The following is a 72,089-nucleotide window of genomic DNA, read 5'->3' as shown; positions in this document are numbered from 1 at the left end:
ATCAATTGCAAATTTCAGTTACAAATTCACAAGTGATAGACCAAGGCCCCGTCTTACAAAGAGTTACGATTGATTCAACCAGTATCAGGTATATGGAAATCCATCAGTGTCATAATTTTTCTTTAGGAAATTTACTCATTGTCCTATGAAAACATAAAGAAGCATACCGAATTGTCAAGAAAACAGTGAATGTATGAATATACATAATTTCCAGAAAATATTTTAAACAAACATGTAATTTTACACGTTGATGTTGCTGGCTTTCCATAGTTGTGATTGCTAGGATCATGCCTAGGATCAATCGGAACTCTTTGTAAGACGGAGCCCAAGTCTAACACAAGCAATTCAATTTATACTTGTTGATGCAAGATGCACACCTGGGGAGCGTTTCATCAACATTTTTGTCCGACAAGTTGTCAGATCTGACATCTTTCCCTGACTCTGATTGGCTGTGAGGCACTGTTACTATGGTAACTGTCGGATAAAATGGGACTTGTCGGATAAAACCTCTGACAAGTCCTTTAATGAAACGCTCCCCAGGGGTCCGTTGCAGAAAGAGTTGCAATCATCGCAACTCTAAAAATCATGCGCAACTTGATTTTCAACCAATCAACAGCGCGCATTTGGAACTTACGATTGACTTTTTGACTTGCGTTTAAACGCAACTCTTTCTGCAACGGGCCCCACTAGTGATAAATCTATTGCAAATTTGCAATCAATGAAGACTTGTGATTGAATTTCTCAACTAATATTGACTTGCAATCGTTTGCAAGTTCCTTGCAACTCCCTATTAGATTGATTTAATCATTATAGTAAGTTCGCCCCTACAATGTGATTCGGAATTAGGACCTATTAAAAATGTGATTCCTTTATCATGATTCAAATTCGTCTCTTGTATTTTTCGTTGTTATTTTATCAAGTGCATACCTTAATATCATTGAATGAAATTTTGTTGATTCATTGCTTGGTTGACTGAAAAGATGGTTGGTGAATTCTGTTTGCACACGAAGGTTGATTGCATGGTAGATTAATTGGCTGATTTAAATTGTTCGTCAGTTGTTTAGTTTGTTGGATGAATGGTTTGTTGGTTGCTAGTTGTTTCGTTTGGTGGCCGGGGGGCAGTCAAATATATTGCTGTACACATGCGTGACCAAAAAACATATTTAAAGGGGTGTTTTTTCAGTTTTAGAAGCGGGCCACGTGTAAACTCGTTAAAGGGGAAGTTTACCCTGAAGAAGACTTTGTTGTAAAAATAGTAGAAAAAATAGTAAAAAATATTGGTAAAGGTTTGAGGAAAATCCGTTAAAGAGTAAGAAAGTTATCAGAGTTCAAAGTTTTGGATTTGTGACGTCATAAACGAGCAGCTGCCCCATGTGTTATGTAATATAAAACGCATGAATTTCAAATTTCATGTGGTTGCTGATGACTTGATTTTGTTTTCTATTCATGATCAGGTGTGAAATGATTTTTCAATTGATATACAAAAGGTACAGTAAAAATCATTTTCAATTTTCTTAGAAAATGACATTTCATTGATTTTTTACCATTCGCTATGTAGGAATGCTGCTCGGATATGACGTCACAAATCAAATAATTGAAATTCTAATAAGTTTTCAATTATTTGATGAATTTTTCTAAAACTTTCGGCAATATTTTTCATTATTTTTTCTGCTATTTTTACAATAAACTTTTTGTCAGGGTGAACTTCCCTTTAAGGGTATCAAAAACACTGATCTTAAAAAAAAAGAGGTGGTTGTGATAGAGTGGTCAATCGCTGGGTCAAACGTACTTAGGGTATGTTTTTTTTCAAAGCTTTTATTTTTAAGAATATCCAAACTTAATAATAATAACAATAATAGGCATTTATATAGCTCCATCTATCTAGAAATATTCTATTCAGAGGCACGTTGTTATTATTATTACACCGGCTTTAGATCAAGCTGCCTTTCAGCGCTCATGCATTCAAGGAATTAATCCTGCCGGGTACCCATTCACCTCACCTGGGTCGAGTGCAGCACAATGTGGATAAATTTCTTGCTGAAGGAAATTACGCCATGGCTGGGATTTGAACCCACGAACCTCTGTTTCAAAGTCAGAAGACTTATCCACTAGGCCACAACGCTCCACAAACTTGTTTAGGGTATGTTTTAATTTCCCCCAAGCTTTTTCCCTCGGGTCATATTCTGGCGACAACTTGTCTTTGGGCTAAAAATGTGTAAAAAAAGCCCATGAAAAACTTTTCAGGTGGTATTTTTGCACACAGAGAAAACTCGTTTAGGGGGGTGTTTGGAAATAGTTTGGTCACGTATGTGTACAGCAATACATTTGACTGCCCCCTACACCTATACTACACCTGGATGGAGAGTGGCAAATGTAGATAAATGTCTTGCCAAAGGACGTGAGGGCCGAGGTAGGATTTGAACCTGGACCTTGTGATTTAAAGTCCGGAGACTGAGAGAGCCACAACACCAATGCCCCCCCCCCTTTCCATTGTGGAGCCGCCCAGGCTAAATTAATGAAAAACAACAGTTCATTCATTACTACAATATGCTATTTATTTTGTTTGTATATATATCATCTTCCATTAAACACTAACATAAACTTTTATTTACATTTAATGCCACTAAATACAATACACTATATAATAAATTACAACTACAAATATACCCTCTAGTTTGATAATGATAACGATATGAGATGTAAAAATGAAATCAATTATACATTCAAAATAGTAGGCTTTCAGCTTCAGGATTGTTCTCCTTATCATTTTCTAATTTGCAAAATTAAAAATTGATCCAGAATCAGTCCATCTAACTATATATGGTGTTAAACCGCTAATAATAATAATAGGCATTGATATAGCACCATCTATCTAGAAATATTCTATTCTGAGGCGCGTTGTTATTATTATTATTACCCCGGCTTTCGCTCGAGCTGCCTCTCAGCGCTCATGCATTCAAGGAATTAATCCTGCCGGGTACCCATTCACCTCACCTGGGTCAAGTGCAGCACAAAGTGGATAAATTTCTTGCTGAAGGAAATTACGCCATGGCTGGGATTCGAACCCACGACCTTCTGTTTCAAAGTCAGAAGATTTACCCACTGGGCCGCAACGCTCCACATAACCCGATTTCCATTCAAAATAATAATTATTACTTCTAAGATGCAAGGAGAGATGTTAGGGTCGGCATTAGGTTTCAGGTTCAGAATCATGCGATTAGAATTTAAAGCTTGGGTTTAAGTTTGGCTTAATGTGTCCATTTTGCAGTAGTAAATGTCATGAAACCATTAGACCAGAGTCCCATAACACAAAGGTTAGCGATTAATCGCTAATTTCAAAAGACAATTCTGATTGGTTCATAGTCAGTCTATCGAGCAAAATGCGCATGCAACAATGATCTTCATTGGTCATTTCATTTAGCGATTAATCGCTAACCTTTGTGTTATGGCGCCCAGGTGGATATCAGACAAAAGTGTGAATAGCCTAATTGGAAATCAGAAAAAACGTATCTGGGCTACATGGCGATAAGACCAAATGATTAGTACATGAACTAGTTGTAAACAAACTAGGATAGGAACAAATGGAAAGTAAACAAAGTGGTGATTAACAATGTTGACTTTATTAATGCCCCTCAATTTGACCATGATAATCTTGTGAATTTTCTCATTTGTGCTTTTAAAACATGGTTAAGAATGTGCCCTGCTACAGGAGTACAGCCTTGCCCTATAAACATTCAAATTCAAGGCCAGTAAGATTGACAATACAGGTAACTTGCATCTCTTTGCACCACATAAATCTATTTGGAATAAAGTAATACAGGCATCAGAATTTAATGAGAGTGGATTGTTATTTGCTGATTCCAGACTTTGTGAAGTGCATTGGAAATACATGTAATAGAGACTTCTTTGGGGGAGAGCAAACTTGATGTACAAGCATGATATTCTTTGACTAAGTCTGATCAACCTCAGGCAACTATCAGACAGAAAGTGACATTATCCAGGATGCTATATAAGCACTTGCCCGATTGCCCGGGGCAAGTAATAGCTAGAGTCGGGTGAGTGTTTTGAAGTAAAGACCAAAACTACTTGCCTGAATTGAGCAAGCAAAATTCTTACAGAAGAATGACCAATATCAGGGTCAATATGATATGATATTGACCCTAATGTTGGTCATGGAAGGCAAGATAAAATCACTTTGGAAAAAGAAATGCATTAGCAAGGTAGATCAGTTCAGAGAGAAAATATAGAAAATAATTTATAAAACTCCAAAACTTTCTTTTGTAGAGGTAAAACTTTTTATTTTCCAAGGATTTTTTGGGGGCAAGTAAAATTGATTTCTGGGCAAGTATATTCCAACTATTTAATAATTTTACTTTGCCTGACCAAGCAAGTGCTTCTAAAAATTTATGCAGCATCCTGGATTATCACCTTTTAATTTCATATTTATTATTGTTAATTCCGTATTTATGCGTGAAAATAAAATTTAAAAAATTTATTGTTCGAAATAGACATGAAATGAAATACTCCGAAAATTTGCTTTGCCCAGTTGATCGTGGAACCGTCAGCCACTGTGCAGCTGACCCCTATATCTATGATATATTTTTTTCTCTGTTCAAATGAAAGATATTAATAATCTCATACATATTTAGCCCTCAACCTATCCTAATGAGTACAATCCAAAAACCAAAACTTGAAAAAATAAAAAAACACTAACCCAGGTTTCCACATATTTGCTTCTCCCCATTTGACATATTAAAGCAAATGCACTGAGTTTCCATAGTATGTTAACAGTTTAAGCACCAGAAAATTGTAATAAGTTAACTAGGAGCCCATATAGTTTGTTACAAAAGGACACTTACTGTAATATACATGTAGATGTACATGTATATGTAATAAGAGTTGTACATGTGTCCATGCATTTCTTCTACTTTGAGCTTCGACTGGTTCAAGGTTGAGCGTCTAATCATCACATAGCTTCGATTGAGATGGCTTTCCTTTGCTGTTTCATGAAGCGAATGACCCGCAAGACAAATCCAAATTGCATGCTTTGTTCCGTGCTGGAAAATGAAAATCAGTGTCACAATAATTATCAGTACACTCTACATTAACAATGCTGTAAACGGAAATTATTATAATGACTTATTTCTCTCTCTCTCTTTTTTGACATGAGTTGAAATGCATACATGTATTAAGGATATGTCTCCCTTGTGACAAAACATATTACAGCAATGATTATCTTACACATTAAATCAGTAGACAATGCAATTTTTTTTTACTTTTAGAGGACAAAATTTGCATAAATATACATGTAATTTCACAGGATAAGACAAAAGAATAAGTCAGGATGTGCCATCATCAGCTTGCTCAATGAATATTCATGAAGACATGCATTGAACTGTTTCACTGAAATAATGCATAACTTTTAAATGTCATACTGGTAACTATATTATTCCTTGTCTGATTTTGATGATATTTTCAGTGTTCTGTTTATCTGATTTTACTTTATCCCTATTTAGCCTGCAGTACCTCTTTAAATCCAATATAACCCCTTTAACCCTTTGAACCCGATAGGCCGGTATAGCAGTAAACGCACAAATACCGATCGGCCTGAAGCCATGTGACTTAAAAAACATGGGTTCTAAGTGTCAGGTGATCTTTTTAAAATGATGTACTCTTTCTAGTACCTGTAGGGATATTTAGTTGATAATTTCAGTCAAGATTGGTATTGATTTCAGAAATTTTTTTTGCAAAAAATATGACCAAAACTATGCCACTCTACAGCGGTGGCTTATGTGGCATGTGTGGTATTACACGGTATGCGCGGCAAGGCACGTGCTGACTATGGGGAAGCTATTGATAAATGTGACTTAAGTCAAAACAGCGATTCTGAGACCAAAACAGTCACTAAAGTTGATATTTCTATCTGTAGACTAGGTCTATGAGAAGCTAAACAACTTCAGTCGGCCTGGTCCAGGTAATAGCCGTTGGGCCTGAATCATGGGAGTTTGTGAATGTGATTGATACGTGCAAATAATTCAGGGTATGGGTCACCGTCGCCCCTAATAATTTAGGGTTCAAAGGGTTAAAGCTCCTAACTGGTATACTCACCATCAAAGTATGTTGTATCTGTTTCATCATCAGGGGCAGGTACAAAAGGAGGCTCCAGCTCTCTTACATGATCCCAATCAAGCTCATTCAGAAACTCATGCTGCTTTACATCTGATGAAACAAACATCATTCAATAGCATAAATTATTGACTGGAATTGCATGAGATATCAACCCATATTGCCCAAACTTAACAAATATTGTTGTCACACACAGCTTGGGCAATATTTGCTCCACCTCTCTTACAACATCACAATGAAACTCATTCACAAACTCATGCAGCTTTGTATCTCATGAAATAAACATCATTAAATAGCATAAATTATTGACTGGCATTTCATTAGATATCAACCTATATTGCTCAATCTTAATCCAATATTTTCCATGCCAACACCTTGGGTAATATTTGCTCCAGCTCTCTTAGATGATCACAATCAAACTCATTCACAAACTCATGCAGCTTCACATCTGATGAAACAAACATCATTCGATAGCAAAAATTATTGACTGGAATTGCATGAGATATCAACCCATATTGCCCAAACTTAACAAATATTGTTGTCACACACAGCTTGGGCAATATTTGCTCCACCTCTCTTACAACATCACAATGAAACTCATTCACAAACTCATGCAGCTTTGTATCTGATGAAATAAACATCATTAAATATTGACTGGCATTTCATTAGATATCCACCTATATTGCTCAATCTTAATCCAATATTGTCCATGCCAACACCTTGGGTAATATTTGCCCCAGCTCTCTTACATGATCACAATCATTACACAATCATAGAACAAGGTGGGTCGCAAAACTTTTGACCCCTAGATGACCTTTGACCCCACATGTGCCCAATGATCATACATACCAAGTTTGAACATAATTGATTCAGAAATAATGAAGTGAGAGCAACTTGAACAAACACTTTTTTATTTCTTTAACAGACTAACAGGAAAAGTGATCCCTAAGTCTCTGCCAAACTTTGTTCAGGCAAGAAAAAAAAGGGTTAAAGTTAGGATAAGGTCAGGATTATTATTAGGGTTAAAGAGAAATGCTAGTAGTTGCAGTAAACACTGATTTCATGAGAAAGTCTGTAAAACTAGGCTTAATTGTCAGTATATCATCGAGGATCTAGATCTGGTACAGTTACATAAACTGGACTTTGTGAAATCTTGAAATCTATGCTGAAAAATATTCACACTGAAGATCATCAACACAGATAAGCGTAAAGTGGGACAGTGAATTATAAATTATTACTCCCGATGCTTGACCCGAATCCTGTGCTTATTTGCTAATTTCTCAGCAATTACACAATTTCTTCCAGAATCCTTTGGCACATTTTTTATTCATACAAACAGACACTTTGGTGGTCATTTCATTGGATTCTGTACGAACTCATTTTGATATCGTTACAACAACTGGCATTTACCATTAAGTTATGGTTTGAAATTAGGGCTTATCTTTGGCTTAGTGCTCAAAACTTTCCATCAGGTAAATGTAGGCACAACAAATATCATGAAAGTCACATCACAACTTCTCTTCATACCTATAGCTGTTGGTCTCTGTTCTGGTGACAATGTAAGAAGCTTCTCAATAAGATCCTGAGCTATAACTGATATAGCTTCATCTCCTTCGGGCCAGGAAAGTTCTATATTCAAAGTAATAAAAACATTCATATTTACACACAAAAAAATTATGATTATGAAGAAAAAAAATATTTTTGAGTACTATTAATGATAAAAATAATGTCTTACTTCCCAATGGATGCTAATTCAGGCACTATAACAGTTTGAAATTGCTTTAAATCATCTTAAAATAATAATAATAATATGAACATTTGTAATGCGCCGGTATCCATCATAAAAAGATGCTCATGGCGCAATAAAGAAAAGAAAAAAAGAAAAGGAAAAAGAAAAAAAGAAAGGAAGGAAGAAAGAAAAACCTACTAAAAAGAGGGGTAGAAAAACAATTACCTAAAAGCTTGCGTGAATAACCAGGTTATAAGAGAGCTTTTGAAAGTGGTGAGACAAGAAATATTGCGGATTTCTATTGGCAGTTTATTCCATAGGAAAGGCCCAGCATGTTGAAATGATCGATCCCCCCATGAATTATGAGATTGTGGTACAGCGAGTAAGAATGAACTAGAAGACCTAAGGTTGCGAGAGGGATTGTATGGAGTAATCAAGGAAGAGTTGTATTGAGGTGCAGTTCTGTGAATGGAATGGAAAACAAGTAGGAGGATTTTGAATTTAATGCGCTGTACAACAGGTAACCAGTGAAGAGATTTGAGAATGGGGGTTATGTGGTTCCTCTTGGGGGACATGGTGACGATACGGGCAGCATTATGTTGGAGTTTCCTAAGGCGATCTAATTGAGATTGTGAAACATTATATACTAAAGCGTTGCAAAAATCAAGACGGGATGTAATAAGTGCATGTATAATTTTCTCTGTACTAGACTTAGTAAAATGTGTTATTTCAAACCTGTGCCACCCATGTCTGTATTAAGAAAACATGCTTATCATCCTAGTTTTGTTCTAGATTTAAATCAAGACAGATCCTGAAAATAGAAAGCATAGATGCCGTATTCACCACAAGTGAATACAGAAAGTAAGATTGTAACAAATGATCAGGGCACGATTAAAAATTCAAAAGCGCAAGGCCATTTCTCAATCGGATATTTAACCCTTACCTAACTGGGGGGATGGTCAATTTGAATCCCCCCTTCAACAAACTTCATCACTACGCAAAAAAGCAGAATTAAGCACAAATTTGATACGCTCATTTGCATAATTACTTCATAAAGAATATAAAAAAATCTCTCTTTTTTTTTTTAACTAGTTACTATAGAGTCTTGTAGTTTAGATCTGACTCTACGTATGTGCAAATTTTCACGGCGATCGCACGATAAGTGGCCGAGATCTGAAGGAGGGTGAAATCAACCACCCCTCATATCCTAGTCTGAAATAGCCTAGTTTAGTTACGGTTAAAGAAAAGGGAAGGCGGTGCTCACTGTAGTGGCATACAAGGTCATTAAAAAAACCTTAAAGGCATCTAAAATGTACTTTTCAATGGGACACATGAACTAGATTACCACAGGGCACTGAGGCCACAAGAAAAAGGGCACTTAATTTGGCCTTCAGTCTACAAATATTTGGAAGGACATCAAGGCCATTATGAAGGCATTGAAGGCCTAGGCCTCGGTTAAAGCAAAGCAATGAATGAATATGAACATACTTACCTCGACTTAGTATGTTTTGGAAGACAAGGTCCGGTGAGTTGTCACAGAATGGGGGGATGCCAATCAAGAACTCATAGAGACAAACACCAAGCGCCCACCAGTCCACACCAACACCTAGAACATAATAGAATAAACAATTGTTTGAAATGTGACTTATTATCATCACCATCATCATCATCATTCTCATCTTCATCACCATCATTATCATCATCAAAATCATGATCATCATCAATCATTACCATTATCATCATCATCATCATCATCATCATCACCACCACCATCATCATCACCATCATTATCATCATCATCATCATCAAAATCATGATCATCATAGTCATCACTATCATCATCAACATCATCACTCTCATCACCATCTTCATCATCATTAAAGTCATGATCATCATCATCATTATTATCACCATCATCTTCATCATCATCAGCACTGGAGGTACTGTAATCACCATGTGGTTGTTGCAAGAGCAGCTCCGGGGCCAAGTAATCCGGCGTACCCAGGATCCTCTCTTCCTGCGGCTGTCCACTCGCAGCCTGGAGAGGGCGCCGTCTGCAACTCTTCGGCGACCGGAGAGGGGTGGGTCCAGGGGTTATGAGGTCACCTCGACCTGAAAGTAAAAGAAAGCGATGTGGTAAAGCCAAGAGTTAGTAAAATGGATGAATAATGAAAGGTGAAATAAAATGTCATGTGGAAGAGAGCAGTCAGTTGGCAAGCCCCTGTGTTAATGAGCAAATGAGCCAGATTTATCCAAGTCCTCTCGTGGCTAAATTCATGTCCCTGCAAAATCTTGTGAATTGTGAGACTTTCTCAAAGAATTTAACCATATTCTCCTTGAGTAATATTGATTATTTTTGTACCATGGGAAAGAGTAAATGTTACTGTTTGATATTGGTCATTTCTTTTGAATAAAATATTTTGATAAATAAGTGACTTATTAACCTGAAAAGATGCATCAAACAGAATTTTCTTCCTCTGTTTTCACTTGCAAATTGTGCAACATTTTGTGGTTTAGGCGCAAACATTATTTATATCGTCAGAAAGCTCAAACTCTATACTTTCTTACAATGTCACTCTTGATATGTGGCATATTTTAGATGGGTCAGCAGCCAGCTTTTTCCATTAAGATGCAAGACGAGATTTCTGAAATTTCTGAGTAACATAAAATCCAGAGTTCTGATTGAATAATGTTTTCAAAGCAACAGGCGCGGGTAATTTGAAGAGATTACCACATGGTGTGACCTTGCAGAGCTCAGTGTGGGGAACATTGGAATTTGCGTGGGGGTGCGGTCTCCTTGACCAATCGGAGTGCAGTATTCTTGTTTTTGAGCTGATAGATGTATTTGACCTCTGAAAAGCTGGCTGCTGACCCATCTAAAATACATCTTCTTATAAAAATTATATATTATAGCTTAAATCTTCAGCTTTATCATGATCTAAATATCATTTTGTGCTCAAACAAAAATTAAGTGTGAAAACAACAACTTTTGTTGCATGAAAAAAATTATATTGTTTCATGTTTTAGATCAAAAGTTTTCCCTGTATTACAACATCCTTTTAAAATCCAAACACATGACCTGAAAGAATGATTCTTCTTCTTTACAATGATACCAAAAACATGAAATTGGGTCAATATTTAGAGCAGCAATGACCGAATAAAAAGAGGTGTTTTGGTTCGCACCAAGCACAATGCAAAAACCCTCTAGTCATGAGTAGATAAAGAAGCTTTTATATTTTTTCAGGGCTTGCCGAATGACTGAGAGAGAGGGGGGGGGGGATGGGGGAATATATCCCCAATATTTCAAGTGGGGGGGATAGCCTGTATTATCATCCCCCCAATAATTTAGGGTAGAAAAATTATAATGAAATTAAAAGATTGATCATGATGATTATAGTGATGATTATAGTATGCCATCAATCAGTTTGTTTCCCTCGCTTGTTATTAAACAAAAACATTCTTTTCCAGGACTTATAAACAGATGGGTGGAGGTTCAAGATGAAAAAGAATGAAATGTTTATGTATATATTTTGGGGGGATAGCCTGTATTATCATCCCCCAATAATTCAGGGTAGAAAAATTATGATGATGATGAAAAAATGAAAAGTTTGATCATGATGATTATAGTGATGATTATTATTATGCCATCAATCAGTTTGTTTCCCTAGCAATTTGTGTATATTGTTATTAAACAAAAACATTCTTCTCCAGGACTTATAAACAGATGGGTGGAGGTTCAAGATGAAAAAGAATGAATGTTTATGTATATGATATTTTTTGGGGATAGCCTGTATTATCATCCCCCAATAATTCAGGGTAGAAAAATAATAATGATGATGATGAAAAATGAAAAGTTTGATCATGATGATTATAGTATGCCATCAATCAGTTTGTTTCCCTCGCAATTTGCGTATAAAATAAAAACATTCTTTTCCAGGACTTTTAAACAGATGGGTGGAGGTTCAAGATGAAAAAGAATGAAATGTTTATGCATATGATATTTTTTGAACACATGACATGAGAGGACCCCAATGAAAAACAACTTTTGTTGTTCCATCTCACCAGTGGTGAATAAATTAATTTTAATGAATCAATTAATTCAAAAGGATGGAAAAATAAACAGGAGTAAAAGTGTGGCAAGATAAACAGGGAAACCCCCATGGGCGTAAATCCCAGGGGTAGATCTTGAAAAAGTACAAATAACTTTAATCAGATTTTGCCCTCCCCACATCCAAGTGCATGTTTGTCCCATTTAATCTACAACCCTTTTGAATATATCTTCATTTTTGTTATGTAAAGTAAGTAAATCGCCAGGCATTGCTGTCATAAAAAGTTATTGTAACCAAATTCCAATGCGCGAAATTAACAAGCTACCAAGAATTTCTCTTTGCGCATATCTGACAAAATGCGCTGAGCAAATTATCCTGAGTATATCGCGGACATATCTGAGGCTAAAAATGGATGCAAAGCACAAAGTATTCCAAAATAACAAACTTCTTTCAAGCAACCCCAAGCAAGAAAGCAGAAAAAGTAATGAGAAAGGAATCTGAAAGTCCGCTGCAAGAAAAAGAAACAGCTAGTATAAGTGAATTAGAATCGGCATCACCTAGCACCACAGTGGAAAGGAAAGGTGAAGAAATCTTCCATGATGATGAACCAAATCACCCTCAAGATTGTTCGATCATTCACCCAAAAGAGACAAAATCACAAAAGATATACTTTCAGAAGAAGTGGTTGACCAGATATCCATGGCTCCATTACCAACCGGAGATCCAAGGAGTGACTTGTTTCGAGTGCAAGCGGGCTGAAGCTATGGGAATCTCGACATTATCAAAGAAACGAGATCCAGCCCTCATTTCTGATGGATTCAACAATTGGAAAAAGGCTACTGAACGTTTCGATGGGCACCAGATGTCAGAAACCCACAGGTTTTCGGTGGCTCAGCTTAAGGCCCAGAAAAAACCATCAATTGACAGTCAACTCAACAAGCAGATCAAAGAGCAGCAGGATACTGCTCACCACTCTCTTGTCAGATTATTTTCTTCAATGAGGTATCTTCTGCGACGAGGAATGCCCTTTAGACGGAGGAATGCCGATGAAGGCAATCTGGAGCAACTGATGATGATCCTCAGTTAAACTCATACTTGAAACACACAACGAAATTTACGTCTCCAACATCCCAGGAAGAGATCATTCAAATCATTGCACACAAAGTAGGCCGAGAAGTTGTTAAGAACATTAGCTGATATTACACACTGATGGTTCAAGAAAATGTTGGAGAAATATCATAACATGACAGTTGAGTTTTGATTGTTTTTATGTTTGTTTTTGTTTCATGCACTTATAAAGCATTTAAAACATGTTAAATTCCAGGGTTAAAATCGTCTGAGGAATGGTGGTAAGCCCAATGGCACACGAGAAGCCACACAGCTTGTAATTTGTGCTAGTCTTAATTTGTCCGAACCTGCATATCATCATGCATTAAGAAGAAAAATGATATTGCCAGTCGGGTTAGATTTAAGAGAGAAGTTGTATACATCATGCTCAATAAACAGATCACTTTATACATGGTCCAGACAATTTTTGTCATTTTTTTTCATATGAGTTTAGAATAGGCTTACTTGTAACACATATTGAATTTTCAAAAAAATTATATAGTAGTACAGTAGTACAGTACACTGCAGCAATGAAGGAATTTCCAAGAACACCATACATATTAACCACTCCCAAATGTCCTAACTTGTGATTTTAGTGGGGGTAATGTTGAAAGATCCCCATCCACAAGAACATTTGTGTCAATCATCCCCCAACCAATTATACCGATCGACACCCATGCAAAACGGCTTTATATTAATGTACTTTTCTGATAGCCTACATTAGTACGCAAATAATCACTGTTGGTGAAGGTGATGGGCAAACTATCAATTTACGAGGCAAGCTGGATGTAGCTATCTTTCCAAAGAAAAGCAGAGGAAAGATAGCAAGTACATCCAGCTTGCCGAGAAAGTGATAGTTTGCCTCGTTACCTGATATCAAGAGGTGATTATTTGCTTTATATTCAGCATTGAGAACCACTATATAAATGAAGAAACCAATATCAATACGTCTCTGTATGAATTTTTTTTTTATCAAGGTTTCCTTTGAAAACAAATATCCATTGAGACGATCATGCTTGATTTAATGCTAGCCCTAATGTAAACTGTGCGAAAGCATCCGAGATCATGCTCCAACAAGATTGTGATCTCACAAAGGAACTTTATCATCATAACGAAACAATCGAGGGGCAATGCACTTTTTTGCACGTACGTACACTGCACACGCACATCTAGATCTTACGCGATCGTCACTGGAAGTGATGAAGAATGATAGACCAAAGAAAAATTGAATGGCCAAATTTGCCTGTACTTACATGTAGATTATGCTATCTAAGTTTATGTTTATATTTATTTCTGGTTGTGAATTTCGGAGAATAAATACATACACAAAAACGCAAGTTTATTTATATTTTGCTGTATATGTTTTGATTTCCGTATGCTTTTTTATTGTGAATTTCAGAGGATAATTATGTACAAAAACAAGAGGTACAATTAAATGTCTGATAACAAGTATCTCTTTATTAGGCAAAGAAATATTATTTGGTATTTGGGGATACTTTTCACAACCTTCTGCATAAATCTCCTACACTGGATAAGCTTTGACATTGCAGTAAATGGGTATTTTTCAGAGCTCTTTTTTATTTTTCAGGGCTCTTTTGATCATATCGGGGGGGGGGGGGGAATGGCCCCAAGCCCCTTCACCCTTGGGGCGGTATTCTGAAAACGTTCTAATCACATATGTTCATATCTCCATCACAATCTCAAACATGTATTCTGAAAACGTTCTTATCTTTGCTGTCTTTACAACTTATGCCAAGAGTGTAAATTTATATTTTGAGCATATACATGTAATACCAGCGCACGCTTGAAAGATAAGAACATAATATGCACGTGGTATTCCGATATTCTGATGTAGAGTTGTACTACGAGTGCTGATTTTCTAGTTCAAATTTAAACTAGAAAATCAGCGCTTGTAGTGCAGTCACTATACAAGCACTGTAAGTGCTAAATTAGCACTTCATATTTTACAGTGTACAGAGATAAGACCGCGTCAAGATTTTCAGAAAACCGATTTGCAATGATTTTAGCGTCTTCCTATCTCCATGAGATAACACAAAAGATAGAACGTTTTCAGAATACCCCCCTACTCTTACCACCCCCCTTGTCTCTTACCTGGTGTCTTGTAGCGTATTCTAGCAGGTGTGACGTAGGCTAGTTTTCCTGGGGTCCGGAATGCTATTCGTAGAGGGGTGTGACTCGTTCCCTGGGGGCCAGGGGTTGAGGCATTCCTCTACAAGATTTGGGAAAAAATAGAATGTAAAAAATGACAGGGTAGGTAACAATAGGCCAACATAAAGAGGAGGGGGGTGTATTTTCACCTTTGTATTGAAATTGAAATTGAAATTGAAATGGTTTATTCAGAAAACTTCATCGCAGCCAAAGGCTGAATTGCGAAATTCTGTACAAGGTAAAATACAAAATATATACAATAACAATTGCTATAACAAAATGACATATAAAAGTAATGAAATAAATAAATGTTATATGTTGTAATTTAAGAAAGGAGAAGATTAGAATAATTTTATACATGGGATAACAGTAATATTGGATAGTTGTAACCACAATATGATTCTGTGGGGATAAAGTCAGTAATTCATAAGCTTGCATGAATAAAATAAGAAACAAATTATAAACAAATGATATTTCTTTAAAGAATTGAATATGAAATGTAACTGAGCCGGAATAAGGGGGAAAATGAAAAAAAAGATGAGGTTGGTAAAACTGATTAAAGGACTTCTGTCAATGAGTTAAGTAGTATTCACCTGACTTACATGGAAATAAGAGATATCATAAATCTAATGATTGATTAAATGCTGAATTTGGGGGCTATTTTTTGCATGATCTTCAATCAAACAGTATTAATGCAAATACCATGATCTGGTGAGAAAGTTGTAAATTGTAATATTAGTTTTGATACATTTTGTTGTGCAAATTATTTCTATTTCCTTTATACTTCATTTACCTCTCTCTCAACCGCTTAGAGGCAATTTTGCGATATATAAAAACTGTTTATGATCATTATTACGCTGTGTACAGGAAATTGAATTTCTATATACTTCAATGTTGCTGTGGCAGGCATAGAGGTGACTCTATTAAAGACAGTCACTTTGTAGCATTCTATTTGTTTTTTTTGGGGGGTGTGATGAGGGCAAAATCGCTTGTTGCACTCATTAATTTCCAATGCGGGGAGGGGGAAATTCTTAGGGTTGACCCGAGTTGGATTAGGTTGATTGAAGTAATATCTACTTTTCCAAACCTCATCCGAGAGATAATAAAATAGAATTACGAGGCAGATTTCTTGTCAAATAACGCATTAAAACTCTCATTTTCAACACTACAATGAGAAGTGATATACAATGTAAAGTGCTCACAGGATCGTCTACTTTGACGAACAAAATTCCTCAATCTTATCATCTCTCTGATATTTCAGTGCTTCGCTGATATAGAGGGATGTTCGAGATTTGATTTCATAGCCAATAAAACACATGAAATATTAAGGGAACAACTCATTCTAATGAAGCATTAGGCCTGATTCGTGATAACATTAATGGAATCTAACTCACTGGTTTCATGCTCAGCCTGGCAGGTTCATCCGGTGAAAAGTTTGTAAGGTCAGAGAAAGCACTCCTCTCCTGCTGATCACATGACTTCACACTGCAATTTGATTGGTGGGACAACATACTGTGACTCCTCCCATCCTCCGTCGGACTTGACATCACCTGTCCCTTCGGGTGTTGTCCATTATCATGGCCAGACGGCGACAAGCCAACTGGTATTTTCAAATCCGCTGCTTCGGACGCGTGATCTACACTGACCTCCAGGTCAAAGCTGACGTTCTTCTTTCCAGATGACCTCCGAACTTTGACACCTTCTTTCTCTGCATGGCCAGTAGTCGATGACCTTGATGCATCCAGATCAAGTCCCGAGAGACTGCTGTCACTGTTTTCTGGACCAAATGAGGAACTGAGTCTTGATCTATCATGACCAACGGGATCTTCTCCTGCACTGACATTGTCATGTCCAGGAATGCCTCCTACTTCTTTGTGACTGGACTGTCCCCGATCAAGCAATGCATGTTCTGAGTCAAAGCCATCCGTTGTCCAATCTGAAGTGATAGATTCGATACTCTTGTCACCAACTAGACCAAATTCATTAGAGCCACGTCTACCATGTTGAACTGTACTTCTCATTGAGGCGTCATTGTTGCTGATAATATCCTCTAGGTCTTGGCCAGTGGACGTTCTTGATGCACTTCCGTAGCAACTGTCCCTGTTGATATCTCCTTGCAAGTCTATGTTGCCAACCATCTCTGAACCTGCTGGGGCTACTTCTTCCATGCTTTTGTCTCGTCTTGACTCCACGTCCTGAAGACTCAGGCTACTGTCGAGGCTTCCTGTATCACTGAGACTGCTCCCATGGCCATCTGTGTTTGACTCATCATCTCCATCTGCCACAAACAGTTTGAGACTCAGCCCCCGGATCTCTGACGTCAAACCACTGTGAGAGCCAGATCTCAACATCCTGAGGCAGCCTTTGGGTGGCTGTAACACTGGGCTCATCTCAACCTCGGAGAGATGTCTCTTCTTGCCCCGAGTACTGCTTCCTGATCCCATCACTGCAAGATCTTCAGTTGGTGAGGATGCCGTGGAGTACCCCTTCTGCAATGGTTGTTGATCAGCCTCAGTACCTGACCGTCTCCGTTCATCGCTGAAGCTTAAATGAATTGAGGGGCGACTTACGGGTGCTCGCCCTAATGGAGTCTCAAACACGACGTCTCTCGCTCGTCCATGCTGTCTTGCAGCCATACTCCCAACTCGACCTGACCTCTGACCTTCAGATCCTAGAACTTCCTGGAGATATCCTGAACCCTGAGACCTTTCATTTGTAGATCTTATCCTCTCTGAGAGACATACACTTACACCTTCGGTTCCACGATGCGAATCATTATCGTGGGAGGTTTGGTGAGGATGTTTCTCCTGGGTTACCTCAGAGAGCCGCTCACCATAACTATTAGGGCGAGGCAGGCCTTGTCTGCTGACAGCTGTAAGGAGAGGTGAGGACAATGGAGTGTGTCTTAGATGACGGAACTTCTCCTCAAGCGCTGCTCCTGGAGTGTCCTGCAATGAACAAGGACGGTATTAAAAGTTGATCTTACACACTTGAACATGGCGATTGAAATACACTTGTGTATTTGCTATTCATGATTTACATCCACTATCACGACGAAAATTGGCACGCGTGTTACCCATAGCATAGTCTACAAAACTATAAGATCAAATTCTGCGAAAAATCTCACTGCTAATTAATTATGCTAATTTAGGCATAAAATCAAAAGTTTGCTCTAATTAACTAAATAATACTCCTAAAATGCTAATTTTTGGTTCAGACTCATTATAGGAATCTGATCAAATGTACTTTATTTTCCTATGTATTTTATTGTTTTCTAAATTTCTTATGTATTTTGTTTTTGTTTGTTTTTGAGCAATTTTGGTGGGATTCAGACCTAAAACCCTCTGATTACTAGACGAGACTCAGATCCGCTCCACCATGACGCTTCCACATAATACATTTAAAATTCAACCAAGCTCAGGTTGGTCAAATACACTGATTTCTTGCATTTCTCATTTTCTCAACAATCTATTTGTACCATCATGTGGGACTAAAGAAGTGTTGACTTACGAATGTTAGGTTGGTCGTTAGAGAGAGAACTTGTCCTGGTGTCCGATAGAAGGAATCTGTTCTCTGAGGCTTGACCACTGAGGGTGTACCGAGGATATCCGTTATGTTGATTTCTGAGAAATACAATATATTGTTTTCAGTCAAGCAAAAGAAAAAAAAGAGAGTGATTGCATTCATGAATATTGAAAGAAATACTTTAATAAATGAATAACAAAATAAAACAAACATACACATCAAGGTAATAGAAAGTAGTACTGTTGCGTTCTGAATCTGGGGTAATAATAAGTAAAATTCAAGTGATCTTTACATTGAAGCAGTGAAAGACAACTCACTCCCAATTCAAACCACTACTCAGATACATGTACATATATTGGTACCTCAACGGATCCTCTGCTTTTATACATGTAGATCCCATCCTTCAAAACAAATGTAATGCTAGGTGATCGAGCATTTGCTTGTGCAGCCCCTAAGCCCTGGAATAGCTTACGCCTGGTAGTTAGGGAAGCATCATCAGTAAACAACTTTAAATCAAAGCTCAAAACACATCTATTTAATTTGTTTAACAAATTTTCGGCATTACTCCTATTTGTTTAAGATCAGTATGCTCGATCTGTAATGAAAATCATAAGATCAGTATGCTCGATCTGTATGAAAATCATAAATTATAAGTCAGAAAAAATTGGAACCAGTGGGATTCGAACCTGCCATCTACTGCTTTCCGGGCAGCGACTCAACCACCAGGCTATTCTGGTTCACGGTTAAGCCACGATGAACTGGAATCCAAAATACCCTCGATCCTCTTCTTTCTGACTCATTACTATTCAAATGCCGTCCGCCGTGGACAATAGATAGTAAATTAGGAGGCTTTTAGTGGGTTCCAATTTTTTCTGACTTATAATTTATGATTTTCATACAGATCGAGCATACTGATCTTATGATTTTCATTACAGATCGAGCATACTGATCTTAAACAAATAGGAGTAATGCCGAAAATTTGTTAAACAAATTATAATCTCCTCCTATAAAAGCCTCCTAATTTACACATCTATTTAATTAATAACAAGCTTTTTAGGAGTCCTAAATAGTGCAGTAGAATAAATACTTAATGGATTAGTTTCGGCGCTCTGCAACTTTATATTATTGTTATTCATTTGATGAAATGTGGCCTCATTGCCTGGATACAAATACAAGCAACAACTCATTCAAAGTCATTTCTAAATTGTGTTCCCTTTTTTTTTAGATGAATGCAATATAGAAATGTTAGCAGTGACTTACTGTGATCCATTGATATCTTGGATAAGCCAAAGTCGGTGAGTTTAATATGGCCATCGTTTGAGATCAGCATGTTATCAGGTTTCAGATCCCTACAAAGAATGATATAGGAATAAACAAGGCATAAGCGATTTTGCATCCCGCCCACTTATGAAAATAACCAGAAAAATCATGATTTGCGAGGGCACGCAACAGAATTGTATCAAAACTACATTGTGGAATTACTAAAAATGACCTTTGGCCTTACCATGTGACCTCCGACTGCAGCAAAAATGCAGGTCCCCTAAGTACATCTACCATCCAAGTTTGGTTGAAAATTGACTCACGGTTGCGGAGTCATGTGTTTTAAGAGAGTCTTGCATGTAAAGTTTAATGTTGACCTGAAAATGGCCTTTGACATTTTATGACCTCCGACTGCAGCATAACATGCAGGTCCCCCAAGTCCATCTACATGTACCATCCAAATTTGGTTGAAAAGCGACTAATGGTTGTGGAGTTATGTGTCATTAGATTTGTGACGGACGGACGACATTTGGATCCCTACGTCTAATAATAAATTATAAATAAGGGCTACACTATTGCATGAGAGCGAAGTTGTCTAGTACCCAGGTTTTGAAACAGTGGCCCACAGGACACGAGTGGCCCGAGAGACAATTTAGTGCGTCCTGCCACAAAATAGCCTGTGAAAATATAATTCATGAAGAAAAAGTATCCGCCCAAATTCATGAGGATTGCAATGGACGACATGACTCCATATTTCCAGTGTAATGCTAGGGAAGGACAATTTTGCTCACATTAAGGCATGAGATGGCGTCAGATAACAGTGGCGGATCCAACCTGGTGCGCAAAAGGCATATGCCTCCTCAATCTTTTAAAAATTATCCATTCAACACATATGTCATATCTTGTGAATATTATGTCAAATCCTGTCACAAATTAAAATTCATTTCATTTAGAAAAAGTAAAAATTTATGTTTTTGTCTTATATTCTATTTTGGATATCTGCTAAATCAAAAAAAAATTAAAAATGATAAAAAATAAACAAATATTATTAACAATGATACTAACAGGGAATAATTTTGCTTTACAAATTTGAATAGCATTTTTGGTTATAAGAGAAAAGCTCTCAACTAAAGTAATGTACAGCCTATGTAAAAATATGCAATGCATAGTAGACTTTAAAAAAATTATGTGAAGCAAATTGATAAGCGATACCAGGAAAATTATTCACTGGATAATAATATAATAGTCATTATAATAATAATAATTAAAACAATAAACAAGTCAACAAACCTGTGAATAATATTGTGTTTATGGAGGTATTCCAGCGCCAGGACCACTTCGGCTGTGTACATCAGAGCAGTGCGTTCATCAAAATAGCCACAGACATGTAGGAGTGATTTCACATCACCACCAATTAAGTATTCCATAACCTGCAGATCAATTCAATGGGAGGTACGGATGACATAATTTAATCATACTCAATTTCTATTCAAATTCATTTTTTTAAAGTAGAAACATGGCCCTGGGAAGCAGCAGTGCTGCATGTGTTATTTTCCATAAGCAGCACCCCCTGGATATATGTTTAATAGGTATGATGAATAACAGAAATGTAAAAATGACCAAGACTTTTCTTTGTCCATTTTCTTTTTCCAAAAAGAAATCATCTTGTTGTTGTTTTTGTAGCAAAAACTTGTTTTTTGTAGCAAAAACTTGTTTTTTGTAATTGAAACTAGCACCCCCTTAAAATTTTTTTTTGTTAATCATTCCCAGCATAGTCGGCCCGTGACCCCCCCCCCCCCCCCTTTGAGAGGCAAGTTTGTGTGGTAAAAATCCCATTAAAACAGAAGTGTACCCCCCCCCTTCTTTTTTGCTTGTCAATTTTTTTTTTTTGGACGAAATACCCTTAATTTTTGTTTAAAACATTCTCTTTTTTATAGCTTGTCAAATTTTTCCTCGGGAAAATGTGCCCCCCCCCCCTGAAAAATCCTGGATCCGCCCTTGATTCCCAGGGCCCTTATTAGAGACAATGTCTGTATTTCTATTATTAGTTTGGATGTCACATATCACAGAATCAGCATACATCTTGTACACACTTAATTCATGCAGTAATGGTTAATATCTTTTTAATTTTTACAACACTAGAGAGAAGCAACAACCATTAACAGAACACTTACAATGTAATAAATTAACATGTCATATACAATCATAAAAAGAAAAAATTTTCACTATCTGGTCAATCCCCAATGGCAAAATACATACATCCATGCAATTGTAGTGTATTGTAACTGATAATGGTTAAATACATGAATTGATTTGAATTGAAAATTCATTACGTGAATGACACGAGAATACAGACATTGGTTAGTTTAGCTTTATTGCTTGGAAAGACCCAGCATCTTGCTAAAATACCATGCTTGTCTCGTTAATTTCTCAGCAATAATAACACATTTTTTTTACCAGAATCCATTGGACCAAATTTTGTACTTAAATATAGTCATAATCCGTGGTCATTAAACTGCATTGTGTTCAAACTAATTTTAGATTGGCAGTTACCACAACTGGCAAAAAAGCATTATATACCAAGCGCACAGAAGGCAAAAAAATATTTATATGCGAAGGCTACTTTCACAACTAACTGCCTAAAACTGCAATATTTGATAAGATTTGAAATTGCAATGAATTGAGATTTCCAGGTCCCCTTTTGTTACTTTCCAGGGATGTTTTGAGCATTTCGGGGGCTACATGTAAATCGCCTTTGACCCCATGTAATTTTTCTCCTGAGTCACCCTTTGAGTCACACTTTTAATCTCTTTGTGACACATACCTGAATTTGAGTTTGATCATAAGCATGAAACTCACCAAATAAATATATTTTGTTGTCTGTATGGAGGAGTAGAGATGAACGATGAAAGGAGTTTTTGAAAATTCATTACGTGAATGACACAAGAATACAGACATTGGTTAGTTTAAGCACATTGCTTGGAAAAAAGACCTGGCATATTGCTAAAATACCATGCTTTGTCTCCCCTATATGTAACTCACCAAATAAATATACTTCGTTGTCTGTATGGAGTAGTAGAGATGAACGATGAAGGGACTTTTGGAGAGGGCCAGTGCGTCCCTCTCTGCCGTCACCTGGGCGGCCATGTTCTTGTTGATCATATCTGATTTCTTCATAGCTTTGATGGCAAAGAGCTTCTCCTTCTCTCTTCCTTTGCGGTAGGCCAGGTACACCTTTCTATGGAAGTCAAGAAAATTCAATGGAAAAAATTTTCTCTGTAGGTAGTACAATATAATGGTTTATTCTGTACAATGATAATATTCATAACAAAAATGGAAAAGAAGAGATCAAATTCAGCAAGTAGAAAGAGGAAGGAGGCGAATGAAAGATGTGACCCCATAGAAAGAGAAAAAGTAAAATGATAGTAAAATCATTATATTCCATTTAATTATTTGAGAATTTCATAAATTAATGTTATATAGGCCTTTGCGAAAAATGAAGGAAATAAAATCAGGTCTGATAAATGGAAAGACAAAAACAAAATCATTTCTAGTTTCTTTAGCTACACTTCTAACTTGTAAGTCATAGACCTAATAGTATAACCCCCGCCCAAAAAATTTATAAATAATCATAATAAAAAATTATAATAATAAATAAATAATAAATGAATAAATAAATAAATAAAGAGATGAGATCGAATAAAATAAAACAATATAAATTTGAAAACTCACCCAAAAGCCCCTCTGCTGATTGGTTTAATGATGGAGAACTCATCAATGGTAGGAGCCTGATGCATCTGAAAAAATATAAGTTAAAAATAAGAATACAAAAACTTTTATACAAATAAGGTTTGAATTGTTAGCCCATAATACCAGTACATAAAAAAAAAATAATTCTTATAGAAAAGATTGAAATAATATACTAGACCTAATGCCAGGGACCCTGCTTCTCAAAACCAACAAGTTAGTTTAATATACATCAACCAATGAGTTAGCTCTTACTGAACCTTTTTTTAGAAAGGCTTTCTTTATACCTTTATACCTTTATACCGCATCTACTGGAAAAATACAGTTGTGTCTGCAGTCAAGTTTCCAGGTCTATCTTGTACTGTACGTTGTCTTCCTAGCTTGGATAAATCGCTATCTGTGCTATTTGTCCTTTGCTGTGCCAATGCAGTGACTAGTACTAATCCCATGCATGAGCATAATGCCATGCAGACCAAAACTTGTCTAGTTTTGTTTTGAAGTGATTGACTGTGGATGCTGTGACTACTTCAGCAGGCAAAGAATTCCAGTCGCTCACCGCTCTAACACTGAAGGTGTTTTGCCTCACGCTCAACCTACTCCTTTTCAGAAAAAGCTTGTAAGGATGACCACGGGTTGCTTGAGTGGAAGCTGATGTGAAGAACAGGTCTCTATTCACATCATCAATGCCGTGGATTATCTTATAGACTTGAATCATGTCACCTCTTCGTAGTGTGTACTTGATGGAAGGTAATTTCATTGCACGTAGCCTTCTGCCATAGTCCATTTCCTTCAGGGTTGGTACTAGCTTGGTTGCTCGTCGCTGGACTTTCTCAATAGCCTTCAGGTCAGAGGTATATCTTGGGTACCATATCCCATTTGCATATTCCAGAATTGGTCTCACAAGTGACTTGTATAACCTCTTGATGTTGTCTTTGTCTCTATGCACAAAGGTTCGTCGAATCGTAGCAAACACACGGTTTGCTTTCAAGACTGCACTGGCTACTTGGGAGTGGAATTTCAGTTGAGAGTCCATGATGACTCCCAAGTCTCTTTCCTCTGAAACTTCCTCCAGCATATCTCCATCTAGATGATACTGATGATGGGAATTTTGATGACCAAGATGGAGGTATCTGCACTTTGCTGTATTGAACTGAAGCTGCCACTTCTTGGACCACTTAGCTAAGTTGTCTAAGTCAGCTTGCAGCCTGTCACAGTCCTCCTCCATTCTGATCTCTCTGAACAGTTTGGTGTCATCAGCATATATCTTTACGATACTGCTAACTACCTCCGGCAGATCATTGATGAACACAACAAAGACCATCGGTCCGAGAACACTACCTTGAGGCACGCCACTTCTAACAGGTAACCATTGTGATGATTTTCCATTGATGACAACTCTCTGCCTGCGGTGAGTCAAGAAACTATAAAGCCATTTCTCTAGACTACCTGCTATACCATAAGATCTTAGCTTGCTCATTAGTCGTTCATGTGGCACAGAGTCGAAAGCCTTACAAAAGTCAAGGTAGATGGCATCGATTTCACATCCTTTATCAAGAGAGGCAGTCCACAATTCCATGACCTCTAGCAGTTGCGTAATACAAGACCTTCCTGGAAGAAATCCATGTTGTGCATCACACAATAAATCATTCTGAATTAGTTGCTTGAGGATGGCGTCACGCACAACAGATTCCATCACCTTGCTGATAACTGAGGTCAGGCTTATTGGTCTGTAGTTTTCCACTGCATCCTTCTTTCCTTTCTTGTGAATAGGTGTGATGTTAGCATCTTTCCATGATTGTGGAAGACATCCTTCTTTCAAGGACTTTCTGAAGATAAGCGCAAGAGGTATGCAAATTGTTCCAGCAGTTTCTTTGAGAACTCTGGGGTGAAATCCATCAGGCCCAGATGATTTTGAACACTTCAGTAATTTCAGTTTGTTCTTCACGGTACTTGTGGTAATGTCCAAATCGGTTAAGAGATTACCTTTGTGTCTGTCTACCAAAGTTGGGATCTGCTGCACATTTTCATTTGTAAATACACTGTTGAAAAAAGGTTAAAGAGTTCAGCTTTGTCCTCATCCTTCTCAGCAGTGATTCCGTCTTGATTTTTCTAGCTCGACACCCCTTAATTTTGACACCAGAAAGAGTAGACATGGAATAAAGCATTTTAAGTAAAATTAAAATATCACCTTATTTTTTAAGAGTCACACCATAACTGTAATTATTCTTTGAAATACACCTAGCAGAGTCTAGCCATAAACAATGGATACATCATGCTCATTAAAACCATGAAGGCAAGAACTCAGCTTAGACCTAACATTATGCCTTAGGAGCTATTAGAGCCATTGGATGGGGCCCGTTGCCTGTAATATACAGTAAAAACCCATGAAGAGTAACTTATAGGTATGCAAAATTCGGCACGTTAAGCTTTTCTGCTAACTTTTTAATTCTAAAATGTGGTATACCGTATGCACGTAGTAAGTGCGTAAAAGCTGTAAAATAACCTTTTACTGCCCTGCGATGATTTGGAACTTGTAATTTTGTGATGGAGAGTAAGTAATGAACTTTTTTTTAAATAATGAAATGTTTTTGAAATAATGAAATTTTCATGCGGGCGGTTTTGAGCATGCGCATGCGGGCGGTGGATGCAAATCTAAAACTTTCATTCTCTTGGCTGCATCACACACAATATCACTTGACATTGGATTCTAAAGGTAAGCCTAATTTAAATTTGGAGACCGCGCCTTTTCTTCTATTGCTCCACGCCTTTGCCTTGGAACTCCCTCCATTCTTCACTTCGTGAAATTGACAGCATAGTCTATATAGATAGGAACTCTTAAAACTCACTTGTTTCGGCAGATGTTTAGTGATTAACTTATTGCCTTGGATGAGCCTGAGCCTTTATGTTTTGACAGATATATGGTGCAATATAAATGCTGTGGTGTGGATCATCATCATCAAAATAAAGACAACATGCATTTGAACTGAAGTTTTACGACGTACGACTGTCTTCGAATTTTTATTATTATTAGGGTTACCAAAAGGAAAATCTAAGTTTTTAAATCTATGTTAAAAAGCATTGAAAAGTACCTCACCTGAATCAGCATACTCAAAAACCCCAAGTGAATGACTTTTGGTATATCAAAGAGATCTAATTATCTGTTAATCTGAGGCTAAATTAGGTCCGAATTGTGACAGTTTTTGTGTACAAATTTGTAGTTGAAATTTCGTCGACACGCATGCACAAAGCTCGGCACTGAACGAGGGATTGTGGGCGTGTCCTTTCTCGCCTCGGCCTATTGTTACCCAAATAACGAAAGTACGTTCATCGTCCCAGTTAGTCTCGGATCCGAGCTTATCCAAATACACAATGATTAAAAAACAACCCAAAAATAAAAAGAAGAGAAAAGAAGAAATAAACGGCTCAAATGCAGTCGTTTGGTGACGGATAGTATGCTCTGACATCTCGCTGATATAAGGATTAGACATGGCATAAGTTTTATGCTATGATAACTAAAGCATGGGGGGGGGGCGAGGGCACTCTGACTTTCAAAATTATTAATTCTTTAAACATCTATATCTAGACAAGGGAGGGTCCAGGATTTTCCAAAGGGGGGAGCATTATTATCTACGGCAGTCAAAAAAATTTAGGGGGGGCACCAAAATTTTTGACAAAAAAAGGTTATCAAAGGGGGGGGGGGCGAAAAAAAAAATTGCCCCAAAAAAGTAACGTCCCCCCATAGGCAGCGGGGGGGGGGGGGGTCGTGCCCCCCCCCTCTAATTTTGAGGTGGGGGACGATCGCCCCCCTAATTTTTTTGTTGATAACCTTTTCTTTTTTGCTTGTCAATTTTTTTTTTCGTGCGTGCCCCCTAAATTCCAGTGGACCCCCCTAAAAAAATCATGTGGTTTCCCCTAAAATTTGTGCTGATAAACTTTTTTGGGGGGATAGGGCTTGTCACTAAAGTTTGGTGCCCCCCCCCTCCCAAAATTTTGCTTTCCGCTGCCAATGGTCCCCACTTGAAATTTAGGGGGATAAGGCCTATGGAGGGCACATTTTCCCGATACAAATTTGATATGCCTTAAAAAATGCTTTTACCAAAAATGGAAAGTCCTTTCGTCCCTAAAAATTGACAAGCAAAAAATAGGGCCTATTAACAAATTACAATATTGGCTCTCGATAATTATGCCCCTTGGATCCACCAGTAATCTAAGGGGAATTTTTTTTTTATAGTTTTGATATGGCTACCTTCTCGGAGGGCGTCCTCGCCGCGGTAGCTGGATAGTGCTGCAAAAGAGTAGGCTTTATACTTCTTTTGCAGCATTAACTGACACTCCGAGACTTATAATTTTACCTTATACTTAAAAAATGAATGATACAAAATAAAACATAAACACTTGTTTTTAGAGTAAGTTGATGTAAAAATATATTCAGTCTGGGGCCATTGGCGTAGCAACGGTGGGCCGGGGGCATCTGCCCCCCTGAGATTTGGGGCCCCCTCCCCAGGTCCCCCCCAGAAAAAATTGGAAGAGAAAAAAAAGTAAAGAAAAAAGGGAGAAAGAAGAAATAAAAAGGAAAAGAAGTAGAAAGACAGAAGAAAAAAGAAGAGAAAAATAAGGAGGAAGACGAGTGAATGAAATAATGTGAGGGGAAGACTTGCAATTTTTAAAAAATCTTTTCATGTTACTATATAAAATTTTTGCTGGCGCTTTGCGCCATAATTGCCTGTTCGATGGGATTCATATCTTTCTCAATAGGCTGATGTGGAGCAAGTTTTGAAGTCAATATGCAACACATATTTTAGCTCGGACATCGAGCTTTCATTATTTTTTTTCATTTACAAATTTAATTGCTCTGTAAAATGTCCGTTTTATGGTCTACATTATCAGCATTTTAAGCTCATGCTGCGTGGTCACATTGTTTGATTTGCCAAGTTCATATTGTCTACGGGTATTCCATAATGTTCATTCCATTCAACAATTCAGAATGCCCAGAATTTAGGTCTGAATATAAAACATGCGCGATAGCGTGCACGTTCTTTATTTAAAATGTACTTAAATTATTCAGTTTTACATCAGAATATCAATAATTGTCTGCTCACGCTTCACGATCGCATTATTAATGATACCCAATTGACTATATCCTATTTATGACTTACAAAATATGAATAGAGTGTCCCGCTTTTAGGTCTAAAATCTCAGTTATCTTTCTCTCGCGCTTCGCGCTCGCATCAATTGTTTAGTTAAATACCTATCGGCTATCCCATTAATTAATACAAAAAGTGCTCAGAATGATCACGTTTTTTTAGGTCGGAATGTCAAAAAATTTGCTCGCGCTTCGAGCTCGCATTATTGAAATATATACCGTCTTCATGGGTAACTGTAAGCAGTCCTTAACAGGTCTCTTTTCGATAAGGCTAGAACAGTTGATAAAAATTTATGTTCAAGCTTGGGGGTACATACGAATCTTGTTGAGGATCACACATAACATTGCCCAGAAAATTAAATTTCAGGAAAAATACATTAAAGTATAAAAAAAAAATCGCTCGCGCTTCGCGCTCGCACTTTTATGAGATTATTTTATGTTTATGTTGTTTTATAAGAATAAAACTAACAAGTGACTGATATAGGTGAAGATAATTTCGGGCCCCATCCCCTATTGGCGAAATTCGGATCTCTTGTGGACACATACACACCCCCTGAAAAAGCAAGGACCCTGGAAAAAAATCCTAGCTACACCACTGTCTGGGGCATGGAGACTTGGAACTGTGCCCCATATCACTGTGCTTGCCTCGCTCGATTTGTATCATAAAAAAAATGTTTCCACATTAAAATACAGATCTAAGTACAATGGCCAGAAATGTTAGTACGAATAAGCTAGCAGAATTTGTATCATACCACCCATATAATTGAACGCCAACGAAGGCGTTTCTAAAACCTGTTTGTTTTATCCTACTTTTCCACTAAGATCTATCCCTTTTGCGTGTCACATGAAAGTAGTTTTGTGTGCAGATCTATAGCGTACCGGTAGGACCACATGCAGTCATTAATAGGTCTCTAATTTTTTTCAACAAATGATGTCTCACTCACGCTTTCTTTAAAATTAATAAATTAGAGTCCTTGTATATGGTCCTGGGAAGTGGGGTGCTCGGGTTGTGACCCCCAAGATTTTTTTTTTTTTTAGCTGGTGGTGCGTTTTTTTTTGTACACGTACGACAGGGGGAGTGGAGCAAAGTTGAAAGTGGGGAAACAGAAAAGGGGCACTTTTTAGTGATTTTTTAAAGTGGGGGCATTGAGCTCCCACCTATCCCCAGGATCGCCGCCCCTGAACCAGAAGCACCATCCCCTGGAAATCAGTTTAGTATGATATTCGACCAAAATCAACTTATCTTTAGAGAGATAATTTCTTTCCCTTGGCTTTTTTTTCAAAGCCAGCAACCCCTTTAAAAGATATCTCCTCGGGCAATCCTCATGATTATCTAAAAAAATAGTGACGGATGTATACCTGGTAATCATATTACTAGCAGTGGCGGTATTGCCACCCCCTCCCAGTTTTTTTTTTTCAAGTAGTTTAAAACAGAAAGAAGAATGACATTGATTTTTGTACCGCATTATATTTCATTAATAATTTCATTGGTAGAAACACACACACAAAATTCAAAATTTCATGTTTAGCCCCTTTTTCAAAACTATTCCGCGGCTCCTTGAAGAATGGAGAGATGGATGAAAGGAGAGAAACAAATAGGATGAAGGGGTTGATTCAGCTTTCGTCAAGGGGGGGGGGCGAATTCTTTTTTCACCCGTATTTTTCCCCAAGCGGCCGCGCGAAGATGATTTATATTTGTTTCTTTGAAGAAATGTTACTTTTTAGCTTTTGTCTTATAAATCAACATAGATATATAACCCTTTTTATTTAGTGCCAGCGCAAAGCGCGAGCTAATTCATTGAAATAATTATTTTTTGATCCACAAACTTTGAAATTTCTGGGCAATGTTTATCATGAAAAAAAATGTTTATGCAACTAAACAATTACTAAGAACGCAAAGCGCAAGCAGAATTGACATCATATATAGGCACTTTTTGTAACTTAAACAGGATAGGTACGCAACTCAGCAACTGATGCGAAGCGCGATCACAAAATTTGAAGATTTAGACCTAAAAACGAGACATGTCTATTCGTGTCTTTTTACATCATGCAAGGAAAGGATTTTTTGCCCGGGGATTTTTGTATACGTTTCGAACTGATCAAAAAGGTACCTGTTAAGGACTATTTCACTTAATGGAGACGTTACTTCAACAATAAAATAATGCAAGCGCGAAGGGCGAGCCCGGCGATTTTTTTTGGACTCTTCTAAATAAAAAATGGAAAATTTAAATCAGTTATTGTGACCATGAACAGGATCGTCGCTATAAAACAATTAATGCGAGCGCCAAGCCCGAGCAGAAAAAAAATCGAGATTTAGACCTAAAAAATGGGACACTCGATTCATGTGTTGTACATCATGAAAAGGATGAGTAATAGGGGTTCCTCCTACATTAAAAATGCGAGCACAAAGCGCTAACATAATTTTGTTTTTCTGAAACTGGATAATAATTATTGAAATACTAACAAGTTGAGTATCTGGATAAACATGCGCGCGCGTGTTTCCGATTTATGCCTACAATCTAGGCATTCTGAATATATATTTAATATACGAAAATCCAAGCGAGCACGAAGCGCGTCCTTAAAATATTTGATATTCCGATCTGAAAAAAGGATAGATTTCAGATCAAGTACTTTGTGAGGTGCATTTGGATCGCACTTAATAAAGAGCTGATATAGATTTGACAAAGGATCGGACCTGAAAGTGATGAATATTTTTCTATTCCTCTTGCTAAGCGCGAGATGAAACAAAATGGACAATTTAACCATTAAAATTAATATCTGATCTATTAATGCCTAACGACTTACCTATTCAAGCACGCACGCTCAATGCTAACTGATATAAGATTTTGAGAAATTTATGAAATAGGGCCTTCATGAAGAGTGTAGGTAGTCCACAAATGAAATAATGCTCTAGGGCACAGCGTGAGCTAAAAATGTTGATACTCAGATCATAAGACAAATATTTTACAAAGCACTTTTTTATTGATTCGTGATACCTCGGTCACATTTTTTTCTAAGGCGAGTAGAAAACAGTTGTATTAAACATTTTTTGTGTGTGCCAGCTAAATATTGGTGGTTTCAATAAAAAAGAATGAAATGGCTGTTTCGACTTTCCGCACGGCCGCCGTACAAGCAAATGTGACCGAGGTATAAATAAAAAAAATAATAATGAAAGTTCAATGTTCTATAGCTGACTGTAGAGTATATGTTTTGTATTTTGACTGCAAAGCTTGAAATGTCAAGCTGATATATATCAGCTATTGAGCAATATGTACTCATCGAAAATGAGCAATGCGAGTGCGAAGCGCGAGCGAAAATGTCAATTTTGCATGTTTTTTTTTTAAATCATCAAAGTCTATCCCCTCCCTAATTTTATTCACTTTTCTCCCTACCACTTCCCCTCTTCCTTTTCCCCTCTCTTTTCCTTCTGTTTCTTCTTCCTTTCTTAATTTTTTGGCCAACGGGGTGGGGGGTGACCGGCCCCCTGATCCCTTCTTTGGTAGCGATTGTGAAAGCATTTGAATTATTCACCTCACAGTGCATGTTAAACGGGGAAAATAGGAAATGGCTAATTTTGAAAATCATTAATGTGATGGAGCCCTATTCAAGTTTATTTTCATCTATATACACCTTGACAGGGGCTGATCCAGGATTTTCAAAAGTTGAGGCATTCAATACAAAAAAATAAACAAGACCTAGTATACTAGACCCCCCCCCCTTTAATAGGTGAAATTTGCTAGGAAAAAAAATCATCAAAAGTTGAAAAATAAGTCCTCACTTGAGAATGAACGACAAAATCCACTAACAAATATTTGATATATTACGGGAGGGGGCACCTTTATTTTTCTCCCCTTTCCTTATTCCTCATCCATTCCATAGGCAGATCCAGGTGCCGGACCCAATTATGGGCGGCGGCACCCCCTCCTACTGGCGGTGCGAAAAATAAAAAGAAAGGTATATCATGCTGTTTTGTTAAAGAAAAAAAAATCGGTTTTTTAACGGCGCCGATCGGGGAGAAAAATTGTAGCCACCCCCCATTAGCAAAATTTTGATCTACACTGGGTATTTGTCTGTCGTACCTCTGAGTAAATGAAACAAAAAAAATCAACAAATCACCGTTGCACTATAGTACTAAAATTTTTGCGAGTCTTTATTTTTTAAATATTTTTGTTTATTAATAATGGAGGTTCGCATCCCGAGAATGTGAAATGAAAAAAAAAAAGAAAAAAAGTGCACTTAATAGGAAACACTAAACGTCCTTTTCAATTCCAATTAACTTAAAGTCCTTTAAATAAAAAAAAACAAGCATCATTTTTTATACCTTAACTTGTTCATCACGAATACAATGAAACCGATAATTATTTGCTTTGTTTTCGATTAATCTTTATATCATTAATTCACTTAAAATAAAATTCAAACATAAACAGGAAAACAGCACAGAAAATAATATAAAAAATGAATTGCAGTTGTATAAAACATCAGAGAAAATAACATGACAGCTAAATTCTATCTCGACAGGCACACTGTTCATTCGACCATAAAACAATCGCGCTGTTCCACTCTTTGTATACCCACAACTCTATCAGTATTGTTTCATCTTCATATGTCCTCAATGGCAAGGACACCAGCATAATAAATTCACTTCAAATAACATTCATACATACATATACAGGAAAATATCAAAGAAAATAATATAACAAATCAATTGCAGTTGTATAAAACATGGAAGAAAATAACATGGCAGATGAATTTTATCTCGACAGGCACACTAATTCATTCGATCATGAAACGATCGCGCTGTTTCACTCATTGTACACGCGCAACTCTATCTGAATTGTTTCATCTGTCCTCAGTGCGGCAAACACTAGCAGTGATGATAAGTGCACAAGTTGCAGTTGGACGTGCGCGGAGAATGAATTAAATTCGGCGGCTGAGTCAAGTCTACAAGTCACCAACGAACTTCACGATAGACCACGCCTACTTGCCGAGGTAACCAACGTTGATTGACGGCCCATTTAGTTTTTTGAGTAGTAGGAAAAAGTGCAGGCATGTATAAACTTCATTTTAATTTGAATTCATTCAAAAAAAGCATTTTTCTTCTAATATAGATGTTTCCAAAATATTCCATGTGTAAAACATAATTTTTAAAACATTTATTGCTATATTTTTGTAATGAAAAAAGGATTTCTTACGCAACAACAAGTATGATATGTGTGGGCAAGAGAACTACCGTTTTAGTCATAAACCATATTTTTTATGATTTTATTGTGAGCCTACTCAAAGGATTTTCGTTTATTTTTTATGAATTTCTAGACCATGTTCAACAGCGCCATCTCGAGCTTGCAATAATGCATGCGATCGCACGCATTTTTCTCCATAGCGAATACACGCGACGATAATCGTGGATTTCTCGTGGATTTAACCTCCAAACGTCACTTTCGATACCACATGAAGGTAAGACACTTCATCCCACATTAGTCAAATTTAATATAGACAACAACGAGCCTAAAATTTGTAACTAGGATGAACTAATTTGCTGAGGAAAAGCATTTCAATGCTCATTTTTGCCATCGAGAACAGACGATGGGTGGCAATGCGCACGATTTACGCACTTGCAATTGGCTTTTCATTTGCCCATAGGCTTTTTGCTCATTGGATCGGCCGACCTTTTGGTAACCCTATTATTATCATTTTTTGTGTTCTTTGACTTGGAAACTATTACCAAACGTGATTACAAATTTGTCTTGAGACTTGAGTCTGAGCTTTGTAGAACTGTTAATGATATTCTTTTAAATAGGAATGAAATAGGTCTTGCAGGTAATTTCATTTTTAAAGAAAAAAAATGTTCGGTCTTGCCAGCCACACACATCGCAACGCATGGGACCGAACTTGTTTCTCAATCTCAGACTCAAGCATTCATATGATGTACCGGTACATAATTATAACATTTTAAAAGCATTTCATAGCATGAAAATGGCATACATACCTGTGAATCTGTCTTGGTCAACTCAGAATTTACATTTGACGATGATGGTGACAACATATTGGTCATTTTTCTCTCTCTTGTGAAGGGATTTTCAAGTTTGCCGCTGCTTCACAGTGGCCGTGTTTTCTTTTTTTAATCTGTTCAATTCTATCGATCTTCCTCGATCGAGAGAGGGCGTGTACAAAATACCGTACTATACAGTGCGTCCCAGAAAAAACGAAACCGAGATTTAGCGATCATTTATCATTACTTAATCATGAATAGAATAGACAAATGACCTACCAATTTAAAGCTTAGAATCTCCTCTTTCATCTGATATTACTTAGGTTATTTCTTATTCACGCATGAGTGAGCAAAAACAATATGAAGAAAGGATACCAAAAACTCATTTGGCGGGGGGTATCTGGGTTTCAAAAAGAAAACCACATTTCTGAAAAGTTCAATATCTGCTCTTTAATTTGGTACCTCAATTACAGAAAATGGTCAAGAAATAAAAAAAGTTCTGTTCATTTGAAATAAGGCTTGTATTTCCATAATAAGATAAACGTGCTTTCACCGGGTTCCCACAGAAGCTATCGCATGGTGAACAAAAGGTGCATGGCTGATCGTCAACAAAACGGAGTGTCGAGTGAGTTTGAACGCCAGCCTAGAGAACCTCTTCATTTTATGAAATTATTGAAATTCAAGCCTTATTTCAAATGAGCAGATATCTGTTATATCTTGACCATTTTCTGTAATTTAGGTATCAAATTAAAAAGCAGGTATTGAACTATTCAGAAATGTGGTTTTCTTTTTGAAACCCAGATACCCCCCGCCAAATGCGTTTTTGATATCCTTTCTTCAAATTGTCTTTGCTCACTCATGCGTGAATGAGAAATAATCTAAGTAATATCAGATGAAAGAGGAGATTCTAAGCTTTAAATTGGTACGTCATTTGTTTGTTTTATTTATGATTAAGTAATGATAAATGATCGCTAAATCTCGGCTTCGTTTTTTTCTGGGACGCACTGTATATCGGGTATTTTGTTTTACCTGTTGAACATGTACAGGGGCATCGATTTTTTATTTTGTACCATTAATTGTTACAAAAAAACAGTCGCATTGTCTTATCCCATGTATGTAGCCTATTTCATGGAACTTGCCCTTAATCAATGCTTATTTTTCATCTCTTTCTATATTACATTTCTCAATCTTAATTTACCTTTCCATAGGCTAAATTTAGTTGCACTGAGATTTGGGGAGCCATAAAAATATAGATTTTTTTTTACTTATTGTTTTTCTGAGTGAAAATGCCCCCTTTTGGAAAAATTTGAATCTGTTCCTGCCTCTTTTTCCCGAATTATAACAAATAGTAAGAGGACGCTGTTTTTTATTGTTTTTTTACAGGTTTTTATTGAAAAACTTAGGCCTATAGGTTAGCCGAGCATTTCAGTAGAAGACGATAAATATTACGGTTATCCCTCCAACTATTCTGATCAATCATGGATTTTAGTTCCGTGAATGATACTTAGGGGGGGGGGGGTCGATTGATATGTGAAGATTACCTTGTTATAGCTACGTCGTCTTCCTTTATTATTTGTATTATCAGTTTTGTATTGTTATATCGATACACCTAATTTAAAAGCGGCGTGCCAATTAATTTCATAATGCAACCGTTGCAAAAAAAAAATCATTATTAGGACGTCGGATTAACATTATTTTTTTTTGAAGGTGATTATCTGAATAATTGCGCCGCCGCTAAAATGTTTTGATTCCATTTTGATTTTTCATTTTTTTCTTAACAATACCAATAATAGCGGTATATTCACCCAGGGTCTTTAGTTCCGAAAACTGTTCTCCCCGCGGGCCCTGCTATTATTACCCCGGCTTTATATAGCTGGGCAGTGTCTAGGCGCTCAAGGAATTAATCCTACCGGGTACTTATTAACCTCACCTGGGTCGAGTGTAGCACTCTTTAAAAACACAAAGGGCAACTTGAGGAAGGAAGAATGGATGGCCGGAGGAGTGGAAACGGCGACCGGGGGGTGGCAGCACTTTCCACCAATAAACGCTGTCCCCTTTCGGCCCTTTCGAGCGTGTTTCTCCGGCCCTTACCCGGCCGGCCCTTCATACTGTGTTTTGGGCAATACATTTCTATCTCGCCGATTGCAGGCATATATTGTATATAGCACAAATGGGAAAATTAGGAAGGTGACAACAATATTTGAGGCCTAAATTGAGACGAGCTTTGCCGAGGCCATCATAGCCTATTGCAATTGGTGGCCTTTTGGATTAATCTAGGCACTGCTAAAACATTGCCATAAGGGATATCGAAGGCTGATTCAGGTATTGGCCTATATTAGTGAGATAGGCCTGGTACGATTGACACATAGAAATGTCAACAGTTTTTTTTGCGATTGATCTTGAAGTAAATACACCCCCCAAAAAGGGAAAATATCTGATAACAGCTAGGCGACATGTATTTCGGGAAACACTATTATATTGAGCTTTTTTAATCGTCAGATTTTTAAAGGGAAAGTGATTCGAGAATAGCGGCTATAAGTTTGACCTTCTTTTTTTTCAGGGGGGGGGAGGGGCCTGGCTCTTAATTGTATAATAATAATAATAATAATATAGGGTATTATTGCGCACATATCCACCCTGTTGGGTGCTCAAGGCGCTCCTATATTACCCAGCTAAGCTAGGCGTCCATGGCGCACACAACTTTTTAAGGAATTACTTCCTACCGGTACCCATTTACCTCACCTGGGTTGAGTGCAGCACATTGTGGATCAGTTTCTTGCTGAAGGAAATTACGCCATGGTTTGGATTCGAACCCACGACCCTCTGTTTCTAAGTCCGAAGACTAATCCACTGGGCCACAACGCTCCATAGGCGGGGGTGCTCATGCAGGCCGGTGAATGACTAAAATGGTGTGATGAAGCAAGCAGGGGACAATCCCCTGGAAATCAGATTGGTATACTAAAATATAGAAATTACTTGACTCCCCCACCCCCCCCCCAAAAAAAAAAACACATCTCGATTTTAGAGTGATAACCTTTACTTTTGCTTGTCATTTAAAAAAAAAAAAAACCGTTCCGTATCATGAGGTGTGGAGGGGGGGGGGGGGGTGTTTGTCTGAAAACGTGAGCAGCGGCGCTAGCGCATATCCTAGTCTACAGGCCCAGACCTTTTTATTTCTTTATTCGATTACGAGTAGTGCATAATAAAGCAGAGTCTGAAATAGTGAGACTAGATTCACCTCTCACAAGGCACTGTTGCTGTCTCTTTTAGAGACAGAGAGAGGTTTGGAGAAGAAGGGGCGGGGGAGACTCGATCAGACATGAAAATCGTATTTGATTCGAGTCTGTTCAAATGCTCGCAGACTACGGTACCGGTACGCACTGATGATACAAGCATTCGTGATGTCTGATGAATCGCTAACTTATTTTCGAAGGATTATTTCCGATTTAGACTACCCATTTCTACACGGATTGATGCTATTTTCACCTCAAGATGACAGATATAAGGATAGTTCCTTTAGGTTTGTATATTATAAGCCGATCTGTTTATATTTGATTGATAGTAATGTTTTTTAACCGTGTTACTTTGCCGATTATTTCTTTGACAGTCCCATGTATTGTCATCCTTGTTTGTTAAAATAGATCAACATTCACAATGAACTACTGCAAGCTGCACGCGTGTATGACCGAGCTGAGAGTCTGACTCCTGAGCTCGACAAGTTGATCAGTTACTATTGAATCAATGTGGTATAGTAATGCCATTGATTATTTTGTTTTTTCACAATTTGATATATGAATTAGGATATTTTTTTCTATTTTCACTCTCGGGCCCAGGCCATTTTTTTCAGGGAATTATTTTAGCAAATTTGTTTTATCAGCATTTTTTTTATTTTTTTAATAAACTAATCTTAAAGTGACAATTAACACTTACGATCCTCTGTGAAAATCTGATTGAAAGATGGAACAAATTTACAAGCCAAAAAGTGTTCCGCTGATTGGAGGCCAAGTCAATCTTGACGTTCATTATGCCATAATAATCAATATAATGATTGTGAGCATTAACGGAAAGACAAGGCAGCCAGCTCGATGTCATTCAAGCTTTGTAAGTCAAGTCTGGAGTTCCCACCTGCAATCTTGTCCAGGGGCCGGTAAAACAAAGAGCTCTTAGCAATGATGTAGAACATTTTTTGAGCAATTGATTGCATTGACTACAATGTACAGTCGATCATGAAAATCAAGCATATGATTGATTGCTGACTTTCGTGATGTTTTGTGTTGCTATAAAAATAATTTAGAAAATATAATTAAGGGTGTGTTTATGCTTCCATTGCGAGGACAGAATCGGCATTTTCAAACGTCGATTCAAAACGCCGATCGTAAACGTGGTTCTGGGAGTGCTGTTTATGCTTAACTTTTCAGAGGCGAAATCACTATCTCCAGCTGGCTTCGCAGGAAAGCAAGGTCAAACTGGGCGCGCCCTTTTGCGAGTGTGGTTATTACGTGGAGATAACATGGAGCAATGCGACTGTATTTGCCCGCGGATTTTCATCTCACAGGAAGTATGTAACAAATGAGGTCATTTAAACATGTTTACGATCATGGTTCTGTTTATACTTCCCCAGAAAGCCTGACTCCGGTCAAACGACGTTTACAAACGCACCTATTTGTGAGTTTACGATCAGCGTTTTGAAACAGCGTTTAAATTAAAGTAAGCATGGACGCAACCGTGGTTTGGACTAATCACGTTTGGAAACGCTGATTCTGGCCTGAAAAGTGGAAGCATATTTAAACGCGGCCTAAGATATTTAAGCAAGACTCCAAAGAGTTTAGAATATCATTTTAACCTGTTGACTACAAATACATGATTTTCAGTTTGAGTTGGCAATGATGGTACTAGTATAATAAATAATTATATGATTTGACATTAATTTCCAAAGGGGCTGGTCAGGATGTTGGACGTAGCTGTATTCTTCTGACGATAGGAAGTAAGAATATCATGCTGGATTGTGGGATGCATATGGGCTTCAATGATGAAGTGAGTATACCTCCTCTCCCTCCCCATTGTCTTTCTCTTTTTCTTCTTCTTCTCCTTCTTCTTCTTCTTCTTTTTCTTCTTCTTCTTCTTCTTCTTCTTCTTCTTCTCCTTCTTCCTCTTCCCCTTTTCCTCCACCTCCTTCATTCAATCATGAATATTCCTCCCCCTGTTTTCCTGTGTCTTTTTTCTTTTCTTACCTGTCCTCATTTTCTTTTTCTTGCTTTCATCCCAACTGTTGGCTTCTTTCCTTAATTTTGAAGTTTCCATTTTGGTTATTATTCTATTATATTCTTATTACTATACGTGGGTATGTTTGATTGAAAAAAGGGTAATTGTTGTCATTTAGTATAAATTGCCTATTTCCTTCTTTATCTCACTTTTTTAAAAGTATTTTTTATTTTCTTTGCCATCTTTTCCCTTCTAAACATTTCAATTTCCTTTTTCATTTTCTCTTCTCAATTGATGTTAATTTCTTACTCTTATAATATCTCAATACTCTGATCTTCAGATGACCTGCCATCTCTCAGAACTAATTTTAATTTTGAATAATGTGTGTTTTTATTTTTTTCCCCCTAACAGAGAAGATTTCCAGACTTTTCCTACATCAACAAAAATGGTGGATTGACAGACCATCTTGATGCAGTTATCATTAGGTATTTGAATTGTTCTTGGAATATTTTTAATGATCTTTATTAGTTTATTCAATTATTCATTATTTTTATTTGTTTCTTATAAATAACATGTTTATGTACTTATTGACTTGTCTAATTATTTATGTGTACGTATTAACACAAATTTTATTTAACAACTAGACAGCATGGGCCTTTCTGACTCAAACATTTTAATCATTGTCATGTGTTTGAATCCCACCATGGCCTAATGTCCTTTGGCAAGATGTTCATTCAGACTTTTCCACACTCCACCCAGGTGTTCAATTTTTAACCTGGGGGCTGTTTCATAAAGCTGTTCGTAAGTTAAGAACGACTGGTGATCCTTTCTTACCCTATACCATTGCCAATAAATGTACCATTTACCACAAGAAAGGATTACCAGTCATTCTTAAAGTCGTTCCTAACTTACAAACAGCCTTATGAAACACCCGCCAGTATGCCTTGCAGTTGAGTCTTGGAACTCTTGTTGGAATGCTTCCCAGGGAGTTGAAAAAGTGCATACATTGTTTGCAGGCATGCCAGGAACAGATGACCAGGTTGAAAATAATTACAATGCAAAGTGCTCAGAAAGGCAAAGTTTTATGCACTATATAAATGTGAATTTGGTTCAGTTGGTAATGCGTCTGCCAGTCAAACCAGAGGTCGTGGGTTCAAGTCCAACCTGCGCAGATGACTGCGTTGTGTGTAAACAGCTCTCCCCTGTTCCATAGATGAAAGCTATGTTTGAGTGGAAAACACTCCATCCCTCGGATAGGACGTTAAATGGAGGCCCCGTGTAGAGGAGAGTCACCATCTTTGCACATTAAGAACCCACTGCACTATTCCTGTAGGAATAGGGGGAAAACCCAGTGTAGTGGTCCACCTGCATTCCCCCAAACAGTTTAATATCGGGAGGAGAGACCTGCGCGCCATTGTGATTCAGTTTGCTTCCCAGGCACAGGTGACGCCAAGCAAATGATAATTAATATTATTATTTTTTTTACAAGCAGCCCTGTATATATTTATGTCATTTCTCCAAAATAAATTCTGTACTCCATATGAGTTGCTTTCCATGTTTTCTCCCTCCCAGCCATTTTCATCTTGATCACTGCGGAGCCCTCCCTCACATGTCCGAGATTGTCGGCTACGATGGACCCATATACATGACACAGCCCACCAAGGCCATCTGCCCCATACTCCTCGTAAGTGTGCCAGCCTATTGCGGCAATGAATTATTCATTTCACTTTTCTATCTTCAAATTGGCAATATCTATGTTAAGCGTTATTTTTTTCTTCCATTCGTTTTTATTCAAATGTAATATTTTTTGTATAAGAATTTTAAAAAAAGGAAATTTTGATTAAAAATATCTCAAGGACTTGAGAATTTTCAAATTTGCAACAGAAAACCAGAGTTTGACATTTGCATGATGTTGCCAAATTAGAGATGATAGTGACTTTTTGCCTTTACACATTTTTAAAAGCATTGAATGATGAATCTAAGAAAATGATACAATAATAAATGGCACAGCATTTATTGACCCTTGAAAATATATTTTCTTATCTTGCATGATGATTTTGTTGACAAAATGTTATGTCAAAGATAAATGCCAGTGTTAATTATTTACTGTGTGATCGTTTTTCAGCTTAGATTTTATGATTTCACAAAATTTAGTTAGTGTAACTGTACTAGATTAAGATCCACAATAGTTACAATTATTCTTGGTTTTACAAATTGTCTTATGATGTCAGCATCTATGGCGACTACTTTCATTTGTATTTTAACCTAAAGGCAGTCAGTACCTGTGTGTTGATATGTCATGTTTTAACTTTTCAAATTTTATTTATTCTTTTAAATAGGAAGACTATAGGAAGATAACTGTTGAGAAAAAAGGAGAAACCAATTTCTTCACCTCACAAGTAAGTATAAAGTTGCCATGAAAATGCCTGTTCAATTTATAAATCAAGATATTCCACCAGTATTAGGTGATCTTTGAAGGTTTCCATGGTGGAGAGAATATTGGAGGTTTTTTTTACGGTAAACAACATGTATGTAGTCCTGAAAAGGACTGTTTGTTATTCTTTCTTGATTGTATGTTTTTTTATTTTTTTTCATTGATTTATTTTATTTCTTTTCTTTCCATTTTTCACATACAAGTCAAAAATACATAAATACAATTACAAAAATGAACAAAAGTAACGACCTTACATTTGCAAAGATTGGGCAATTATACAAACAAAATACGATGCTTATATCATCATTTTATAGAACTTAACATTCTTAAAACCATGGGTATTCGTGTGTATGTTAAAAAAGAAAGTTAGCTCTGAAAAGAACTGTTTGCGACGTCTTTATAACCAACCTGGTTATAACCCCAAGTTTTTCAAGTGGATCATCATTCCTGATGACGACCAGAACACGCTGGTTGAAACGTCGTAAACAGTTCTTTTCAGAGCTAACAAACAATCAAGAAAGGATAACAAACAGTCCTTTTCAGGACTACATTCATGGTGTTTACCGTAAAAAAACCCACCAATATTCCACCAGTATTTCCTTCTAACACAGATACAACCTAACTCTTTCTACGCATACATCGCACCAATGCACACTCGGTGCCACGCGAATGTCGCATTACACGCTCACGCAAACAATCCATTGTTTCCCTCCCCAATAATTCAGCACAGAGGGGTTCATGGCCCAGCACACTGGGTGATTTCAAGTTCAGTGTTGACCTTTCGGTGTTGGTGTGAGGTCAATGTTTACAGGATTATAACACCAAACATAGAATGAAGATGGTCCTGAAAAGTCACTCACTGGTTGTTGAGATGTCAATAATGTGATCAGGATCAGTTTTACAAACTCTGAATAAGTTTTGGAGCTAGGGCAAGCAATCCAAATTCCAACACTAACGCCAACACCGGACTTGAAATCACCCACTGAGATAATTTGACTTGATATCTTGTAAAAAGTACATAATTAATACACTGTAATACAGTGCATCCCCCCTCTCCCCAAAAAATGTCCCTCTGAGATATGGTAGTATCCTCTATTATAAAACGGGTTCAAGGATGTAGCCAATGGTGAGTGCGTATCCAAGTCACATGTTCATGCTTTAATTATGCGCAACCTTCCAGTCGTGCATTTTTCGTGCAGCACTGTGCATTTTTTGTGCAGCACTGCAATTTTTGTGCAGCGTTAGTTCCAATAGCACGTAAAAACTGATACGCGTTCAGTAAAAGAGGCCGGCTAGGCTGGCTAGGATTTTGATGCGCTTACTTAGTCGCGCATAGTAGATACGCATGTGATGTCATAATTGACAGTCTTGTGATCTCTTCGTCTGTGCGATCGTACACAAGTTGGAGGGATTTTAACAAGATTTCCATGAAAAATTCATTTTGCCGATCCGTTTTATAAAACAATGCACATGTTAAGATTCGTGATGTTAGTGACGATGCGAGCAACTCTCGGGCATTCACAATATTATGCAAAAGCACTCGGCGCAAGCGCCTCTTGCTTTCGCATAATTGTAAATACCCTCGAGTGTGCTGCTTCGTCATAACACACTCATAAATGTGCATTAATTGTATATGAAATATACAGGACCAGGGGCCCATTGCAGAAATGGTTGCTATCAATTGCAACTCAAAAAATCTTGTGCAACTTGATCTCCAGCCAATGAAGCACCCGTATTTGGGACTTGGGCTTGATATTTTGACTTGCATTTAAACGCAACTCTTTCTGCAACAGGCCTCAGAAAGCTCATTTCATTTTCTAACTTCTATGAAAATTTCATCGGTCTTGCTTCAGTGATTTTGAATAGACATTGTGTTATGTAACAGTGGTGCATTTCAGCCCATTCAAAGTTTGCTGCACTGATGTATTTCCGGCCGTCTCTAGCATGTTTGCCCTCATTTCAGCCATATATCAGAGGAACATTTTTTTGGGGACATTGCTGTATACATTTAAACAACCAGTAATATATTTTCTACTGGAAATATAAGTATATTTATAATGAGTAAACTGTTGATATTTATATTGTTCATGAATAATAATATCAAAAGTATGAATATGGTATTATATGGGTATATAAATGTTTTTTATTGATATGTAATAATACAATGTTTATGTGATGTCGAATGAAACCCATTTGATGGGTATACACATGATATATGCACCGGTGTTGGCTCGTTTGGTAGGGCGTCCATCTCACAACCGGGAGGTTGGGGGTTCAAACCCGCATCAGACCAAAAGACATTAAAAAATGGGAGTTACTGTTCCCCTATTTGGCGTTCACCAATTAAAGGGATAGAGCCTCGTCGATCTCGCGCCGTACAGCGGCTGCCAAGCCCACGATCAATTGGGTGAAACAAATTTTTCAGAGTATTTCTTTTCTGATGTCTCTTTCGAGCAATAAAATATTGATTGATTTTGAGGGCTTCACTGATTTTCATTTTCTTAATTGACCTCTCTTTCAATCCACAGATGATCAAAGAATGCATGAAGAAGGTGGTGGTGGTGAATTTACATCAAATCATTCAGGTAATTGTAATAATACAGATGACAAGAGTTGTCAGGAAGAGGGGAAGGGGTGGAGGAGGAGAGTCAGGAGGGGTACATGTAATGTAGGAGGTGGGGGGAGAGGGTAAGTGGGAGAGGCAGAGGAGGAAATGAAAGATTCAGCAGAATTGCTAGAAGTATTTGAATAGTGTATAAAATCCTATAGGATTTCACATTATTTTTGTTTAATGTTGTAGCTAATCTGATCTGTTCATGCACCCACACGTACAGTGGCGGACCGTGACCCGGAGGAGACAAAGCATTTGAGGGGCACAGCATTGTTAACTTACAATGCAGTGCCCTCCTCCAATGCTTTGTCTGCTCGGGTCGCGGTCCGCCACTGCACACGTACTGTATATTATGTTATCTGTATTTCCATAGACCCCCGTTCCCTCTTTGCGTCGGAATAGTTCACTACTTATTATTATCATTATTATTAAGGAAATGAACATGGAGGAGTACATGTAGGAGAAGGAGGAGGAGAACAGAATGATGAAGCGATGATAATGATGATGGTGGTGGGGATGATAATGAGATGGTGATGGTAGTGGTGATGATCCTTCCTAACAAGCACTAATTAAAACTTACCTGTTCAATATGTTAATCCACATAAAATAGGGAAAGATTGTACATCAGTTAACCCTTTCTTCATATTTCTCCTTTCACAGCTAGTTCATTTATGATTTTACTAGTAATAAATAAATAATTACTAGTAATAGATATATGTTTATTGTATGTTATGGAAACATCTTTGGGGCTATTCCGCGGTTACTCACGTTACATTTGGAGACACCTTGACTCATACTTGGAGCTGTAACTCCATTATTATTGATAGGAACTAAACATCTCCTTATCACAACAAAGTACACAGTCTGACTATCCTTTGTATAAAAACAAAACTTGGGAAATTCTATTATGCTCCTGGCAAGTCTTTGGAATGTGTCGGTTACTCACGTTACATGATTTGGACCAACCTGTGGAATTGCCCTTTTATACCCTTATACAGTAATTATCCTATGTTTTATATTTATACTGCATCAGCAATTTTAATGCAGGTATTGTGGTACTTGCAAATATTTTGTTTGAATTTCATGAATATGCATGTAATCGTCTTTCTTTCTAATGCGCATGAAAATACCCTTTTCTAGTAAGCATGTCATATCAATCTCTATTCACATATTACTGAATGAAAATGATCATATAACAATCAATCTCATTCATTTGATAATATTACCTTTGCAGGTGGATGATGAGTTAGAGATAAAGGCTTATTACGCTGGTCACGTGCTAGGGGCGGCCATGTTCCACATCAAAGTTGGGCAACAGTCGGTTGTATACACGGTATGTTGTATTCCATGATGTCAAAAGTATAGATCTTCCAAAAAAGTAAGAACCATATGCGCGAATTCGCAAAGGTGGTTTAGAAAACGACCGGTTCAACCCATAGTTTATGCAGATTTCCTGTATAAATTAGACTTTATTTATCAAGTATACTAAAAACTGTCCAATACTGACGTGCGCCTTTATCACATTTGCTCCAAATATGACGGCTGTTGCCATGGTTAAGCATGTTATTTTATTCATGAGTCCACCGTTTTGAATTAATGAGTCCATTCTTCAAAACAGTGGACTCATGAATGAAATAGTGTACTGTGACAAAAGCACGCATCAGTATTAAACATGTAATATATGCAGTGAATTAAGTGATTAAGTGATTGGTTTTAAAAACCACCTTTGCGAATTTGTTCCATACTGTTCGACTGGTATTGACGTCGCTTACATATGTCTTCAGGTGGATTTCCAAGAATGTGAATGTCAGGGGCGTCGTGGTGTAGTGGTTATGACTCTCGCCTTTTAAGAAGAGTGACGTTGGTTCAAATCCAAGTCATAGCATGTTTTCCTTCAGCCAGAACCTGGGAGGAAGAAATTACTTGAATGCCTAAGCGCCCGATCAAGTTAGCCATGATAATGCCAATGTAATGATAACACCATGTTAAACAGGGCCCACTGGGAGAACAGTTCAGAAATGAAGTTGCTACCATGGACATAATAATTATTACAACAATTTGCGAGTCTTCCAAACCTGTGAGCAAAGATTTTGTACTCTTTTGTCTCATCTAGATATAGATACAGATCTACCATGATATAATCGCCATAAAATGAGAACAACTGGGCAGGTGGGCAGCAGGGACCATTTTATTGAACACAATATAACAGACGAAGCTACATAGCTTTTACCGCAGAGGGCGACATTATACAACAATCAAGATTTTTCATACTTTCCATGAAATCAATGTATGCTGCAATTACATCCCTTTATGTGTACCGTCGAGGGAGTTTATTTGTCTTATTGTTATTTGTCTTTACATTGTTTTACAGGGAGATTACAATATGACTCCAGATAGGCATTTAGGGTAAGTTACACTTGTTGTAATGATCTCAAAATGAATTCCAACTGAGTCCACTATTAAATCACCAGCTAATTGTATAAATAAACGGAGGCCAATGCAGAGCTGCCAAGTACTTATTTTCCGTTTTTAGTACGGAAAATAGAGAATACTGATGGTTTCATGCAAAATACTGATTTCTAAAGTTTCAGTTTATGTGTTGTCCTATGATATTCCTGTGAAAATACCAATTTCCTCACAAAAATACTGATTTTCAGCCTTGAAAATACTGAAATGTTCTTGTTTAGGTTGGCAGCTCTGCCAATGATCTTGTTTGAAGATGTTTAAGGGCTGAGAAATTAGGAAATAAATAAGTATATCAGGGGCCCCGTCTTACAAAGAATTACGATTGATCCAATTAATCATAACTCTATGGAAATCCATCAGTGTCATAATTTTTTCTACAGGAAATTTGCATAATGTCCTTTGTAAACAAAGGAGAACACACCGAACTGTCAAGAATTCAATGAATTTATGGATGTACATTCATATCTAGAAAAAATTGAGCAAACATGCAATTTATATGTTGACTTTGCTGGCTTTCCATAGTTGCAACTAATCGGTTCAATTGCAAGTCTCTGTACGACGGGCCACTGGTCTTTTCCAAGCATTACCAGTTATTAGTCCAGTTTCCAAGCAATTATAAAGCACAGTCCCACATGTAGTGATCTGTGTTAGTGATCCTCAATGTGTTCATTTTGTATCTATGATTGCATGATTTCACAAAATGATGTCGGTTATGAGAATGTACAACAATATGGCAGTCCACCAAGATTTTTACAGACATTCTCATGAAATCAGTGTTTACTTCTACTACATGTACTTGAGTTAAGCTTTCAAAGGGAAATCTGTATTTCATCAAATTTTAAGAATTGTGAAACTGATTAAAAATTGACTTTTTTGTTTCTTTTTAAAATCTCTGTTAGTGCTGCTTGGATAGATAAATGTAGGCCCAACATCCTCATCACAGAATCAACTTATGCGACCACAATCAGAGATTCAAAGAGGTAAAATATATTTTTCATTTGAAATATTTCTTAATAATAATGATAATAATACATAATAAACTGGACTGACGGATGTCAAAGCAAATCCACTCTGTAGCATGCCCAAGATGTTTTTCAGTATTTAATTTGTTGATTAAGAAGAATTGAAAAAGAATGTCCCAAGGTATTTTTTTTGAAAATTCTGGAAGTTAGATATTTTGTAATGTATTGCGGAACTGTATACCACTTCCAATTTCGGTAATAATGATATAATTGAGTTTTTTTGCATTCTACATCTGACCCCCGACTTTGTGCCATTTTTATTCAAACAATGTCAGCTCAAATAAAAGTGATATTGATGGTCATATCTGTGACTTATGACTATTTTAAATATGTGCGTTTTATGTTTTAGGTGTCGGGAGCGAGATTTCCTGAAGAAGGTGCACGACTGTGTATCGAATGGAGGGAAGGTCCTTATACCTGTCTTTGCATTGGGTCGAGCGCAGGAACTCTGCATACTACTGGAATCATATTGGTGAGGATGAGACTGATAATGATAAAAATAATTACATGTTTAAGATACAAACTAGCAGTGTTAGTAGCACCACTTCAAATCTTCAACTTGTCATATCTGGCCAGTTTCCAAACCCATAATTCTGAGTAATGTAGTCTTGTAATAGCAGCCCACTTGAATGATAATACACAAAGTCACTTCTCAATACTATGTGGTAGGATTTGAACCCATGACCCTTAGATTAAAAAGTTCAGCCTAGAGAAATGTAAGGCTTAGAAGAATGCACTGATACTATAGGTGGTTTCAAACTGCCTTGATCACAAGAATCCCTGTTAAATTGCAAGAACTTTTTTCGGCCCCAAAAATATCTATTATTTCTGCATTCACACTGCCAAAAAACATACTCTTCGGGATAAGCTCCTGAAGTTACCAGCATACAGTATGTCTGATAAGCACACAAGGCGCGAGATTAAAAATCGCTAAGTCAGCAGCCACCCACGGCGCCCGTGCCAAACTACACGCTGGGCTAAAAGTTCCTGTAATTTGATTTTGCACTGCCAAAATACATGCAACCTTGGAAAAATTCCCTCAAACTTTCTCATACTTTTGACAAGTACCTACTATTCAGCAGGTATTTTCTTTCAGGGAGATTACGCATAATTTGCTTTCACACTGCCAAAATTACCGGGTATTTTCTGACCGCGGTAAATTTCTTGACCAGAAAATATGGAACTGACAAACTTCGAGGCGGTCTGAAACCAGCTTAAATGACAGATTTATCTTATAGCCTTACCTTGATTGGAATATAGGAAATCCTGATGTAATTTACTACAATCTCAATTTATTTTGAATTTGTTTTGTATTCTCAAGGGAGAGGATGAATCTGAAAGCACCTATCTACTTCTCTACTGGACTTACAGAAAGGGTAAATATCAGGGCCTTGTCTTACAAACAGTTACGATTGATCCAGTCAATCGTAACTATGGAAATCCATCAGTGTCATTATTTTTTCTTCAGAGAAATTTCCACAATGTCCACAAAGAGAAGCACACTTAACTTTCAGAAAACCATGAAATGTATGAATATACAGCATATCTAGAAATTACTTTGAACAAACATGCATTTTAGATGTTGATGTTGCTGGCTTTCCATAGTTGTGGTTGATTGGACCCATCGTACCTCTTTGTAAGATGGGACCCTGGGCCCTGTTGTACAAAGAGTTACGATTGATCCAATCAATCGTAACTCTGGAAATCCATTAGTGCCATAATTTTTTCTGCGAAAAATTTGCACAATGACCTTTTTATGCAAAGAGAAGCGCACTGAATTTTCGAGAAAACAATGAATGCATGAATATACATCACAGCTAAAAAAATATTTTTATGAAAGATGCATAATAGATGTTAACGTTGCTGGCCGTCCATAGTTGCGATTGATCAGATCAATCGTAACTCTTTACAACAGGGCCCTGATCTGATTTATGCATGCAGCTTTCAAGAACGATCATTTATAGATGAGCTATTATATTTACCCATGCTATATTATACAGATATTGACTGATGGGGTGTGTAATATAAATATTAATCCTTTTGGTGGTCCAAAGAATGTTTTTTTCACACATCCCATCAGTCAATATCTGTTATATTAGATAGCCTCTAATGATGAAGATAAAGTTAGGCCTAACGATGCGTGCAGCATGTTTATGATATTCACAGTGATTGATTGAACTGGTATAGATCTAATGTTAGATCTTGATTTATACATGTACAGTGCGTCCAAAAAAAAACTATACACTTTTGAAATGGCTGCCAAATAAAAAGCATATCACTTTGGGGGGAAAGACTTATATATATGGAAAGCCAATAAAGTCATCTTTCAAATGACACCAAAATGTTGGAAAAATATTCATGCTTGAGTGAGCACTACTCACTTAAGCAAAGGGTATGAAAATTAGGGTGGGCAGGAATTAGCCTTTCGGTTTCTTTCAGTTTTTGAGAGGATAGTCCCTTGGAACTTGCAAACTTGAGGGTGTTGTGATGAATTAATTGTCATTCATTATCAATTTGAATTGTTAGAGCAAATTCTATGAATTATCAAATTGAAATTCCATGCATGAGTGAGTGTCAATTGCAGTCTTTAGTGGAGCATTTTAACTTTACAATGTGGGTCTCAGCAGTGTGTTCATTGGAGTCAGGAGAATAGGGGTAAGAAATGACTTCAGTGGGTGAAGTAAGCTGATGGTAAAAGGGTCAACAGAACGTTTAGCCTCCCTCCTACAGGTCCGTCCCTCCCCCTCCTGTTGAGATTGAGACTGATTGCTATTACATGTACGAATTAAGTGCAAAGCAGACTGTCAATTTGATAATAAATTCTGAAAATGTACTTATTAATCATTCAAAATCAACTCAATCAATGTGATCAATCAAATATTCACCTTTTTCAATAAATTATCAATAAAACATTCACCTTTTTCAATAAATCATTTCATTAATCATCATAATTAGTCAAGTTTTTAATAATCATTCAATGAAAAAGAAAGACCCATCAACCATAAGTCATTGGCACTTAAGTTTTAAATACCATCCAGTGGAATGAAAGGGGTGGAGGTGAGTACATGACATGTAATTTGTAAGAGAACACAAAGAATGCCCCTTTAACCCAGTCTTACCCTATTTTACCCCTTGCATGTAACAGGTATACCATCACATTAATCTGACTCTTACAAGCACACTTGCTAAGATCCACATAATAAACTAAAAATGCTACACTGAAATTACAATTCCTGTTTACTCATGCATTACATTTCAATTTAGTAACTCATGAAATTAGTAACTCATTTGCTTCAGAAACTAAAAGTGATCTCAATTCATCAGTAATTTAGCATAACACCCTTAACTTTGCAAGTTCCAAGGGACTCACCTAAAAAAAGCAAGAAGGCTAATTCCTGCTCACCCTAGCAAAGGCTATAGTCTCACAGGAGAGGTAAAAGAGAGAGAGAGAGAGGAGGGGGGGGGGGGTTAAGTGTTCTGTTGACCCATTACCCATCAACCTACTTTCCCCACCTTAGTCATATCCCTATTCTGACTTCCATGAACACATTGCTGGGATCCACTTGAAAAAGTGGAAAAATGTATTTCATGTTCACCTACGCATTAAATTTCTATTTCATAATTCTTAAAATTTGCTATAAATACCTAAATTGATGATACTGATCATTGATTTCTCAAAATACCCTCAACTTTACAAGTTCCAAGGGACTCGCATCTCAAAAACTGAAAGAAATTGGCAGGCTAAGTCCTGCCCACCCTAATTTTCATACCCTTTGTTTAAGTGGGCAGTGCTCGCTCAAGCATGAATAGTTTTCCAACATTTTGGTGTTATTTGAAAGATGACTTTATTGGCTTTCCATATATAAGTATTTCTCCCCAAAATGATATACTTTCTATTTGGCAGCCATTTCAAAAGTGTATAGTTTTTTGGGGGGACGCACTGTAGATATGTAAGTAACGTTAGTCTAACGCAGTGAATGACCCTTTTCTATTCAAATCAACTTTGTTTAGGCCTAGCCCTAGATCTAAGTTCGAGCCCAGTCCAGGTCCAGGACCCAAGGCAGGCCGATAATGCATGGTAACATCTAATCCACGAGAGGGCGCCATACACATAGAAAAATATATTCATGGACCGGTTGGTCAATATATTCATCGAAGGTGGACCGGCTGGAAAAATGCATTGATGTCGATCATATCACGTGACGCGCTATGGACCAATCGTGCTTGGCTATCTGTCTTGGCTATATAATGTAATCAATGAGAAATTGTGTTTAGAATCCAGTCTTTATGAATTGATTATTGCTACGACAGGCAAACCTCTAAGATGCTCATGTCAGTGACCATTATTTGTGCATGCTCTAATTGTATCTAAACATTGACTTGATAGAGTTGATATGATTATAAACCTACCAAATGTCACAATTTAATCAGAAGAGTCAGAGCTTTGGGAAAATGGCACCAAATTTGTGGAACAACCTACGTCATCATATAAGATCAATAACAGATTTCAACGGATTCAAATCTGTGTAATAAAAATACACCTTTTTAAGAAGCACATGTATCAGCCGAATACAAAATCAAGACAATTGCTCCACACGCATAGAGACTATTTATATGGTATTATGCATCTATCAGGGGCCGGGGAACGGTTTTCAAAGTGGGGGGGGGGGCTGACCATGTTAAAAATCACAATTATATGATAATTTTTACGTTTTTGTACACGATTTGGGAAAAAAGTGTGGGGGGGGGGCTTCAGCCCCCCCTCCCCCGGTTCCGAAGCCCCTGTCTATAAGAACTGAATATTATTATTATTTTAAGATCCCATAAAATCTGAATGTTCCATTTTGTAAAGTTTGAAGGAATAAATTTTACATCATTGACTATTGTAAATCATCCTTTGTTTCAATGTATTGATCTACAGGCAAATCATTACTATAAACTCTTTATTACATGGACAAACCAGAAGATAAAGAAGACATTTGTGAAAAGAAATCTCTTTGAATTCCAACATATCAAGGTAAGATAATCATAAAATACTTGTTTTAACTAATTGATAATAATGACATCACATTTAGATGTATTTTAACCAATTCTTTGATTATAATGATATCACATTTAGTTGTGTTTTAACTAATTCTTTGATAATAATGATACCACATTTAGTTGTGTTTTAACTAATTCTTTAATTGTAATGTATCACATTTAGTTCTGTTTTGACTAATTCTTTGATGATAATGATATCACATTTATTTGTGTTTTAACTAATTCTTTAATTGTAATGTATCACATTTAGTAGTGTTTTGACTAATTCTTTGATAACAATGATATCACATTTAGTTGTGTTTTAACTAATTCTCTGATTGTAATGTATCACATTTAGTTGTGTTTTGACTAATTCTTTGATAACAATGATATCACATTTAGTTGTATTTTAACTAATTCTTTAAATCTTATTTTTATATATGCTTTGATCCTTTGGCAGACAACAAACTTGAAAAATTCATACATATCATTGGAACATCAGAAAAGCCACCTGAAATAATAAAACATACAGTTTTCACAATAGAGTTGGAATGTAATGAATGGAAATGTAGACCTCTGCTAGCACACCCAATATGCCAAACAGCTCCACACCACACTTCCTACATGACCTCAAGTACCAAGTGGTGAAGTTGATTTGCATAATAAATATCAAGTACAGCTCCTTATAAATAGATCAAAAGATTTCAGGGCTGAGGAAAAAGTAGTTGAAATATTTCAGGGGCACTTTAACAGTGTGTTTGAATCCCACTGTGGCCGGCCTATCATCCCGTGTCAAGGCATCAATCCACATTTTGCCACTCTCAACCCAGGTGTTTAATGGGTACCTGGTAGGATGAAAAAGTCTAAGTAGTATATCTAACAATTGAATCTTAGAACTCTTGTTGAAATGCTCCCCAGGGAGTGGAGAATGTGCAGATGTTGCGTACTGGCATGCCAGGATCCAATGACTGGGGTAATAACTGTAAAGTGCGTAGAGATGTTGTACTGATTAAGCGCTCTATGAAAGCTGTATGTTATTGTTAACGTCTCTTGGGCGGCCTCTATCATTGTGGACTGCATGTTCAATTTCCATTCATTACATTCCAACTCTATTTTGAAAACTATATGTGGTATTACTTCAGGTGGCTTTTCTGATGTTCCAGAGATATGTATTAATATTTCATGTATTTTGTCTATCTACAATTTTGTTCTTTTGTTCTTTATATGAATTTGAAATAAATACTTGAATTGAAGTGAAAAGTAAAGTAAAAGTGAATTGCTGCACATGAAAGCAACTCAAGAATCTGAAAATTAACAGCTGCGGAATATGGTAGCCAGGTTAAAAGAGGGAAATAGTAAATTCTGTATGCTGAAATGGTGAATTTTCAGGAAATATTTTTGTAATTCACAGCCGTTTGATCGGGGGTACATCAACAATCCCGGGCCGATGGTGGTGTTTGCCACGCCCGGTATGCTCCACTCCGGACTCTCACTTCAGATCTTCAAGCAGTGGGCTCCGAACGAGAAGAACATGCTCATTATGCCGGGATACTGCGTGGCGGGGACGGTAGGCCATAAGGTGCTCAGCGGACAGAAGAAGATTGAGATGGAGAATAGACAGACGGTAGGATGCTTTGTTGCTATGGTTACAGGATGGTAATGATGATGATGATGTGAGGTTAATGATGCTGATGATGATAATTATGATGTGATGGTTGTGGTGGAAGTAGTGATGGTGATAAGAATGGTGATGATGATGATAATGATGTGGTGGTGGCAGTGATGTTGATGATAATGATGGTGGTATTAGTGATGATTAGGTTGATGATGATGATGGTGATGATGATGATTATGATGTTGATGATAGAAAATAAAGCTTATTATACCAGGCTACTGTGTAGCAGGAACGGTCGGGCAAGATTGAGATGGAGAATAGACAAACGGTAGGATCGTTTGTTGCTATGGTGACAAAATGATGATGATGTGAGGTTGATGATGATAGTTATGATGGTGATGATGATGATGATAGTGATGATGGTGATGATGATGATAATAGTTATGATGGTGATGATGATGATGATGATGGTGGTGGTGATGATGATGATGGTGATGATGATGATGGTGATGATGATGGTGGTGATGAGAAGATGGTGATAATTTTCACAATAATAATAATTACAATGATAACGACGTCTATGTAGTATTGATGATAGTAGTGATGATGGTGATGACTAACGCTAATACATTTGGTGTCACATGCCAGTTCAATATTTCAGCAGAGATACAGGTAGGAAAGGTACTTTCATCTTGCTCAATGGAATGACAGTATGTAACACATTTTTTTCTAAAGAACTCATTCATTTTAATCATTTTCTTTTGCTACAGATTGATGTAAAGTTATCAGTGCAGTATATGTCCTTCAGGTAAGTTTTCTTTAAATCTCAATAGTACTGAGAAAGAAATATTGGGGGAAGATGAAATGAGAGGGATTAGTAAAATCAGGTATTATGTTACCCTTACAGGGGTGTCAGAGTTCAGTTTTTAAGCTGATTTCAGCTATTTTTTTCTTTGATTTTCAGCTTAATTTCAGCCTATTGTAGCTTACCTCCGTACAAAAAACTATGGGATCTTTTTCAATTTAAGCTCTTTTTAGTTATTGTAGCTTACCTAAGTAAAAAAAAATATGGAATATTTTTCAATTTCAGCTCTTTTTACTTTTCCTTACATGTACATCCCTGTCATGAAAAATGCACAAAACAAATGTATTATCTCGGGGGGAGGGGGGGGGGAGGTTGACTTAGCCCCACCTTATGATCTCGGCCGTTGATTGCAATGGAAATTGGTATGCACATTACCCATGGCATAGTCTACATACTATAAGATCAAAATCTGTGAAAAATTTCATTGCCAATTGATTATTCTAAATTCATGTGTAAAATCAAAAGTTTGCTCTAATTAACTAACTAATTTGGAAAAAAAAATATTTCCGAGTCAGATTTATCGCAAAAAATGACGAGGGGTCTGAATCAGCAAACTGCCCCCCCCCCCCCGTCTTATTGCATCTATTGGGTTAATCTATTAACCTATACTTTCCTTTCAATGCAGTGCTCATGCTGATGCTAAGGGAATCATGCAGTTAATTCGAATGTGTGAACCTAAGAATGTCGTCTTGGTTCACGGTGAGGCCGGCAAGATGGCATTCCTTAAAGAGAAGATCTGTAAAGAATTCAGTAAGTTGGCAACACTTCTCTTGTGAGATCCCTTGATTGGCAGACATTTTGCAGTAGTTTTGTTTTTTGGGATATTTCACTCAAGCTATTAATCGGTTGATAATAATATTGATGGTGATGTTGATGATAATGATGATGATGGTGGTGATGATGGTGATGATGATAATTATAATTGTAATGATGATGATAAAATAATACAGTAGAATACATGTAATGAAAATAGTATTGAAGTAATATAGGGAAAGTAATGACTATATTGTTCCTTTGAAATATTCTTTGAATCTTGTGTATTTGCATTATTGATATGGATAGTTATTTTGTTGATACCTGAATAACAGAAGAAATATAACAATCACTTATACAAAGATACTGCATCATTGTACAGAAATCCAGTGTTACATGCCAGCTAATGGAGAGACGATTAATATTCCTTGCAAGACAAATCTGATGGCAGATGTTTCATTGGGATTGCTGAAGAGAAGTGCTTCTCTTGCAGGTAATATTGGATAAATGTGAGAGAAAGAGGGGGAAGGGGCAGAGGGGGAAGAGGGAGAGAGAAGAGAAGGCTATTAATATTCCTTGCAAGACAAATCTGATGGCAGATGTTTCATTGGGATTGCTGAAGAGAAGTGCTTCTCTTGCAGGTAATATGGAATAAAAGTGAGAGAAAGAGGGGAAGGAGGAGGGGGAAAAGGGAGGGGAGAGAGAAGGACTACTCACATTCCTTGCAAGACGAATCTGATGGCTGATGTCTCAACGGGACTGCTGAAGAGAAGTGCTTCACTTGCAGGTAATATGGGGTAAATGTGAGAAAAAGAGGGGGAAGGGATGGAGCAAGTGGAGGGGGAGAGAGAAACAGGGAGATCGTGAACATTCCATGCAAGATTGATCTAGAGGCTGATATCTCATTGGGATTTCTGAAGAGGAGTGCTTCTCTTGCAGGTAATATGGAAAAAAGTGAGAGTAAGAGGGGAGGAATGGAGGGGGAAGGATGGGGGGGGGGGGGGGAGAGAAGAGAATGACTACTAACATTCCTTGCAAGACGAATCTGATGGCAGATGTTTCACTGAAATTGCTGTAGAGTTCTTCACTCTCAGTTATGGGCTGGTAGTATTGGAGAGAGGGCGGGGGATGGGGGAATGAGAGAAAGGGGAGAGATGATTAACATTCCTTGTATGATAATCTTATTAGGAAACAGATGTGGCCTCTCCATCTGTGCAATCCTAGAAAATTTGCAGGGATGAAAACAAACTTTCCACTTTATATATTCATTCAGCCAACCCATTTCACAAAACAAATAATGCATATTTTCAAATTTGTGATGTTAGTGATGAAGCAGGCAACCTGTGTATTCACAATATTATGCAATTGCACTTGGCACTAGCGCCTGGTATTTGTCGCATTATTGTAAATAACATTTAGTGTGCTGCATCGCCACAAAACATTCTGAAATATGTATTATTTTATTATGAATTACTTCACATCTACTTGAGATGTTAGTCCACAATCTAAGGTAGATATCAACTTATTGTGGTTAATTCTGTAAGTAACAAGGACGCAAGAGTATATTTCAATGCTTTCCTCTATGTATCACTTGCATAGCAAGAGATGACCCTGGGAGTGTTTGTGTATGAGGTCAAGGTCAAAGGTCATTTCAGGTGAATGAATAAGTTTTAGAATTTTAAAGAACTTACATACAATTCGTTGAGAAATTTCTCGTAAGAAAATCATGTAATCAACTTTGACAGAATTTTTTTTTTTAAATGTTACTTTACATTTTAATATTGGCTTGAATAAGTTATATGTGCTATTTTGTACAAGGTCAGGGTCAAATCAAATGGTCGGTTCAGGTCAACTACTTCAGTTCCTGAATCTTTATTAAATTATTTCATCAATAGAGTACCAAAGTGTGAGTTCACAATGTTATCACAACGAACTGTCTGGTTCTAAACTGAGTTGCAGCTGCATGATCGTCTGTACACATTTGTATTTGCAAAAATGGTGACGTGTTTTGTACTTGGTTGTTACCATCATACTGATAGTCATAACAAGGCACCTTTTTATAAAGCTCTTCGTAAGTTAAGAGTGACTTAAAGAACGACTGATGATCATTTTTGGGGGGTAAATGGTATGATAAATTGGCGATGGCTTAGCATGTAAGAAAGGATCCCCAGTCGCTCCTAACTTAAGAACAGCTTTATGAAACGGCCTCCGGGTTCATTTGTTTAGAACCAAGCCGCCATGACACCATGCCAACTGACGTCATCGCTTCGGTACTCTATATTGTCAGTGAAATCTGTATTCAACTTATCTTGCCTGAATATTGTTGATTTCCCACAAAGTCAAGGTCAGAGGTCATTTTGAATAACCTATCAAGTTCAAAAAGAATCACGAGATGTGTTTATCTATTTACATAAACATACTTTCACAAAGTTAAGGTCAAAGGTCATTTCAGGTCAATTAACTCAACATACTATCCATGTATAAAAGTGAAAGTGCCAGAGATGCCAAGTTCAAAGACCAGCTATGCGTGAGATTTTCTGTGAATCTGAGTGAGATCACAGACATTGTGTACAATGTATATGGGGATAGGCTGTGATACTTGCGCGAGACAGAGATTTGAGGGGATGAACAAGAGTCCAAAATGCTTGAGTCTCACGCATAATGCGTGAGACTTGGTAGCTCTGAAGTGCAAGTATGGTTGCTATTACAATATGAGATATTGGGAGAGCTTTTCTTTTAACATGGTGTATTAAACGTCTTAATGGGTGTGGCTGGTCTGGTATTCAAAACTCATGGTACAAATTTGAGTGATTTACATGTACTAAGAGAATGACTTTTAAGATGTTTGGTATTCAATTTGTCCAAACTACCGGTAATGTGAAAATGAAGACACTTCACAGGGATAATATATCTTGATAGGCTCGCAGCTCTTGTTCTTTTGCAAGTTTTAATCACATTTGTATCTTTCTGAAACACACCCTGGATGGGAATATGAGATTACATATGCCAATGACAACATTTTTCATTTGTCTTTCCTCTAAGATAAATACCAGTTGTGCTAACGATCTCAAAACAACTTTGAACATAATCCTATAAAATGACCACCAAAATGTTTGTATGTATAAATTAAAAATATGTGCCAATTGGCTCTTGACAATATCAGAGATGCCAACCCTCCCGATTTCATCGGGAGGCTCCCGAAAATTCATCCCAACTCCCGCCCTTACGATTACCATCCTTATCCTCCCGAAATTACGATTTTTTTGAATTGATCAAATTGGATTGGAAGGACATGTATCGTCTGCTAACTTTAGCATGTAGTAACTCCATTACGTTCGCTGCTACTAAATTCTGTGTGTTAAAGGTAGACAAATAAGGAGCAGCGAAAAGCTGGTGCATGTGATATGCCCAACGGGAATCCACTGTGCACCAGGCCGGTAGGCCCGGCTAGCTTCGCGAGGCGTGTGCGCTTGCGGCCACTGGATTTGTCGAGTCGTGCGGTGGAATATCGGTGTGTGATTTTGGCGTATTGATGGGTTGATATTGACACGAAATGGCGGAAAATCAACAAAAGAAGACCAAGAAATGGTCTCAGAAGTATAAGACTGAATACAGTCTCCAGTACCTGTGTATTCGGAAGTCGGAAAGAGGAATTTACCATGCATTTTGCGCAACTTGCAGCGTGGACATTTCAGTTGAGTACGGAGGTCGTGATGATATTCGGAAGCACCGTTCGGGAGCCGGAGCAAACGGCATAGGCCTACGGACATACGAAGACAAGATCTTCGAGCTCCACTAGTACCCTGTTGACTTTATTTCACCAAGCAAGGGACCTTTACTGGATTTAAAGTGGAACATAACCTACCTATAGCCGATAGTGATAATTCCTCCTTATTAATTATTATTGTTGAACAGGTACTTCTTTTGTCCTTTCATTTTTTTTACATGTAAGAATGCATATTTCTTATTTGATATTTTTTATGTTAAAAAAGTGGGAACAATTTTTATTTGAAAACATGTGAAATGCCCCAAAATAAGGGTCAGATTGCACCAGAGAGCATCTAGAAACCCAGAGCTTCCAGGGCCCTAAGGCGGGCCCTGGACCCCGGCCGCAAGGGTCGAGCGCTCCGCGCTCGAGATGTGCGCTACGCGCACATAATTTGGTGGCAGTTGCAAATCCTCCCTAATTCTGATTTCCAAAAGTTGGCTTCTCTGCAATATGTGTAATTGCTGAGAAATGAGCAGAATAAGCTCTTAATTCCATAAAATGTCAGGTATTTTACCAAGCAATATTAATACAATTTTCCACATATACCTTTTTGTATTAGTCATCATCAGAATTTTCGGTTTTTAGCTAAGATTTCATGATTTCACAAAAATGGAGTTGATTTCAATGTACCAGATCTAGATATATGATAATATGATGGAAATAAGCCTTGATTTTAAAGGCTTACGAGGGAATAATTTTCCTGGTATCGCATCGCAGTTTGCTCCACATTTTCGAAAGACTGCTATGCATAAAGTCTTTTGTTTAGCATATTTTTACATAGGACTGTACATTGCTTAGTTGAGAGCTTTTCTCTTATGACTAAAAACGCTATTCAAATTTGTAAAGCAAAATTATTTCCTGCTTACTCATGAAATAATTGTTTGTTGCAATTATTATCTTTTACCTTTAATACTAGGCATGACCATGTCAGGACTCCCAGAATCTAAGAAATGCCATACAATGCATGGAGCACTTGTCATACGAGATCAGGTAATTTCTAGTGTTGAATCATTGCTAAATATTGATGTTTTTTGTGGGCCGACCCGCGTGCTGGAAGGCACTTGTCGCTAGGACCGACGTATGGATGTATGTCTCTCGTCAAACATTTTCCCACAAAGATAAGATAAGATACAATATTTATTCGTCTTTGTTTGTGCACATACATTTGGTCATACAAGTGTGATTTCACATTCAACAAGTGCAAATCAATTAATCATAAACCATTGTTACAGTAGAAAAAGGAACACAGCATATAATGAAATATTAGATAGCCAAGACAGATAGCCGAGCGCGATTGGTCCATTACGCGTCACGTGATATGATCAAAATTAATGTATTTTCCCAGCCGGTCCACCTTTGATGAATATATTGACCAACCGGTCCATGAATATATTTTTCTACGTGTATGGCGCCCTCTTGTGGGTTAGATGTTGACATACATTATCGGCCTGCCTTGGGTCCTGGACCTGGTCTGGGCTCGAACTTGCATTTAGATCTAGGGCTAGGCCTAAACAAAGTTGATTTGAATAGAAAAGGATTAGACTAACGTTACCTATTGATATCTATTGATCAAGATCTAACGTTAGATCTATACCAGTTCAATCAATGACTGTGAATATCATATACATGCTGCACGCATCATTAGGCCTAACTTTATCTTCATCAATAGAGGCTATCTAATATAACAAATTTTTTGGACCACCTAAAGGATTAATATTTTCCTTCGTGATCATATTTTCCCTCAGGAAAATACAAATCCGGCGGTCCAAAGAATGTTTATATTACACACCCCATTAGTCAATATCTGTATATTACGTATTGAACGGAAGACAAGGAGAATCCTGAAAAGGCAAGGCTTGTAAGGCTAGGGTCTCAAGTACATGACTAAAAATAGTATTCAGTGCATACATATAATATCTTTCAAACTAATAAAAAAGGGTGAACCTGACCAAGAAAGCAAACTTTGATTTCGATGTCGTTTGGCATATGGGAAGTGCTGGGTAGAAGTGTTACCCATGCAAAGTGGTGATGGAATATATGCATGTTAATGACCTCATTTGCATGTTTCTTCTGATTGGCTCATAAGAATAAAGGTGAACACCATCCTCTCTCTATAGTCGACTTCGACGCCGGAGTGAGGCCCACAGGTTACTAGTCTTTCCCCTGATTATAGCAAGCACAAAATCCACGAATGGTCAAACTCTAGTTTTCCATTATTTTTATTCACACAATTTGTGCTAAACATAAATTTTGAAGAGTGTAGAAGATTTCTGATAGGTTTTTATTTTAAATATATATAATCTTGTCCCATGTGCTCATATTTGTCTTTGCTCTCGGGATATTCATTTGATACTGTAGTCCTTTGTGTTTGTAATTGTGTTATTTCTCTGGATACATTTATTTAATTTGGTCCCATGCATTCATATGTGTGTTTGCTTTTTTGGTACACTTATTTGATGCCGTGGTCCCACCTGACCATAATTGTGCTTGTTCTCTTGATACACTTATTTGATATAGTCCCATGCTATCATATTTATGTTTGCTTTCTGGATGATAGTCCCATGAATTCATACGTGTATGTTTGCTGTGTGGATACTGAGATTTTTACTACTGTCCCGTGTATTCATATTTGTGTTTGTTATAGAGGATACAGTTAGAGGAGCCATCTAAAGTCATGCAGCAGCTCGGCCTGGTTGAACATGATATCAGGTTCACCTCTACTGTATCGACGTCGGCCTCATCCATGGAAGCACTTACAAAGAAGCTCAAAAGGTCAGTAGCCATATGCTTATCATTTTTCTTGTATTTACAAGGGGGGGGATGAACTTGCATAAAAGCAAAATAGTTTTTGTGTTGTAAGTATGTTTGTGAGGATCATTTCTAAATAGCCAGAGGTACTTTTTAAGATTACTCCATCAGTGATAATTATTGCATTGTCGGCTTGCGTGATTATGTATGAAATCATTATTATTATTATTGTAATCGTGAAAAGGAGACCGATTTATAACAAGTGGAGCGCCTCTGGCAGTCTCACCTGCATTATGCTATTCAATATATTAGCATTGCTGATTCTTAAAACAACTACAGAATAATCAATCACAAAAAACACCATTCATATGATGATATCATTGACGCTAAATGACATATGACCTTGGTTGTCTGACCAAAGACTTGTGCAAGGTGATCAGTATGCCAATGACAGAATCTACAAATTTTAATGCATGATAATAGATTTTCTGTGATGTGAGACTATGCTATTTAGCTGGTGATGTTTTGTTTTGTGTTTCTGTTCATGGAACAATGTTTAGGAGATTCCCACATGAATCTGTTCAGCTGATGCCAGATGCCTCCATTATGATGGGATCAATACTACTTAAGGTAAGAGATGATGATAATGATGGTGATGATTATGATGATGATGATGATGATGATGGTGATGATGATGATAATGATAATGATGGTGGTGCTGGTGGTGATGATGATGATGATGGTGGTGGTGATGGTGATGATGATGATGATGATGGTGATGATGGTGATGATGATGATGATGATGATGGTGGTGATGGTGATGATGATGATGGTGGTGATGGTGATGATGATGATGATGATGATGATGGTGATGATGATGGTGATGGTGATGATGATGATGATGATGGTGATGATGGTGATGATGATGATGATGATGGTGGTGATGGTGATGATGATGATGGTGATGATGGTGATGATGATGATGATGATGATGATGATGATGATGGTGATGATGATGATGGTGATGATGATGGTGATGGTGATGGTGATGATGATGATGGTGATGATGGTGATGATGATGATGATGATGGTGGTGATGGTGATGATGATGATGATGGTGGTGATGGTGATGATGATGATGATGGTGATGGTGATGGTGATGATGATGATGATGATGATGGTGATGATCATGATCATGATGATGGTGATGATGATGATGATGATCATGATTATGGTTGTAATGGTGATGATGGTGATGGTGGTGATGATTATGATGTTGATGATGATGGTGATGATGTGGTGATGATTATGATGATGATGATGGTGATGATGGTGGTGGTGATGATTATGATGATGAAGATGATGATGGTGATGATTATGATGATGATGATGATGGTAGTGATGATGATGATCATGATGACGGTGGTGATGATAATGACGGTGATGATGATTATGATGATGAAGATGATGTTTTTAATGTTGGTGAAGAAGATATTTTTAATGTTGGTAAAGACGATCATGATGATGGTGATGGTGAAGAGGAAAGGGAGGAAGAGAAGAAAGAAATATATGATAATAATGGAGATGGATATTGTTAAAGGTCATGATAACAATCACGGGGATTGTGCTAATGATGGTAATGTTGGTGATTTCAGAGACTAATCTTGGTGATTGTTGTGACAGCGATGAGAGTTGGCATGTTTCTGATTAAAAGAAGTATATTTGCAGAAATTACAGTTCCATCTTATCAAAATTTATTGTGTAATTAAGTGATATTTTCTATTTGTTTAATTTTTCCTCCAGATGTCTAGTGAATCAGAAGAGAGCTTAGATCTACTCGTTTCATGGCCGTATCAGGTATGTATACAGAATTATGTTGAATCTTAAATGGTCTAGCCGAACGCAAGAAAAAGTTGATTTTAATGAAAAGAGAGACACCTTGTAAAAATCACATATTGCAAAGTTCATGTAAAATCAGTAGACCATTTCGTGGAAGTTAGCCCCCCAAAATATTCATTCTCTGACTGTTGTCATGGTTACAGTCAGAGGCCAGTTTTTCTAAGTCGATCATTAATCTTGAATTTAGCCAGTGCTGACTGTTCTTGGCCTGCCATACGAAGAGTTACGATTGATCCAATCAATCTCAACTCCTTAGTAAACGAAGAGAATTACACTGAATTTTCAAGAGAATGGTGAATGTATGCATGCATATACATCATATCTAGAAAATGTTTTGAACAACATACATTTTAGATGTTGACATTGCTGGCTTGCCATAGTTGTGATTGATAGGATCATGAAAGTTATGGGGGACATTTTGAAATGACCCCCATATTGCCAATTTCACATTTCATGTAAAAATAGAGGCAAATTCTGTTTTGAGTGTATCATTATTTTTACCTTTAATGATTAAGGACAAGTAATTTTATTCTGGTTATGATGGAAAAAGTGTCTCCATTGTTTTCTGTCACAAAACAATAAAATAGGTGAAAACAAAAAATAACTGAGAATGTGTGTTAATACTGCCATTTAGTCTGCTGTGCAAACCCTTCACTCGAGTAAAGGGTCTGAATTTGCAGCCTACTCATGCCTTGTGTACTGAAGGCCCTCCTGAATTGAAACAGCAAGGTTTTTATGTGTTAGTCTTTGTGTGGAGACACACTTGTTGATCAAAATTTCAATCAGGGTCTGTGCCTGCAGACTAACTGTCATTTGTAAAGTAAATATTTATGTTAATATATGTAAATTTCAGGTGTACTTTGTATTTGTCTAAATTTTATTTTATTGCGAGCAGGAGGAGGAACTTGGTAGTTCACTGCTGAGTATGCTACATTCACCAAAGACCTCAACTGCAGAATGATGGTGCCTTGAAGAAATTTAAAGGAAAGAAACAAGAAAAGTTAGTGACTACAGAGTATGCTACAGTCCCAGACATTCATATTTGTGGATTGTCTTTTTTATTACTTCAAGCATGTGTTTGATACTCGTTTGCATTCTCAAAAGAGCTTGAATACAGAATGAAGGATGTTGAGAAAGAGACTCCTTTTATTTTATTACAGGAGGAGGAACTTGGTAGTTCAGTGCTGAGTATGCTTCATTCAACAGAAGAATGATGATGCCTTGAAGAAATTTGAAAGAAGGAAACAAATGTTAGTGACTACAAATCGTCCAACAGTCCCAGACATTCATATTTGTGGATTGTCTTTTTTTATTACTTCAAGCATGTGTTTGTTACTCTGTTGCATTCTCTAAAGAGCTTGCACTTAGGATGAAGAATGTTTAGGAAGAGTCATCTCCAAAAGAATTTGTTGGGTAGACTTTTATGTCGCTCAGGCCAGATGACATCCCTTTGAGATTCTATTTTCTCCACACATTGCGCTTCACCCGTGCAAAATCAGTGGGTGAAACCGCACTAGTCTGGACTAGACATATGACCTGACCAATGAAAATGAAAATGAATCACTTACTAAGAGGTTGGCAGTTATGGAGTATGCCCTCTAGAGATGAAGTGAGAGAAGGGTTTTCATGTTTCAAACAATGAATTAAAATGAATGCCTTGATAACAAAGTGGGATACAACATGTGGGAGAGATGCTATGTATTAAAAAAAATCCTTTTGAGATTATTTCTCCCCCTGTTGACTCTACCTTTATGCATCTTATTCCCCACAGCTTTTTGTCAGTATGACATGAGGAAATGTTCTCTTCTCCACAATCAGGAAATTTACCAGGTTTTGATAAGCTTTCCCTTGCAAGGTTGCAAGCTTCATCAGACTTTCTTCGTCGCTTGTGTTGTTGCTAGAACAGCCTGACAAGGCGGTAAATCATACGTGGAGGAGAGAGCGCATTGTCCCAAGTCCTTATTCATGTGGAGGGGGGGGGGGTCTGTCTGTCCAAATGTGGATAGCATTTCTAATAGTTTTGGTAGATCATGATATAAAGGACATCTCATCTTTCCACACAAATCAGAATCTTTTCTGTGATATCTTGACAGGTTTAAAAAAGAAAATGCCTGGAATTTCTTTTTATTTCAATGGGCTATTGAGTCACATTTGAGTTGTTTTTTTTTTTAAAAAACTTAGTCACTTCAAATTTTGTTATATTTTAATAAGTTGACTGTATACAAATTCCTTTTTATCAGCATGTCATACCAAGTGTGACACTCATTTGGCCTTTACTGGAGCCTGTTTCATATATTTTTTAAACAAGAAATTTGCAGTAACGGCTTAAAGCTAGTAAAGCTAGTGAAAAGAGTTAAGAGTCACACTTCAATTGTCATTTAATCAAATTGAATTGTTGGTATGAACTTGGTCTTTTAAACAAGGTTTTTTTTATAGTTCCAGGATCATTTTGTTACTCTTTTATAAACACATGTTAAAATGCAAGATATGCTTATGAAAACTTTTGCAAGATGAAGATCTAATTTTACTTGGCTAGACTCTGTGAGTTGGTTTATTTTCGACTATGATGGTTATAAATGGATTGTAAATAAACTTTGGTACTAAAACATCAGACATAAACTAAACAAGTAGTTTGTTTGGTATTTTTCTGAGTCAAGTTTGCATTTATGAAATCTATTTGAATTCCTTTTTATATCTATTTAGCACATTGATATGGAATTCGGTATTAAATTGTCTGAGCTTAGCTGAATTGAAAAAAAAAACAGAAATAAATGGTAGTGGTTAGGGAAGGCATGAAAAAAAACTGTTTTGGAGGAAATAAAATATTGTGAGATTGTAGGAAATGAGGGAGTTGCTGGGTGAGGGGAGAAAGAAAAAAAAGGTGAAATGGGGGGGGGGGGGGGCAATAGAGATGTGAAGGGAGGAAAAGATAGAGAAAATTAAAAAGAGAGAAATAGAAGAAACGGGCAGACGGACCAGAGAAATCAAAGAAACAAGGCAAAGAAGAACCAAGAAAAGTGAGGAAGGGGAAAGAGTGAAGCGTGAAAAAGAAAGGAGGGAATTGATCAAAAGGGATGGAAGGACAAAAAAGGAAATATTTGGGAGTGATGGAAAGGAAAGTCAACAAATAGTAGACAATTTTATAGATAATACAGAAAATAAGAGAGAAATGAAGATGGTTGTGAGGGCAGCGGAAAGAGAAAAGTTTGAGAGTTCAGAAAAAATATGTGAATTTACAGCAGCACGAAACACATTTCTTACTTTGAAGTACAAATCTTCCTTTTGTCATAAATGTTATGATAAATGTTTTATTTACCCAGGGTAGCCACTTCAATCATAAGACTGCTCTTCCAGCTGGCCCTGCATAACATATATTATTGCCCTTCTCCAATCTAAAAGCTGAGCGCCAAGCAAGAAGGCAGAAGGTCCCATTTTTATAAGTCTTTGGTACGACTCGGCCGGGGATAGAACCCACGACCTCCCGATGATGAGGCAGACGCTCTACCACTGAGCCCCCATGATAAAGATGTTTTTCTTAATGCAGTGTAAATCTCTCTTTTCACAATGCCTTTGCTCCTCTCTTTTCATCCATCCTTTGATCTCACAACTCTCACACTTTCTCTTCCCCATCATCTTTATTTCCCTCCCCTTCCCCCTCTCTCTCTGCTTTCCCTTTCCTTCCTGTTCTCCTATAGCACATAAAGATCAGTCCCCTTTAATCTTGCAAATATCAAGGGAATCTGCACTATTGCTTTCCATAGTTCCGTTTCTATACCTTGGAGAAACGTCTGAAAAAACATTGGACAAGAAAAAGTTTTCCCCTCTCCCCTCCCTTTTCCTCTCTATTACCTTGCCCCCCCCTTCCTTTTCCTCTCTGAATGCCCTCTTCTTTTCTCCTATAACACAAAATGCTCAAGTCTCCTATCTCTCTTGCAAATATTGATAAAATAATATTAAGGAATTCCCTCTTTGTTTCTCCTATAACACAAACATGCTCAAGTCTCCTTTCTCTTGCAATTATTAAGGAAATAGTCATATTAAGGAATTTCCTCTTCTTTTCTCCTGTAACACAAAATGCTCAAGTCTCCTTTCCCTCTTCGTTTCTCCTTTAACACAAAATGCTCATATCTTCTTTCCCTCTTCGTTTCTCCTATAACACAAAATGCTCAAGTCTCCTTTCTCTCTTTGTTCCTCTTATAACACAAAATGCTCAAGTCTCCTTTCCCTCTTCGTTTCTCCTATAACACAAAATGCTCAAGTCTTCTTTCCCTCTTCGTTTCTCCTATAACACAAAATGCTCAAGTCTCCTTTCCCTCTTCGTTTCTCCTATAACACAAAATGCTCAAGTCTTCTTTCCCTCTTCACTTCTCCTATAACACAAAATGCTCAAGTCTCCTTTCCCTCTTCGTTTCTCCTTTAACACAAAATGCTCAAGTCTCCTTTCCCTCTTCGTTTCTCCTGTAACACAAAATGCTCAAGTCTCCTTTCCCTCTTCACTTCTCCTGTAACACAAAATGCTCAAATCTCCTTTCCCTCTTCGTTTCTCCTATAACACAAAATGCTCAAGTCTCCTTTCCCTCTTCACTTCTCCTATAACACAAAATGCTCAAGTCTCCTTTCCCTCTTCGTTTCTCTTATAACACAAAATGCTCAAGTCTCCTTTCCCTCTTCACTTCTCCTATAACACAAAATGCTCAAGTCTCCTTTCCCTCTTCGTTTCTCCTGTAACACAAAATGCTCAAGTCTCCTTTCCCTCTTCACTTCTCCTGTAACACAAAATGCTCAAATCTCCTTTCCCTCTTCGTTTCTCCTATAACACAAAATGCTCAAGTCTCCTTTCCCTCTTCACTTCTCCTATAACACAAAATGCTCAAGTCTCCTTTCCCTCTTCGTTTCTCTTATAACACAAAATGCTCAAGTCTCCTTTCCCTCTTCACTTCTCCTATAACACAAAATGCTCAAGTCTCCTTTCCCTCTTCGTTTCTCCTGTAACACAAAATGCTCAAGTCTCCTTTCCCTCTTCGTTTCTCCTATAACACAAAATGCTCAAGTCTCCTTTCCCTCTTCGTTTCTCCTATAACACAAAATGCTCAAGTCTCCTTTCCCTCTTCGTTTCTCCTATAACACAAAATGCTCAAGTCTCCTTTCCCTCTTCGTTTCTCCTATAACACAAAATGCTCAAGTCTCCTTTCCCTCTTCGTTTCTCCTATAACACAAAATGCTCAAGTCTCCTTTCCCTCTTCGTTTCTCTTATAACACAAAATGCTCAAGTCTCCTTTCCCTCTTCGTTTCTCTTATAACACAAAATGCTCAAGTCTCCTTTCCCTCTTCACTTCTGCTATAACACGAAATGCTCATATCTTCTTTCCCTCTTTGTTTCTCCTGTAACACAAAATGCTCAAGTCTCCTTTCCCTCTTCGTTTCTCCTTTAACACAAAATGCTCAAGTCTCCTTTCCCTCTTCGTTTCTCCTTTAACACAAAATGCTCAAGTCTCCTTTCCCTCTTCGTTTCTCCTTTAACACAAAATGCTCAAGTCTCCTTTCCCTCTTCGTTTCTCCTTTAACACAAAATGCTCATATCTTCTTTCCCTCTTTGTTTCTCCTGTAACACAAAATGCTCAAATCTCCTTTCCCTCTTCGTTTCTCCTTTAACACAAAATGCTCAAGTCTCCTTTCCCTCTTCGTTTCTCCTATAACACAAAATGCTCAAGTCTCCTTTCTCTCTTTGTTCCTCTTATAACACAAAATGCTCAAGTCTCCTTTCCCTCTTCGTTTCTCCTACAACACAAAATGCTCAAGTCTCCTTTCCCTCTTCGTTTCTCCTTTAACACAAAATGCTCAAGTCTCCTTTCCCTCTTCGTTTCTCCTTTAACACAAAATGCTCAAGTCTCCTTTCCCTCTTCGTTTCTCTTATAACACAAAATGCTCAAATCTCCTTTCCCTCTTCACTTCTCCTATAACACAAAATGCTCAAGTCTCCTTTCCCTCTTCACTTCTCCTATTACACAAAATGCTCAAGTCTCCTTTCCCTCTTCGTTTCTCCTATAACACAAAATGCTCAAGTTTCCTTTCCCTCTTCGTTTCTCTTATAACACAAAATGCTCAAGTCTCCTTTCCCTCTTCGTTTCTCCTATAACACAAAATGCTCAAGTCTCCTTTCCCTCTTCGTTTCTCCTATAACACAAAATGCTCAAGTCTCCTTTCCCTCTTCGTTTCTCCTATAACACAAAATGCTCAAGTCTTCTTTCCCTCTTCTTTTCTCCTTTAACACAAAATGCTCAAGTCTTCTTTCCCTCTTCATTTCTCCTATAACACAAAATGCTCAAGTCTCCTTTCCCTCTTCGTTTCTCCTATAACACAAAATGCTCAAGTCTCCTTTCCCTCTTCACTTCTCCTATAACACAAAATGCTCAAGTCTCCTTTCCCTCTTCGTTTCTCCTTTAACACAAAATGCTCAAGTCTCCTTTCCCTCTTCATTTCTCCTATAACACAAAATGCTCAAGTCTCCTTTCCCTCTTCGTTTCTCCTATAACACAAAATGCTCAAGTCTCCTTTCCCTCTTCGTTTCTCCTATAACACAAAATGCTCAAGTCTTCTTTCCCTCTTCGTTTCTCCTACAACACAAAATGCTCAAGTCTCCTTTCCCTCTTCGTTTCTCTTATAACACAAAATGCTCAAGTCTCCTTTCCCTCTTCGTTTCTCCTATAACACAAAATGCTCAAGTCTCCTTTCCCTCTTCGTTTCTCTTATAACACAAAATGCTCAAGTCTCCTTTCCCTCTTCGTTTCTCTTATAACACAAAATGCTCAAGTCTTCTTTCCCTCTTCACTTCTCCTATA

General features: G+C 37.3%; 2 protein-coding genes across 3 annotated transcripts; one reads left to right on the top strand and one right to left on the bottom strand.

Moving 5' to 3' along the window:
* Positions 1-4,290: 4,290 nt before the first annotated feature.
* On the bottom strand, positions 4,291-34,969 carry LOC121417098 (serine/threonine-protein kinase greatwall-like). Of its 2 annotated transcripts, XM_041610675.1 has the most exons (13): positions 34,842-34,969; positions 23,698-23,762; positions 23,008-23,203; positions 21,256-21,395; positions 19,966-20,054; positions 18,691-18,803; positions 16,575-18,128; positions 15,124-15,241; positions 9,809-9,967; positions 9,348-9,461; positions 7,654-7,755; positions 6,109-6,219; positions 4,291-5,057 (listed from the first exon to the last, which is right to left on the bottom strand). In XM_041610675.1, the coding sequence occupies exons 1-13, from the start codon at positions 34,905-34,907 to the stop codon at positions 5,005-5,007; spliced, it is 2,880 nt and encodes a 959-aa protein (XP_041466609.1). In that variant the 5' UTR covers positions 34,908-34,969; the 3' UTR covers positions 4,291-5,004. The 2 variants fall into 2 exon arrangements, with proteins under 2 accessions (XP_041466609.1, XP_041466610.1); XM_041610676.1 differs by lacking the exons at positions 23,008-23,203; positions 23,698-23,762; positions 34,842-34,969 and adding an exon at positions 22,825-22,938.
* A 3,316-nt stretch (positions 34,970-38,285) lies between these two features.
* Positions 38,286-66,371, top strand: LOC121417097 (integrator complex subunit 11-like). Its single transcript, XM_041610674.1, has 22 exons — positions 38,286-38,364; positions 39,781-39,878; positions 40,458-40,531; positions 41,619-41,730; positions 42,386-42,445; positions 45,009-45,065; positions 46,326-46,424; positions 47,463-47,497; positions 48,457-48,537; positions 48,929-49,051; positions 49,901-49,955; positions 53,501-53,596; positions 55,013-55,225; positions 55,987-56,024; positions 56,707-56,831; positions 57,217-57,285; positions 57,434-57,475; positions 61,520-61,593; positions 63,248-63,375; positions 63,912-63,981; positions 65,155-65,208; positions 66,146-66,371. The coding sequence occupies exons 1-22, from the start codon at positions 38,337-38,339 to the stop codon at positions 66,209-66,211; spliced, it is 1,797 nt and encodes a 598-aa protein (XP_041466608.1). The 5' UTR covers positions 38,286-38,336; the 3' UTR covers positions 66,212-66,371.
* The last annotated feature ends 5,718 nt before the right edge of the window (positions 66,372-72,089 follow it).

The sequence above is a fragment of the Lytechinus variegatus genome, chromosome 6 (genome assembly GCF_018143015.1).
Source record: "Lytechinus variegatus isolate NC3 chromosome 6, Lvar_3.0, whole genome shotgun sequence".
Taxonomy (NCBI): Eukaryota; Metazoa; Echinodermata; class Echinoidea; order Temnopleuroida; family Toxopneustidae; genus Lytechinus; species Lytechinus variegatus.
Note: the sequence above shows the minus strand (reverse complement) of the source record. Positions and strands in the feature narration are given on the sequence as shown.

Bases quoted from the DNA above. Each gene is read 5' to 3' on its own strand.
- LOC121417098 (XM_041610675.1), bottom strand. From the start codon at position 34,907: ATGACCAATATGTTGTCACCATCATCGTCAAATGTAAATTCTGAGTTG. The intron at 23,763-34,841 runs GTATGTATGCCA...ATATTTTTTCAG, and splicing joins TGACCAAGACAGATTCACAG to ATGCATCAGGCTCCTACCAT. The intron at 18,804-19,965 runs GTAAGTCACTGC...TGTATTTCTCAG, and splicing joins CAAGATATCAATGGATCACA to AAATCAACATAACGGATATC.
- LOC121417097 (XM_041610674.1), top strand. From the start codon at position 38,337: ATGACAGATATAAGGATAGTTCCTTTAG. The intron at 47,498-48,456 runs GTAAGTTACACT...AATCTCTGTTAG, and splicing joins ACTCCAGATAGGCATTTAGG to TGCTGCTTGGATAGATAAAT. The intron at 49,956-53,500 runs GTAAATATCAGG...ATTGATCTACAG, and splicing joins CTACTGGACTTACAGAAAGG to GCAAATCATTACTATAAACT.